Here is a 72089-nt window from a genome sequence, read left to right on the forward strand (position 1 = left end):
CAACAAAGTACTCACATGATTCAACATAATTCATAAAATCAGGGAATGGTTTGGGTTGGAAGGGACCTTAAAGTCCATCCAGTTCCAACCCCCTGCCATGGGCAGGGACACCTTCCACTAGCCCAGGTTGCTTCAACCCCTGTCCAGCCTGGCCTTGAACAGTTCCAGGGATGGGGCAGCCACAGCTTCTCTGGACAGCCTGTGCCAGAGCCTCACCACCCTCACAGGGAAGAATTTCTTCCATACATCTAACCTGAATTTACCCTAAAATTCAATATAACTCAGGCAAGGCCAATTGCTCATTAACTGTTACATTATCTTGATCAACTGCAGTGAATACATGTAAAATAGGAATCTAACACTGTGAACAGGGATTTTCACATGAAAAGTGTGCTTATTCTGACAACAGCTACACTCAAACCTTGTTAATTATACCCTCAGCAGTAGCACAAACAATTATTCTATCACCTTCATTTTCACAGAGTATTTAATAAGAGTCACTGGCATGAGGTATTTCATTAGAATGTGGTTACTCTACAGAAGACACTGGGGACCATTTATAAGTGTAACCAGGAATCATTATAAAAACAAAAGTCACCACTTCTGGTAAGTCAAAGCAATGCATTTGCCTTCAGATTCTGCTTACTTGTAGAATTTCATCATTTACCCTGGCTCTCAGTTAATTGTGTGAGCAATGACTGGGCAGCAGAGAGAGAAAATGGCCAACTGCCCTTGGGATGCACATGGATTTCATAGCAATGAACCTGCACATCTCCAACTGCTCTACAAACCATACACATGGGAATCACTTCCTCCACACCACTCCTATGGAGAGGCCTATTTTCCCATTTCTTCATACTGTGCATAAAATTATTTAGCAGACTGTAAACTAAGTTTGTTACATAAAAGCCTGAGCCTCCCCTTGAGAGATTTCCAAATCACTGAGAAGATCCATAGGCTTTATAATCAAAACCCAAGTCAATGAAACCAAAACCCTTGGCTTAGAAGAATTTCATGTTACAATATTTAAATAGAGACTGCCAATTGGAAATTAAACTACGGGGAAAACTCAAAAAGACAAAACAAGCCCTGAAATAACACCAGAAGCAAACTGCCTGATTTCCAGGGAAGGTTTGTAGTCAAGTGGATAAAGCAAAAAGCAGGAAAGGATTTCAGTTGCTGTGATTTCATTTTCCCACATAAATGTGCAAGTTGTCAGTATTAAGGGATGACATCCTTTGTTTCCAAATCAGAGACAAGAAAACTTTACCATATTTTAGGCTGCAGAGACTATGAAATTAAATATTAAAAGTTACTCCTGCTATTCTGGGGAATGAGCAGTCAGACCCTGTGTGAACACACTGCTGAGAAAGTTCAGTGACAAGGTGGGGATCAGTCACAGGTTGGACTCAATGGCCTTGCAGGTCTTTTCCAGACTCAATTCTGTGATTCTCAGCAGTGAGGCCTCTCTGTGATAGCACTGGGGCCTTTGCAGAACTCAGATATTGAACATTCCCTGCCTCCATACCCACAGGGATCAGGATGTTGCCAGAAAAGGAACTTGAGCAGGGCTCCTGTCTCCATGGATTGCTCACTCTGCAGAGAAAATTGAAGCAGTCAGTGCTTTGTTCCACCATCACATTCTTCCAAAGACACCCTCCCCCCCGTAAAAGCAATGCTTGAGCAAATTTTCTTGCCACTGACTGAAGAGCTGAGTTGATTTTGCCAGTGTATACAGAGCAACATCTGCCTGTGCACAGCTGGTCCACTGAAGCAAAGCTGGGGGCTACTGCCTGCTGCTTAGTGATGAGAATTCCTCAAAAACCTAAGAAATTGCATTTAAGTCACTGACAGAAAATTCAGAAACACTTGGCATGAGCATCCTCCAACCCAAACCAGCACTAGGCATGAGCTTAAAGCCACAAGCACTGTCTTGCAAAGCGACACTCCTAAATTGACAAGTTAATGCATAGCAAGGCCTAAACAGTCCCTGAGCAAACTGATCCTAGTCCATGAGTCAGCAGCGCTGTCAGATGGTGATTTACAGTGAGCAAACACTTTTTCAAGCCTTGGCTTGGAGAAGGTTGGCAGAGACTTCTTTTTTCTTTAAATGCACTGCCCTACTAGTGCATTGCTACCCTTCCACAGATTTCAGATCTGGGCTGTTATTAAGGCACACAGTGTGTGTCCACTGCATCTACCCCATCACTCTGCCATTTAAAAACTGTGTTCTTCAATCCCATGAAAAGCAAATCAATTCAACCTGCTACAGTTTTGGAATAAAAAAATACCACATAGGTGAGAGCAATAAAACTAAGTCCATTTTAAACATTAAGAATAACAGAAACCCAAAAATGTGTCCTCAGAGTTACCCTTTACCTGCACTGTGTTCAGAGGATTTAATCTCAGCTTTCATGACTTACCAGAAATAAATTTCTGGAAGCATAGTCAAACACAGACTTTATATATTGTTATGTTTCATATATACCAGGAGTACTGAGAACTTTTTGACCAGCAGATTTTGTGACAGAACCTTAAGAGAACACGGTCTCCCAAGCTCCATAAACAAGGTGACTGAGAAAGCTTCCCTTAGTGATAGATATATTCAAATAAATCAACATTTAGTATCAAATTGTCTCTCTGACAAGCTCTACAAAAAGTCAGGAAATTATAGTTCCTGTGTCATGAAAACAGGTGATATCTGATGGCATCAATCAGAGCATCAGGATTCAGGAAGACTTTCAGTGATGTATTCAGAGCACTGATTCACCCCCTTCAATTTCTATGACTGCATAGACAGCTGTGAGTATATTCTTATCCCACAGGCTGTTTTTCATACTGACAGACTGAATCAGCTTATTTTACACAGAGGAAGAGATGCCAGTGTTTTTCCTCATCTATCCTTTCTGAGGCTATTACTTGTCCTAGATTTCCTGTAGGCAGGCACTGTGCATTTTGGGCTGGGGCTGAGCGAATAAACAGCGGCTGGAGAATCTGGACTGGCAGAAGAAACTGTCCAGCAACAATATGACAGCTCAGAGACTGTCTGGAAGATACACCTCAGCCTTTAAATCAGCACGAGATGGGTTATATCCACCTCCAATCAATGTGGAATGTGGCAGCTCATTTAGTGCAAGGAGCACCAGGGAGAGCTGGCAGTGACTGTGCTGGGGCAGCTTCTGCTGAAAGGAAAGAGCTGGGATTCCATACCGTAGAAATTCTGGAATTTCACCCAGCAGGCCAACCTCCACCTTCTGGAGTCTGCCTGTACCATTTATTTATAGCTTCAGGACACACTGGAACCCAAAAGGGATTTGTTACGTCATCTGTCCTAGAAAGTTACTTCCCAGCAATTCAGAATCAGCAAAGGCCATCATGTGATCACTACCAACAGTGACCATTTGGAGTTTTGAATGCTCCAGAGCTTTGGCATTTCACCTTACTGAGTTGAATGTTTTAGATTCTGCCTATATAAGAAAACTTCATTTATTAAACATTCACAAAGTATTTTGCAATCTTCAGAACAAAAGAATTTCAGACTGAATATGCACATCCTCAGCTGTAAATCAGATACTGGATCCTGATAAAACACTTCTAAGTTTACAGCACTTTGAACTGAAATCAGCCAGGGAGTGCCTTGTTTGTGAAGGACATTGCTGATTCCACCACCATGGCATCCAAAGACTTAAACCCTCCATATTCCAGGACCAAATTTCAAGTCTATCATAATTGTTAAAAAACATCAGATAAGCCTCTGGTAAGCACCATTTGCACTGGAAAACAATGACAGGAATTTGCTAACACATCGGAGAGGCTGAACTGTGACTATTTCCTAACAATCCCGATGCAGAGAATGAAGGGATAACTCTTTCCAGCCAAGTCACACTGGTCACTGCTGTCTGGTGCTGCTTGGCTGGCACAAAGGGCAGCACTGATCCAGCCTCTCTTTCTCACCCAAAGCATCCCAGCTCTTCTGTTTACACACTCTCATTTTAAGGGAATGGAAGTACCTGCACCGAGCCACCAGGGAAACTTTTCATTCTCATTAAAAACTAGTTTCTAAAGGCATTAGCTCCTACTTGGGAATCGTCTGAAGTCAATGGCAAGTGATGTAATCAGCCTCTGGCAGAACTAGTCCCATCACTGCAAGATCTGCATTTCCTGGAGCACTCACACAAAAGATTGATACTCACCATCTATTTAACATTTACACCACCATTCCTTCTGTGATGGCACATGAGATTAGCGACAAAACTCTTGAATTCTTTCAGCACAGTTCCTGCTGAACATCCTTGAAGAGCAAACATATAAGGTTGTAACACTTCACGGAACTTTTCAGAATTTTAAAACTTAGATATTTTAAATTAAAGACTGAAATTAGCAAGCTCTTTAAAATGCCAGTTGTCCTCCTTCTGTTTCTATCAGATCACAACCATGAGACAATTTAAAAAGAATCCTTGTCTGTCCATGCCTTGCTGGGCTCTGCCCGGGCCCCAGTCTGGTTATCTGCTTGTCCCAGCTGCACAGTGGTTTCTGATTGATATGCTAAAGAGAAATGGGATTGTTCAGCCTGGAAAACAGAAGGGTTCAAGGTGACCTAATTGTGGCCTTCCAGTACCTGAGGGGAGCCGACAAGGAAATTGGAGACTATTCACAAGGGCCTGGAGCAACAGGACAAGAGGGAATGGCTTCACACTGACAGAGAGGAGGGTTAGATTAGGTATTGGGAAGAAATTCTTTCCTGTGAGGGTGGTGAGGCCCTGGCACAGGTTGCTCAGGGAAGCTGTGGCTGCCCCATCCCTGGGAGTGTTCAAGGCCAGGTTGGATGGGGCTTGGAGAAACCTGGGATAGTGGAAGGTGTCCCTGCCCATGGCAGGGGGTTGGAACAAGATGATCTTTAAGGTCTCCTCCAACCCAAACCATTCTGGCACAACCTGTGCCTCAGGGGTTCTCTCCTCACTGAACAGTCACCTGCCCAGTTACCTGGATTTCCCAGCTGTGTTTTGGGTTTCACCTCTCTGGATGAGCTGCAGAGAACACTGAGCACAAACAAGTGACCCAACTACAATTACCTGGCCAGGCTGACACACTTAAGGCTGTGCAAAGAACAGGAAGGGCAGTGCTGGAACTGCTGAAAGGCTTTTCCAAAGCTCCATGAGGTTTCTACTGAACACTCAACAAGCACCAAATTCACAAAATTAAACAGTTAGCATGCAACACATGGACCCAAGCAGTAGAGAGGGTTCTCAGAGCCTGATTCAACAGAGAGCAGCTCTACAGCCCCCCAGACACAGCCCTTCCCAGTGCGCAGCTCTGCCCATGGATTTGGTACTGACTGGGTGCAGCGTTCGGGGCTCTCAGCATCTCTCACCCTCCTTCCTCTCCCCAAGGAAACCTCACTGCACTTTTGTGACCAGAACAGGGCACCAGAACTTCCCCTAAAGCCCTTTTCACCTCACACAGCCACACACGCACCGTAACCTCTGTCAAAATCACGTCCCCAAGCCCCACGAGCCTCAGCCACAAAGGAACAAGTGTCTACAGGAAGATCAAAATAAAAAGGTTAAGGAGAAACATTGAGTTAAAAGTTTTATTCATTCAACATCTCACATTACAAATATTTAAAAATTATATGCATACTGGTATAAATAGTCATTTGCAAACTATTTAATAACATTAATTTTCACTAGCACTTCAACAAATGAACTCTTTAAAAAAAGTAACTTGTGTTATATAACTTAGAGTAGAACATACAAAAATATGAACTTAAACGTGAAAATGACTTTAATAAAAAATGAATTACCCTTATTTAAAATGCTATAATAAATACTACAACCTCCCCATACACAGTAAAAACTATATGGAAATTCAGCCAAGTAGTACAATTAACTGACATACTTAAATAACTTTTCCTTCTGATAATATGAGCAATACATTGGGGGAAAAACATATTAGGGATTAGTAAAAACTAGACACCCACTTGCTAAAAGTTTCACTTCCAAAAAATATAACAAAAAATCTGATGAAAATTATAAAAACTAATTATACTTTAAAATTTAAAAATATAAAAAATAAAACAGTTGAATACAATATTGTCCCAATTCTTACAATGCTATCACAGTAGCTTTAAAATAAGATAATAAAATAAAGCAAATGACCAAAACCTTTTATTCCATTTTTTTTAAAAATAATCTCAAATTTACATTAGTAGAAAGATTGATTTCTGATTCTTTTCTTTAGAAACACCAGCAAGAAAGAGGATTTACTAGAACAGTAGAAAATGACATTTTTAAATGTCTGCAATTAAAAACAAAGAATTACACTGCAAAGATCTTCCAGAAGTCTGAAATAGGTATTGCACATAACTTGAAGTTAACTTGCCACAATTCATCACATTCAAGTTTTAAATCACCTTTGAACAGAAGGTTTTAACTCTTCAAAAACACAAGGGGTGAATTATCAAGTCTTTCCAACAGCATCCTTATAAAACGCTAAATTCAGTCACTGCAAGGTTGAAATTTGCATTCTGCAGAGGTCTGTGTATGGAGAAGTAGAGACTATACCAAAAAGCACGGGGCAGTGGGGTTCCTTTACATATAAAATAATCAGAAACACTTTATTTTACATTGCAAAAATAACCATGTAATTACTCTGTAACTACACTGGAAGTGCCTGGGCGGTGCCAGGCCAGGGGGATCCGACTCCACGCTCCCCAACCCCGCTGCTCATCGAAGGGACGCCCCACGACTGGTACCTAATTACACGTTAATCACGTCTGGAGCTACATGGTAACCCCAAAACCACAAACCCCATGGAATCAGAAGGACATGTCATCACTATTGAAGCACAGAGTAATGTATATAATTGTTTATGCCCTGTAAATCGAAGTGTAACCAAAGGATCTGTAAACACGCTTGTCACACAATCACAAGTGAATATTAGTAGAATAACAATTTCTTACATTAGTCATGCATACTAACATTACATGCCTGCCACCCAGCAGGCTCTCTTTTATTCTTTAAATATAATTTAAAAGAGCAGACACATTTCTGCATCAAACACCTAACATCGATTCTTTATTAATAATAAAAATGGCTAAACATTCACCAAAAACGTCTGCATTTGTGTATAATTTTTAAAAACTCAGTAAGAAGCGGTAGACAATTTTGATGGTTCTTGACTTTTAAATTTCTACACTATATTTATGCATTTAAATTTCATGGGTCTAAAGACAAGTGTCATTTGTCACTTTCATGCTTTTCTTCTTTAATTCTCAACTTTACATATACTATTTCTTAAATTATATGTACACCAAATACCTGGTGCTGGGCTAAGATGTTTAAGCAACATGCTTTCTTTTCTCTGCAGATTCTAAAATAGCATTGCCAGTGCACAACATCCATAATTCAAAATGTATGCAGAGCACTGAAATGTATAAAAAGCAGAATATAAGAAAATAAAATTTATTAAAATTATTTATATTAAAAAATGAAGTATATGAAGATCTCTCAGTAATAAAAGTACAAAAAGCTACTCTTTGCAATATGAAAAATTGAGGTATTGCATAAAGAGATATCCCGTCAGTGAAAAGTGTGCCTAAAAATGCTCACTGTTGGAAAAACAAGATATACAAAAGTAGTGCATAACAAATATACATTATGTGCATGACAAAATAAGTTAGCTACAAAAACACTGTACCGAAATTCAGCAGGTCATGTACAAAGGGAAAAAATTATTATTCAAAGCTAGTTCTCAAACAGTGTTATTTCTTGTAATGGAAACCCACCTCACCTGTTTGCTGGGTAGGATCGGCACAATAGCACACCCCAAGCCACCTACAAGCATTAAAAAAATTAAAGGAACATTCCAACTATAATTATGTACTTCAGAGAAAAAAAAGTCCCTGACAATCTACACAAGAGCACTCTGCATTTGCATTACTGTTGTCAATATTTTCAGGGATTTCAGTAAAAGCAGCTCCCTTGCTATACTTGACTAGTAGACAGCAAATGTCTCCATTTTGACCTTTGGAACTTGGTAAGGTATAAGTTCATTAAAGCCTGTATTGAAAATAAAAACTGCTTCTCATACAGATAATCGGGGCTGGGGGAAGGGGATGAGGGGGGCCCACGAGGGCTTTTAACAGAGCAGATGTTTTCCAAGCAGTGCTGAGGCAAGTCTTTGGTTTGGGAGACTCTGGGACAGTCCCAGGCCACTCAGAAGATTGCCAATAAATCAGTTCATTTGCACACTGCTGCATCATCATTTGAGAAGTTGGCCAGGGAATTAGTTCAAAGGTAATAAAAATAATTTTCAGAACTACTCCTTCATTTGACTATTTCAAACTAACCCCCTGCACAGCTCACATGGACTGGGTTAATGCTTCTCAAGGTACAACTCAGTTACAATAAAGCCGGCATTAACTTCGCAAGGTTGGCACTTCAAACACCTGTGTGTCTTTATCTCCCCATAGTTAGTTCTGAACAGGTGGAATCTCAGCTGGGATCCTTCTACAGGAAGAGTAAGAAAGGCGTGTGCACACTTGCACCATTCCATGCACAAATTCAGAAAATAGTGCAAAACAAGATTTAAAACTCCTTCAGTTCATGCCGTCTGTTACCGATAAATTTGAGGGGATTTTAAACTGACTTTACATGGGAAACCAATAAACAGCCAATTTGAGTTTGTGTGCCACAATGGAATATCAAAACTTCAGTAAAAATCAGTGATATCCTTGAGGTATCTTTAGGTTTTCTACTTTTTCACGTCAAAATGGAGAGCAAAAGCTGGCCCCTGATGAATGTTAGTATATTAGGATATAGAGTTATATATAGCCATCAAAAATAAAATCTATATATTTATCCTTCAGGAGAGGAAATGCCAGTTCACTAGTTGTCATTACTCTAGCTTTGGTAGAATATCTAGGGTTGTAACCAGACAATTGAGTTCTCTCAAAGAAAAAAAAAAAGTGCACTCCCCCCTCAGTAGTAACTTTACTCAACTTTTACATTCAGGAATTCTTAAAATGTAATCATTTTGATGAAAATATAGTAAGCTCTGCCTATCTCGTTAGTAATTTGGATGCGGGTGGTAGCCAGAGGCACGGTCAGATACACACCGAGCTAAAATTTCAGCCTCAAAACCCTTAAGAGATTTAAAAAAAAAAATAAAATCATTATTATAGCGCTGCTTCAACTTTGCTCATGCATTTTTGTTGCTTTAAACATGCTCTTTCCTGTTGGTAGGTAAATGCTAACTTCATCTGTTGCTGGAAAAATCCAAAGTCCAAACAAAAAAGAGAGGCAAAAACAGGCTTCCCTGGGGGAAAAGTGTCAGAACAGACTGATAGTGTTATTGTTACATGGTTATTTAATAAAAGTATTATTATGTTCTTTATTAACAATAATTTAATTAAAAAACCAAAATACTCTATTGTTTCAATTCTCTTTTCTTAATATTTTTCTCTCCTCTAAGAAAACGTTGCAGGAAATTAAGTGTTCTCTCGGTAGTAAAGACAAGAGAATGCAACTCACTTGCAACATGTTATCGATACGAAAAGGAGTTCCCAATACAGTTTTCAATGACAAGGTTCTATAAAATACCCATATTATAGGTAATTCTTTCATTATACTATTGTTAAATTACAGACTACTACAAAAGGACATGCTGTGTGAGTAAGAGACAGGGCGGGGAGGGCTGGGGGCAGTCGGGAGAACAGAAGAGTGCACTTAATTGGAGGCCTGCAAATGAGCACTGCAGTGATCCTTTAGTTCCAGCGGAATGAAATATGTCTCGGGCGATCTCCTCCCTCCTTCACCAGGGGCTTGTGGAACTCCCTGCCAGCGCGTGAGTGGATAGCAGCCCAGCAATATTCACAGTAATACTGCAGACAGGTAACGTTAGCACAGAAAAACGGAGCGAACTTCCCACCGCAACGGGCCCCCTGACATTCATCACAGAGCTGATCATCCAAGACATATGGCTTAACTTCCACCTGCGTTCAGAAAACGAGAAGAAAGTTCACAGTGCTTAATTACAATGTAGACAAGGACAATTCCACAGCACCTACTCTCTGTGTTGTAGCAGGATGGCCATCAGAGTTCTGTAGCAGGGAGTTTACACTCAAGAATTTCTGCCCTGATTACACACGATCATGGCTGTTGAACACCCAAAACTCCAGTCACTTGAGAACAGTTCTGCTCCCAATCCCTATCCTTTAAAAAACCCCAGAAACCAATGCTGACCATCAGCATCACACATGCTGTCACTGATTTATAGAAAGGCCCAATCAACCTATTGCTGATACACAGACTGCCATCAAAAATGGAAAATCCCAAGGGGTTATTTTTAAACATGGTGATGCCCAATTAAGATCCTCCCCATTCAGGCAGGAATGGAAACTATACAACACTGTAACTGCAGATTAAATATGCATGTGGTCTGCAAATTGCAATGTCGGAATTCCCAACATTAAAAAAAGTCATTTATTATCTAAATAAATAGCTCATGTCTGTATTTTTTTTCCATGACTTAGTCCTCTCAGCAAAGGAAATCCACCTGATCTTGTTGGGATACAATGAGAAGCTTAACAGGGAACTGATTCCCGCCTACGCTGTTGGCATTAAGGGCCAGGTGATGGGCTGTAATTCAGTGCAACAGAAACAAATATAGGTACAACTTCCTGCTCTGGAAGTGTTTGTGACCCTTCTCTGAAGCCCATTTAATTAGATGTATTCACAAACATTTTCAAACATCCAGACTTCAACTGGTATCTCTACTGTTATCTCTGCATCTGCCCCCGGGCTGCTCCTCTCTGCACCTCACAAGCCTCTGAAATACCTCAGTCAAATAAGGACATTCACAAGTTCTTGTGTTTTAAAACTTACTCGATTTTATCACAGTCCAGACTTAAGTAGCTTGATGTCATTTGTGCTTACAGGAAATATAAGCTACTTAGAAACAGCACAGCAGCCTTTTTAATGACCTCAGTTTTTCTCCTCTTCCAGTGCTCAACTTGCATTTCCCAAAACCCCTTTGTGCCAGCTCAGAAGAATGAATTTGTAGAAGAGCAGAAGCAGACAAATATTCTCCATCCCCTAGTCTGCTATGTAGTGTGAGGTTGGGAATGGATTGAGGAGTGTTGGCTTCTCCAAGTGCTAAAAGGACAAAGATGCTGCACAGGCCTCCTTCACGTGGTGATTCTGCTCTGTTACCTCTGCTCAGCCACCTTCAGAGGCCAAACCACAGCACAGGTGTCCTCAGCACATTTATTCAGAGTGTGATAGGAGCTGTAACTGCTCCCTGAGCTGGTTACAGAGAGATTTCCCAGCTCCAGAGAAAAAGCTTCATCAGGTCCACTTAGGGTGGCAGCACTTGGCAGCAGTGCAGGCCACTGAACACTTCATTTGCATTATCTCTGTGAGGGCACACCCTTTAGCAGCACCTCCTTGCCTAATTTTACAGGAAATCCCTTATTGTTACTAATTTTGTTTTTATTTTTACAGAAGAATATTATTAGAAAATTCTTAAAAAATAGTACCTTATTAATAAAAAGCTGCATTGCCACTGTTGTACTTTTACCTTCCTCATGCACCCAATCCCTCCTACAATGAATCCTCTGAGCACTTATCTCCACACATTTGTTCTGAACTACACAAAAAAATGAGGAAATAAGGAGAGTGGGAGGAGAGAAGGAAGGGGAAATGGATTGCAAAATCTTTGCTAGAGTTCACAAGTACTTACTTAAATTTGTAGTCCCACCAGCTTCAATGGACCTATTCACCCAAGTGTCTGCTTATGCAAGCACAAGTTGCACAAGGGCGGCCCAAATTATTTGTTCAAAGCTGTTCAGAACTTATTTCGGAGCCAAGATTAGAACAAAGACATTCCAATTCACAGGCCCACAGTCAAATTGTTGTTACAATTCTTCTACCCAAGCTTTATAGCCAAAGCAGGAGTGAAATGATAATGAGCTAATCAGCCAAGTTTGGAGGGTTTCCGCTGTATTAACTATAAAATTAAGATCAGTAGTGACAGTCATGTAGGAAAAATCCAGGGACAAAGGATGAATTAGACAGAACAGGAGATGTGAGCATCTGAGTTTCTCAAAACTGTGGTTTTAAGATCACTGTAACTGGCAGGTACATTTTATAGAGATGAAGAGGGCAGAAGCAAACTGCAGATCCATTTGGCATATTTCTCTAATTTAAAAAAATAAGGAATAAAACACAGCCTTTACACAAGCTGTGGGGGATGACTGTGAGGCTGTAGTGCACACAAACAAGTTTAAAAGGCATTACCATGATGGTCTTGGACACGCAGCACACACTGTGTAACCCTGGGGTGGTTCTGCCCTTCTCCCAAAAGATGCAGAGCAGGAGTAAGAACTGCTCCATCTTTGGCAGATACCTCACTCCCTGCATTACACAAACACTACAAATACTTGCAGTGGGAGCATATGATGAGTGCAATATTCTTATAAAAGGGCAAGGCAGCTGACACGCTTCCCACTGTGCTCAGCAATTCGAGAAAGTCTGTTTCACAGTTGCCTCCCACGTTCCAGAACCAGCAGCTCTGTACCACTCCTTCATCTTTATTCCGTGTTGTATCTAAGTGGCACAATCCAGCCCTAAATATGTAGTTAATCTGATCTAACATTTACAGCCTCCGCAGCGACACGTGTTTACAAGGAAGAGCGTTTCCAGAGGAAGCGCGGAACGAGGAGCGCGGCCCTTACCCGTTTATCAATCTCTCCGTGCTGCAGCTGAACAAAGCGAGCGCTGATAGCAGCAATGTAACTCTGTTGATTAGAAAATGCAACCCGCCCAGCTCCTTTGGGGTACTTCAGCTCGGGGTCTGTGTCGATTCCAGCATAGCACACCCCTCCGTACAGCCGGTCCATGATCATCGCCAGCTCCACTAAACCACAAAGGAAAAGCAAACGGCGCTGTAGAATTGGCAGGGTTTTTTTTCCCAAGAGCATCAAATCGATCGGTCCAGTTGTGTTCACATCCCCCACTTAATATTCCCTTGCTGAAATGCTCGTTTCCCCCACTGCTCCCCAAACGAGGCTGCACATCCAACATGCCCAGTGGAACACGCAGTGTGTACCTGCTCGTAAAGGCCGAGGAACACCACCAACAAAAATGGTTTTTCTTGGGTCAAGAGGCTGTGAACCATCCATAACAAAATCACTATCACTAAGGTTCCAAGGCCGGATCTGAACCTATGGACAAAAAGCCTTTTTTTTTAACCATTCACAATTCAAAGTATCTCAGTAATATAAACTAAAACAGTGTCCTACAAAGAAGAAAACTTCTTAAACAGCCGTACTTTGTAAACTCAGTTTCTACTTGTTCAGCAATCATTTCTCAAAATGAAGTGGTAATAAGCTCTCTTAAGACAGACCATTTGACCATACTGAATTTCAACACTTCCCTGTTACCCAAATTTCTGGGAAAAAAAGCTCACCCTCTACTTACACATTTACTTAATCATGACTGAACTGCTCTGTACAACTCCCCCCTGGTGCTCACAGATCTACCCTGCTCATATTGTCCCAGCCAAATGTGAGCACTAGACCAGCCTTATCTCAATGCAACAGGCTTCAGAGTTGCCTGTTTATTTACTATGCTGCTTTATATTTGTCTACAGCTGGCCAAATTTGAAGCACAGGAATACAGCAGAATTCCCTCCAAACTCTTAACAAGCTTGCATCAGCCCCCAAGCCATTTGTACTAATAATTTATACTTCAATGCCACACTGTGCTTTTTAGGATTTGTCTCTGTCAAAACATGTTACCTACAACACTCAAAGACATTATGAATTCTACATTTTCATCAATAACAAGCATAAAATACCTGTCTGGAAACACATCTTTTTCTAACCAAAATATGCATTGTAACTAGACTAAAAAATTTCATGTCTAGTTCAAAAATAAGTAAGTTGGTCTCTTCTCTTTGAAAACTTAATTTGACATCTTAAAAATTTTAAACACTAACATTCTGAAGACAGAAAAGATGCATTTGAAGAGGCCAGTTTTTGGTTATCACCCAGGAATTGTGCGGGCCCTGACAATTCCACCTACCGGTTTGTCTTTGATAGTGGGGCTGGAAACACAGAGATAGAGTTTTCCATCTTCTTCAATACATGCATCAATCAGTGCCTGCACAGAGCTTTCATCTTGGAACAGCAAAAATGCATATCCTACCAAAGGGAAAACAGGCACATAACTGGTTTTGCCTATTTGCCTATAGGATAATAATTTAACCCAGAATTATGCTTGACACCATGTCATCACACTGTCACACAGCAAGGGACGAGCTTCAAGGTGCTCTCACACATTTACAGCCCTCTGGTTGATCATATAAGAGACAAAATCTTTCCCAGCTTCTGTGGAAGCCATTTAGTCCCTTTAAAGAACTATTTAGGGTTAGGTTAAAAATGAAGAACAACAGGGGGAGAAAAAGCAAAATGGAATAAAATAAAAACAGGAAGCTAAGGAAGAGTTCTTTTAGTGAATAATAATTGCAAAGCCACACTCTAAACTTCACCAGTTTATAACAATCCCAAGGACTAATTGTTTGGATTTTTTTCCCCTAAACATTGTGTCATTGTAAAAACAGTCTTGTCTAAAATGGAGTCTTATAAAGAAAAATTATTCTGAAATGCTCATATGCTGTTGGTTTTCAGTTATTTACCTTTAGGAGGAAAATAAGATTTGCTCTCTGCCTTGTGTGGCCAGTCTACAATCAAAGGTCCAAAGCGACGAAAGCTAGCAGTGATCTCATCTGTAACAGGAGAGAGGAAAAGGCATGAATTTAAATCAAAATAAATTGAATTTAAGACATCTGAAGAACACTGATTTCAGGTAGCTTCATCCTATAAACAAACATTCTGTGACCCTCAAGGTTCAGCTGTTCAAAGCAATGATCAGTAGCTGATGAGGAATCTTTACAACAAGAGAACACCCGTTGTGAAACAAGACAGACCAAATATCAGGTTTTTCTTTCTATTTTTAATTACAAATACAAGTTCATAACCCACTAATTTGCAGGAATGGAGTCCCTCCATCTATACAGTTATAACAATCCAGCTTCAGCTATTCTCCCACAGAGTTTAGAGGCAATTTGCTGACTTGCTAGTAAGCAATCAGCTCTGCCAATATAATTGTGGAGGACTGGAAACAAATAAAGGGCCTATCCCAAGACCCAGCCATGCCTGTTCCCATCACATGCCAGTGCCATATGTGCACACACCATCTGAGTTTGGCCTCAAACTAAAGCAGAGTGAACCTGGAGGACAGTTATGGAATTTTATAGGTGAAATGGCAAAAACATGTTACTGGAACAAGGAGCAATTCTTGTATCCATTTCAATTCTGCCCTTGACCTCAGATTCCTGGTAGAAATTTGCATATGCTAGTTCCACAGAAGCCTTCTACATGGGATTTTGTTCTTGAATTTGAGTAATTATTCCCTTTTCCTTCTCCACAGACACAGCTGAACCAGCACCACTTAAAGCTCTCTGGACATAAATTTTTCATTCAAAAACTGAAACAAAAGGAATAAACTTCACATTGCTGGAGCATCACCTAAGCTGGCAACTGCTCAGCTCTACTCTGTTTCTGTACCATCTTTCTGTACCACCACTGTGGGGGTTCCTAATACACATTTTAGCAGATTTTCACCATCACATGCAGTTAGAAAGCTGAAAAGGCATTGCCAATTATGTCTTTTTCAGTTTGGTTACACAATTTGATGACATTGCTAATGAAATAGTGACTGACAAGGTTCTCTGTGCCCTTCAGATCCTCAGGAACACCTCCAGCAATGTTGTGTGTCAGGATTACACACTAATGAAGACAGAAACCAAGAAGAACACTATTTGCACTACATACCTATTCTTAAAATTAATCTCAGCTCAGAGCAGCACTTAACCCAAATTTAATGTCAAAGCACATACATGAAATGCATTCTAGAAACAGGATCAGAAAAACCTTAAAAATTCAACTGTGGTGCAGATTTTAAACTGGATACTCCTTATTCTACTTCACACTTGTGCAGTTAACAGGATGAGCCCTGACAGAAGCAACTCGGAAATTCAAGTCACTCTTGTTGTACAGGAAGATCCTGTTCTTCAATATTTGGGGTCCAGAGACCAAAATATTGACATACTCCTCTGCTTTTAAACTCACAAAGGTGACAAAGTTAAGAAACTAGCAAAACCCAAACAACAACAACAAAGAAAGAGAGACAACAAGGTCATTTTTCCTCTTGTAAACACCATGTTATATTTGACCTTTTAATAATAAAGTAGCTCTAATGTTTGACGTGAAATTCAGATTGCCATGTCACAGCAGTGCACACTGCCACACATTATGAGCTCTCTGACATAATTAAACAATTCTGTGATTAAAAAAAAGCAACTTCTCAGATTTGTTCCTGCATTTCTTTTAACCACTATCCCAGCACACTCAGACATACAGAACACAGAGCTCTGGTGAAACAAAGCTTTACGACATGTGTGCATGACTTTTTTTATTTTTTTTTTAATAACAACTGCAATGTTCTGCCACCTGTGTCTGTCTGATGGACCCACCACAAATTCCTGGTGCCTCACGGGATGCCCCTGCACAGATTCACTCCTGGCTGGGTTCTCACCACGCACATGTTTGAAGCTACCACAGGACACAAGCACTGCTGGAAACAACCTCAACAGCTACACATGAGCAACCAAACAGAGAGTTAGGACTTACTGTCCTATATAAATTTTGAGCAATACTTTTCTTACTACTGACTTCGGGGGCCTGTAAAATGATTGCAACGAATTTCTGAGTTTCAACAGGTGATATTTGTTTGCTTATTTTTGCACTTTTATACTTTTCATACTGCTGAAGTCAGGTAAATGTGTGGCAACGTGATTTTCTTCTTCAATGGCAGAAACACCCTACAGTCTAAACTGACCTGAATGATCTCACATTTGGCACAGACTGCAAGTGGTAAATGCAAAGATCCATTTCCGTATCAAAGAGTTTGGAAAACAATCATTCCTGAGCTAACAGACAAAAGGTTTCACACCCCAGTTTTGCCATTAAGGCAGAAGCAGCTTTTCTGGGTGAGATTTTCTGGGTGTACCTTCATCAATGTCCGGTGGCAGTCCCCCGACAAAGACTTTCCGGGAATATCGCTCCACGCGCTCTCCGTTCTGGTGGGAGAAGCAGTGAGGTGATCCCAAACCACTGTGCAGAGTCTGATCCCCACGTCCATCATCCAGGAAGCCATCTTCCATTGGAAACAGTGAAGACTGACCTGAAGAGGGGGTTAAAAAAAAAAACAGGAAAAAAACCACATACTAACAGAACAAAGCACACACTGTTTAAATAATTGGAAAAAATGCACCAGTTGCTGCATCAGCAGAACTGTGAGCAACCCGCCCTCTGAACGAGCAGTTATGTTCTCAATTTCATATGACCCTTTTGGTTTTCAGTAGCATTCAGCAGCTCAAATGCATTATTTCCTACCTCCTTCATAACTGCGCTGCTGCTAAGACAGACTTGACACAAACTGGTATTTCTAACAAATGCTCAAGTTGTCCATTTTCTATATTTCATGTTTCCAATTAGACTTCTTTTAACAAGTGTAAAAAGAGAAGGGAATATAAGCAAGTCAAGCCATATATCACATTTTCCAGTGAACAGCTTCTTACAGTGAGTCAATACGATTTCATGGTGCAAATGGGAAAACAAGAATTCTACCAGCTAAATACATCACACATTTAAATTAACTGATATCAAAGCATATCATAAACCACCCATTTGTAAATAACAGGAAAACAGGAAGACCCACTGTCATTTACTGCAAAGACTGAAAACTGTCCCCCCTACAAGTTTACTTTGATGTTATGACAGAGTTCCGTTAGTGGAATTGTTCTAGGAGAAAATGTTGTAAGCTTCCCCTCACAGTCCAGCTTCCCTCTATGATAATCCTTTATCACAGATTTCCTAATATTTGTTACTTTCAAATAATATCCTTTTATTATAAATGCAATTGCATAACATCATAAATAGAGCACCTGCTGTTCTCTTCCATGAATTCCCTCTTTAGTTACAGTATTCAAGAGCTACACAACAAACTGAGTAGACTTCTACTCATTTAAGGAGCATTTTAGGAATAAATATATATAGGGAAAGTAAGCAATGAGGTGTGCTACAAGCTTTAGGATACATTTCCTTTTGCCTATGATGGGATATACTATGTCTGCTTTTTCAGGATTCATCACAATCTACCACAGAAATGTACTGGTGAGGTTAATTTATCCTGCTCTTGCTGCCTTCCTTTGAAAGAAATTGATTTTAAAAAAGAAAACATCTTGAGAACAGAAAATCTGACCAATATCCAGACGTTTGCCATGCAAAAAATCAAACAGCTAACAATGTGAAAGAAAAAAATATAATAAAATCCACTGTCCATAGAATTTACATGAATAAAAAATGGAAGGCTTGATCAGGTTGCTTTATTTGCAATTTCAATAATATTTTATACACCTTTAATTAAAATAAAAGTCACGTATAATCAGGCCTATTTCTGTAGCTGGGCAAACCTGCTTCCTGCTCTGAGAAAAATACTGTAATATTGACTTAAACACTGCTTTTCCCTAATGAACTGCTGCACATGTCATTTGTTTCATGTCTTAAGATCTCAGTCCTGCAGGTATTGGTGGGAGGGAGCAACTCCCCAGACCTAACCAGCCTTTTCAGGTTCATCAGCTGCTGTTGGGTAACTCAACACTCACGTTTGCAGGATCTGGTTATTGAACCCAGCAGGACAAACATTCACTATAGACTATGTTCCATCAGCACCCAAAATAAACTTCTCCAGCATTGGCATTCATAACATACACACAAACAGCAACACAGCCCCCCAGGGTAACAAATCATACAGGTGATGTCCACTGTGAGAACTGTGACCATTTCAGCCTCAAGTACTCCCTAATTCAGTTAAAATGTTGATTTATGGCATGCAGACTATGTAGATTTATGTGAAACTGCTCCTTTATCATCTTAAATTTTGGACTTTGCCCTCTAGTAACAACTTAAGGTTATTTCTCCCATGAGACATTGTCAACATTAGAAAATTAAATAGGAATATTGTTACCTCGCCTTCTCCCATATGTCCTTGCTGCATGTTAAATGAGAAAGAAAACAGCCTTTCAATCATTGTTATAAGGACCAAAAGACCTTGTTTTATCGCCTTTATACTGACTCAGTGATTCTCAAGCCTTTTCATATCCAGGTCATTTAAAATGGTGTTCACAAGCTGAGCCCCCCACCCCCCATGACTTCCTCACACCATCTCTGTTACTTACTGATAAAACACATTGACAGGAGACTGACAAAGTGGATATGGATAATGAAAGAGACTTTTTGAAAACAATTTTAGTCCTCAATTTGCACATTAATTTTTAGTTATTTCTTTATTTTAATCTATGTCTAGGTGTGTGCCTGTAAGCAAATGGATCTTTTCTCATGCACCAAGTTCTCTGCCTTGCCAGGCTGCAGAATACTCTAACACTGATCTTCATCTGAGCTGGAGGAAAAGCCCCAACAGAAAGAAAGGGAAAGACTATTGGGTTACTTTCTGTTTTGAAATTAGGTTGATGTAAAAGCTTTGCACAACCCACAAAATCCTTGGTTAAGTTATTACTGGCAAATAACCAGCTGAAATACTGACAAGTCAAAGGAGAAAATGTCTGGACCACTAAAATTGCCTTCCAGACCCTCTGCAGTCTGTGTACAACAGTACAGATTATCTCATATTAACTCAGTACACTTTACTGGAATAATTCAAGTTACCCACCGGTTCCTACTTTTCATGTTTCAGAACAAATCAATTCTACCACTAAAAACCACAACATTTTCTGTGCTGGCTTCCAGGACCCATTGTCAGAGCATGGCCAAACTTTCTAATCAAACTTGCACATTCTTTCTCTTTTAATCTCATTAAAATCTGTTTCTGAAAGTAGGCCAACTGTTTTCAAAACTTGGATTCTCCTGGCAAGTACTATGAGAAACTCTGAGCACATCATGTGTTTTATTTTGCTTCCCCATTCAAAACCAAGGCTGACAATTTAAGCATTAAAATATTTGTAAACCACAACAATACAGGAGTCGTTTCCTCTTTCAAAATAAAAACTGTATCAGTCCAATTTACTTCATGATTATTTAACATCTGTAAGATCATTTCACTCCTCTGATCTTTTGCAGGTAGAGGCACTTACAACACCAAGAACACAAAATGATGAAGCCTCGGTTTTTGGACTGGAGCATATTCTTGAGGCACAGGTTTTAGGGGAGAATCTTAAAGGCTGAGAGCCTTTACAAGTATAATTTTTTCCATGGTAATTTTGAGTTATACAAATCCAGGATGCTGATATAGTCCTCAAAGCAGAAATTTAAGGTTCTTTCACAGAAAGCAATCACAATCTTACTGCATCCCTGACAAAACTCAGCAGCCTTTGCACATTTTAGAGAACATCAAGCACTTTCAAAACCAGCTCTGCCCATAAAGCCATAAAAATCCTGCCTGTGGTTTCTAAATTACTAACAAAACCACACAGGCTCCTTCACTCGGTACACCCACTCCTGGCAGCAGAGCAGGGAGCGCAGACCCGATTCCCACTGCGGATCTGTGACCACATTCAAGGTCAGAGGACTCCTCACACCTTCATCACCTGTGGCACTCAAGGCAAGAGGATTTTTCTGCTCTACCAGAATCAAAAACAACAAAAAAAGGTTCAGCCACCAACTAGGACATATTTCCAGTGCCAAATACTACTGAAGAGGTTTTGAGAACCAAATACTAAGATTTTTTTTTCTTCTACCTAATTTGCTTCTTATTTTCTGCATTTGCTTCATCTAACCCGCAAAATACCAACATCTGACAGTTCAAAACATTTCTCAGGAGCCACAGTTTATAAACTACCCCAGTACAGCACAGATACAAACTTTCTCTGCTCACTGAATGCAGAGTTCATCACACGCCATTAATTTCACACAATGTGAAACTTTGTGAAATACAAACAGCATTGAAGTGAAGGAATGTTCTTTTGGCAAGCCAGGAAAGCAGCTGAGTTACCCTTTCTGTCCCTGGCTTTCATAATTTCATATTAAGAAAAATCTTTGCTACAGGAATACCCAGCTCAGCTGCTACACAAATGAAGCCTTAAAATGTTACCAACCACGGAAAAAGATTTAATTCAGGATACCACAACACTTGACCATCCCCTAAAAGAGACAACTACAAAGTTGGTTTGGATTCCTCAGATCTGTTTTTCCCTTTCCCATTTCTTCAGTGTTTCAAATAATTGCATAAAGGGCCTAGGAGAGATTTACTTATCTCACAAGATGTCTCAGCAACAATTACGTTACAAAACCTAAAAAACACAAAGTGTCTGTGTAACTAATTCATCTGCTCATTAATAACAATTACTTTGTCCCCTCAGCCCTCCCTGCAACACTCCTTTCTATGTCAGAAATAAAGCCATGCAGAAAGTCAATGACCTTTTGCAAAAATCTACTGCTTTTACTGTCTGTCATTTTAAGGAACATCATGAATAAGAAACCCACTCAAATTTTTGTGTCTTCTCTTCATTTAAGCCCATTTCCCTCTCTCCCTTGTTTTTTAAAAAAACATATATTTTGTGTCTAACATACCTCCAATTAAATATGCTGAGCTTTCTTCCCTCTACAGGAAGCACTGAAAAGACTGTCAGGATGTTGTGTATAATCCCACATCCCAATGACATTCTGCTGAAAAAGCATGAAAAATATCTGCAGGAATCTTAAATCACATCCTGAACCCCAAACTTCCTACAAGCTTGGCCTGCACAAAGTGTGTCCAGGTTGAGCACCTGGTTCTTGCTGCCTTCCCACCTGCAGAGTGATTTCAGGTGTATTTTATATCTATACCACCATCAGCTGATGGTTAAATATTATATAAATAGAGAAAAGTGTAAGAATCCAGATTTTTTTTTTTTAAAGGGGTATAATAAGGTTTTGTTTATACTGAAACCTTTCTGTATTATTAATGGTAGCTGGTCTTAGGTGACCAGTTGCTTATACTGAAAAGCAAATATGACCAACACCAAACATAGCTTCAAGCTTTCACTCAAACTGTTCATACTCTGAGAGGCATTTTCTGCCCCTAAGCAGAAGCAGGGAAGGTGACTTGTTGCTGGGCTGTTTTCTGTTTCACTTAGGACTTAACTTTTACAGAAACAGAAGCATCAAAGTTCCACAGGATTATTTCTGAAAGTGAGCTAGATATCTGTTGAATCTATTAGAGAAAACATTTACACTTGCCTTAGTTTTACTTTTAAGTTATAGAAAAATAACTGAAATACAATCTGGTTTAGCCATTACAACACCAAAGCCTTATTTTTACCTTTTTTTTCACTGAACTATGTTTTGCAATTATAGCAAGATTTACAATGCTGTGCACAAGGCCATTAAAATATGAACTGTAATATTTTACTACCTTTTTCCCCACTACTCCCTGAGGGCAGGTAGGGTTGACTGTAACTCAAGAGAGAGATTTTATCATCATTTCATGTTTCACAATGCCTTTCAGATGTCATGCATGGATCACGTTTCTACCACAGGTAAGAGCACATTTCACAAAGAGGTTCTATAAGGTCACCTCCAGCCCAATTTCACATCTCTATAAACATCTCCTTAACCAAACCAAGAGCAGAAAAATTCTAAAGAACATCTATTTTTAACATACCTTTGGTTAAATTATCTCTATATGAGGGTGCAATTTAGACACCCAAACAGATATTTTGCAGAGAGGTATATATAGTTTCTTAAATTAGAACATAAAAATCTTATCTGCCTGTATTATACACAAAAGTATTTCTTTCTATTTAATAGAGCCTTACAACTGAAGTCTTAGATGACATTTTCAACATGAAATCAGATGACTGACTGTAGTGACAGGACAAGGGAGAATGGCCTCAAACTGACAGAGAGTAGTCTTAGAGTGGATATTGGGAAGAAATTCTTCCCTGTGAGGGTGGTGAGGCCCTGGCACAGGTTGCCCAGAGAAGCTGTGGCTGCCCCATCCCTGGAAGTGTCCAAGGTCAGGTTGGGAGGGGCTTGGAGCAACCTGGTTTGTGGAAGGTATTCATGTCCATGGGATGATCTTTAAGGTCCCTTCTAACTCAAACCATTGTGGGATTCAAAGGCGGGCAAAAAAAGTACTCTTTTTTATGCATTCTTTGATTTTAGTTCTAAAATAGTATGGACCAAAGAATTAGGCTCCAGTTCTATGACTGTTAACATGAGCCATGTGCCTGTGTGCAAAAACATTGCCCCGTTCAAGCCCTTAATCTCATTCCAGTCAAATTCTCCCAAGCACATGATATTTTGACTGTGGAGCAACAGCCAATGCATGGTAGAGAGTGGCACCGACTCAGGATACCTGATCCAGCATAAATTCCATCAGTACAGAATAAACTGAACAAAATTTTTAACAAATCTACACTGACACTGAACTTATTCCATGTCAGACCTTTGCATCTTACACTCACAGCCATCTTTGACACTGTCAAATGAGATTCCTGTTTTAAAAACTGTTTTCCAAAGTAAGCCACTAAAAGGGAATATAAGAGATTCCCTTTTTTTGGTAGATTTCAAACACTACCAAACTTCAAAGAATGAAAAACATTCCAATAGTACTTTCTTAATCTTAAAACAACCTTAAGAAAATTAAGCACCTCTATATATACATCTGAAGAATGTGTATTTGTCACACTTTTAGCAATGTCAAAGCCAGTATTAAATCAGCGAAGCAGCCTCAGTCTGGCTGCAGAGTAAAATCAAGGATTTGCACCTTTGGAAGTACTGATTCTGCAAAATTAAGCAGCAGAGATGCCAAAACCTGTATTTCTCTTCCTAATATATTTTTAAAGAAATACAATGTAAAAAGAAATTTTTTAAAGCATGTTATAAGAAATATAGCTCTAGTTTATGTCCAAAATGTCCAAACAAATGCTGAAAAACAAGAGTACTATTGTAGATTGCAAATATTATGCTTTATTTCAAGTAAAGCCAGATGCCTGAAGACAAGTATTTACCATTCCTTCTGTCGAGAACAGTAACAAAATGAAGTTTGTGTTATTCCACAGCATTCAAGTACAGGTCTGACTAGAATCTTTAATTTTAAATTACAGGTCACTGTCACAAAACAACTGACAAACAAAAAGCAAACAGGTTTCTTTTCTTCAAAAACCCTGGAGAGAATCTACCTACACAATCATTTGGTAAGTAACACTGTTTTACCTGTGATTATGTTGAATTAATTGGGTTCACATGGTAAAAAGGTAGAATCTGAGTGAATGGCACAAAGCAGATTCTCAGCATAATAACTGCTAACAGTGAGTGTTGACAACTTTATACATCAAATAACTGGGGGATGGAGGAGGAGAAAAGCTCAGAAATACTCAAAGGGAAAACTACAGTTCCCAAGCCTTGTGCAATGAGCTTCAAATTCTTGGGACTTTAATCTGCCTAAAGCAAAACTGCCTCACTGAAGAGATGGTGCAGTTATAGTCAGAAAAGAATCATCTTTGGGGGAAAAAAAACCCCACACTAAAGGCTCTCATTCTTTACAGGCTGCCCAGAGAGGGTGTGGAGTCTCCCCCTCTGCATTAATTTCAAACCCACCTGGACTCATTCCTGTGTCACCTGCTCCTGGTGACCCTCCCTTGGCAGGGTGTTGGACTGGATGATCTCCAGAGGTCCCTTCCAACCCTGACAATTCCAGTGGGATTCCCTGATTCTCATGCACTGCCCATCCCAGCTGCAGTGGCAGGCAGGGACAAGAAGGCACAACCTGCTTCCAACTCGGCCACTCCAGCCCAGCCCAGCTGCAAATCCACCTTTGTCAGGAGCTCAAGTGAACTTGATTGGGCAACTGAGACAAAAAATCCTAGACGTGATTCCAGCATGTAATTACAGAACCACAGAATCACTGAGGTTGGAAAAGACTTTCAAGATCTTCGAGTCCAACCTGTGACCCATCACCACCTTCTCAACTAGACCAGAGCACTGAGTGCCAAGTCCAGTCATTCCTTCAGTACCTCCAGGGATGGGGACTCCACAATTCAAGCCTAAGACTGAAGGGGAAATATGGGAAAAAAAAGGTTAACTATGAAATTCAGTCTGTGTGAGGGCTTTAAAACCCACCACCACTATTATTGCTTTGCTGCTGATGCTCTCAGGTCTGTCAGACTAACACAGGGCCATGTGGGCTGAACCTCAAGACATGATTTTCCTACATTTCAACAACCACTTAACTACTCCTGAAAGGTGACAAACCAAATACAGTCTCCTTCATCTCAAAAATACAAAAGCTTCAAAGCCAACTTTGAAGTTTTCTTTGCTATCAAAATACAAATAAATCCTCTCCTAAACCAACCTGCTATAAATCCTAAACAATTCCTAAACATAATTACAGCTTTGTCTACAAGGTATTAGTATTTTTTCCCTAATTCCAGTTATGTTACAGTGCAATACTGCAAATCAATTTAAGTGAAACCCTTAAATATCATATGTATTTGAACATTCTCTTCTCCAGGAACCCCTACAGGGTCTGAGATAAGAAACCAAAAGCAGAAGAACAAATCATGTAGCACAACCCTCAGCTGGAGACTGCATGTTCATTGGAATTATACTGTATTTCAGGAAAGCAGGCACCCTACTGCTGGTGGCACTGAGCTTTATTTTATATTCATGTATGACTGCTGGAGAATAGACAAGAAGTTATAAAAACATCCAATCTTTTGCCTCAATACATCTTACAATTTATGATATAGAATAACTGGCAGCATTTATCTTTTGAACACTTAAAGTGTTACTACATTCACTTTAAAATTTAAAAATGAAGGCAGAATTTGCAACTGGGAGAAGGAAAAGCATTACACAAATCAGCTTCTCAGCCACAAAACTACTTCAAAGGTGGTAACTTCAGTAAATTCCAAAACACATATTAATGATGGACTTTCTGACAGAAGGAAAGGGAAGGATGGGATGACATATGCTAAAAAATGTATTTTTTAAGTGACAAAACAATTTATCACACCTATTATAGAATTTATTGAACAACTTATGAAAGCATATAGAAAAGGTGCAAAAACTTCCCACATCTCCCATTCATAGTCACAGTTCATATCACTGTGTTCCCAGACTCTTCATACGTAGCATTTCACCCCGAGAGCTGCTGGTATCTGCCTACACCATCCCACCAATTCCCACACCAGGAATTCTGCCTGTGCTTTACTGAATCACCTGCATGTGACTTGCAAGAGCTGGATTTACACCACAAGATTTAAACCTGGGGTTCCTGAAGTACAATAATAGGTTCAACGCAATTTATTTTTGTCTGTGGAAGGAATGATCACAAGACAGCCTGGAATGCAACATGAGGGCTTTGTTCCTTTTTTAACCATCCTCTTCACTCCCAAAAAATAAAGGGACAGTAACACAAGCAAGTCAACATCAACCTATGAGGAAAGGCTGAGAGAATTGAGATTGTTCAGCCTGGAGACAAGAAGGCTTTGGGATGGCCTAATTGTGGCCTTCCAGGACCTGAAGGGAATTTACAGGAAAGATGCAGAGATATCCCTGCCCACGGCAGGGGTTTGGAACTGGATGGTCTTTAAAGTCCCTTCCAACCCAAACCATTGTGGGATTCTACAATCAAGCACTCTCCAGTCTCTGCAGCACAAAATTTCCCCATTTTTAATTTTTACAGTAAATAGCATAGGTAAGACACTAATTTTTCCAGTTACATAGGTGAAAAAAAATGTACTATACACTTCCCCACACCCAATCCAAATGGGAAGATAAACAGAAAACCATACTTTAAAAGAATCACCACTTCATTTCTTCTGCTTCCATTAAAATAAATGGTGGACAGGACCAGGCACCAGCAGTATTTATATAAGTATCCCCACATTCCATACACAGAATTTATCCTTTCCTCATACTCACCCAATCTGACTGCTGAGCTGGGATTCTTGCTAATGGGATTTCTAAGTAAAGCTGAAATACCACTCCCTGCACTTCACTTGACATGTGCATATCTAGAGAGAGCCCATCACTACCCCACTCACCTGAAAGCCCAATTATCAAGATTATCATGGAAAAAACAGCTGACCAATCTGCATTCCAACACACAGTGCATTAAACCAAGTACAGATAAATCTACTGTGAGATGTATTTTCAAATTTGCCTTAGCAATAGTTCTTATCATTCTACCTAATGCTGAATTCAAAGAAGGAGATGATGAATACACAAATTCTATATGCCTCACAATTCCTGCTAAACACATCTACAATTGATGCAAAAATCAAATTTCAGGGTGCTGCATAGTCACTTCTGAGTATATGCAATAACTGCCCACTACTAAAAAAGTGTTTCTGTTGTAACTTTATTAGGAGCAAATTTTTCCCCTTTACACTCACACTTCAGCACTCACCTCCTTATTTTTCCACAAAACTCAGCACCATTCTCACTATACCCACTTCTTCAGTTTTAAGAAAAGCACATCAGGCTTTTCTTTCTGCTTCTTTCATGCCATTTACAGCCTCATAAACATGACAGTAGAGAGCATGCAAAATGGGGCTAACAAAAGACTCAAATGATTCAACATCAAGGCAAAAAGTGAACAAAGTGAGCAAAAAGAAAAAGAGACAGGTATTTTGAGCAATTTGGGAAGGGAGGCAGGCAAGTTCTGTGTCTTTTAAAACAAAGAACAGACACTACTCATGAAATACAGCTCCAAATTAAAGGCTGCTTTGAAGATGATCCAGAATGGTCAAGGATTATCAAAGCAAGAATTCAGAAAAGACAGAAAAACCCCAAAACCCAGTCGGTGGACAAGGCAGAAGATTAAACACACTTCTAAAAAAAGAGATGGAATTAATTTCACAAAGACACAAATACAAAAAAGAAAGAAAGCAAAAAAACCTTAGAAAGGTTTTAATCAGATTAGCAAGGCTGCTGTCATGGCATTCAGAACAATTTTGTTGGCTGTACCACTCTTGAAGATCAAATCACTGAGTTAGACATGAAAATATTCAGCAGTATTTCGATGTTTTCCTGTGTTTTAAAGATCCCTAAATGCCACATCATTTACAGCACATACATTTTTAGGAAATATCTTGTCTAAGGAGTCCAAAATGCATTTAATTTTCCACACGGCCTCTGGTGATGGGACAGCACGTCAGGTCTACTCCAGTGAAGTTCACAGGCATCCTAACACTGATTCCCAAACTGGATCAAGATCAGAAAGCCCTGGGATACTGTACTGCTCTGTGGTGGCAGGGGAAGGAATTTCCTGGCCTCCAAGGGTGGTTGCATTAATACCCTTTAGTTTATTGCTCAGTGGCTCAGTTTTGGACAGAGCAAAGATCAAGGTATTGCTCTTCCATTAATAGCCCACCACAAAATCCTGCAGTGGTGAAGGAAAAACATTGAGTTGTTTGATTGTTACTTGATATCTGCATTATCAAGACCCACATTCTATAATAATCAGCATTTCTCACAGGTATTATCAGAAAGTTTAAACTACCTAGGGTGCCCCAGCATAGGTAACCAACAGTATCTGTTTCCTTACCTTGTTTTCTTCCAGTACTATATTTAACATTATATATATTTAACATAAGTCAAACCCCAGTTCTGAATGCAGTTCCAAAGGCACATAAATGTCAGCATTTTGAAAAATCCCTCAAACTCTGAACAGCACCATAACCTACAAACTACTTCCCACACACTTAAAATTAAGAATATCAGTAAATCCTGATGAAGTAATTTAACATCAACAGCAATTCACCTCTTCCAGCTGTTTTCCACCACTGAAAACAAATACTGAATTGCCACATTTCAGTACATAACTTGACTTGTGCAACTATTTACTAAATTATTCCAGATGATTGAAAAAATATTTTAATATACCTTAAATGTCACTTCCCTATCCTGGGATTTTTTTAATTTGCATTGTAATATGGGGATTTGCAGGAAATAATAAAACTAACAATAAAAACTTAACTACTGCTTTATTTTTCAATATGCATCCCTGTACATGCATACAAAGCATTTAAATTATTTATTGGCAATTATTGGGAATGCACAATGTTTTCTAAAATAGTGTAAATGGGTCTTGGCTTTTTCCTGTCACTTGTAACAGAAAATTAAGGTGAAAAGTCAAGGAATAAACATGGCATTCAGTGCTCTGGTCTAGTTGACAAGGTGATGATCAATCAAAGTTTGGACTCAGTGATCTTGGAGGTCTTTTCCAATCTAAATGACTGTATTATTCTATGAAAAAATTCTCAAAAGTATTAACCTAAATTACACTCTACCTTTGCCTCAGGGCAACCTGTATCTCAGTCCACATGTTTTCCGAAGAACCAGCAAACTCTCATTTCATTTATATCCACTTAAAATTCCAGACTGCTATAAATTTTAAGACTTTTTTTTTAACTGACCCCATTTTCTTATGGCATACAGCACCACAAACCCAGCCCATCACTGGATAACTTAGAAGTCAGTCTAGTTCCAAGGCTTTCACTGCCAAAAATACCCTGTGTAGCTCCACATTCCTTCTCTGGCTACACACAAAACCCACACCCAGAGCTCGCACTGCCGGTGGGGGGTTGTAGGTAAGGAATCAGAAGCCTGAATTATGGAAGGGGGAGGTGCCTGGGGGTTTAACACAGACTTATGAATCACAGAATCATGGAATGGTTGGGGTTGGGAGGGGCCTCTGGAGATCATCCAGTCCAACACCCCCACTAAGGCAGGGTCACCCAGAGCAGATGACACAGGAACACATCCAGGTGGGTTTGGAATGTGTCCAGAGAGGGAGAATGACTTCCCTGAGCAGCTGTTCCAGTGCTCTGCCACCCTCCATAGAAAAAAGTTCTTCCTTATTTGAGGCAGAGCTTCTTGTGTTTATGGCTATTGCTCCTTGTCCTTGAGAAAGTCTGGCACCATCCTCTGGACACCCGTCCTGCAGATATTTGTATGCACTGATGAGATCCCCCCTCAGTCTCCTCTTCTCCAGACCAGCCAGGCCCAGCTCCTGCTGTCTCTCCTCATCAGAGAGTTCCTCCAGACCCCTCATCCTCTTTGTGGCCTCCGCTGGACGCTCTGCACTAATGGCAAAGTCTCTCCACAGCAGTTTAACACCAGACTGAGAGGAGCACGCCAGCTCTGGGAAGCACAACACTCCTGGTGACCTTTCCATCCCAGCTCAGGGATGGTATGCTCCAAATAAGCTCACTGTACCTGGTGGTGTTCTCCTCTCCCCACTCCCACCTACAACATAAGTCCCAAAATCAGCCAAGGTCCCTGAGAATCGCAGGTGAGCTGGGAATTGGGAGGGACCGGCTGGAAAACGTGTGCCCTGGCAGGAAGAGCTGGTGTGTGTGTGTGTGTGAATTTTCTAAATTCTGCATCTCTTCCAAAGAATTTAGTTCAAGCCACAAACCCACATATCCATTTAAATGAGAAAGCTGGGAGTTTATGAGGTAATAGCTAATGAGTGTAAAATCATACATTATGTATGGCTTGTGTCCATTACTTCTGTGTCAGGGTAGAATCCAATCTATGAATCTGATCTCAGTGTTATTAATAGAAGATTTTAGTTTCTTCCTGTTGCCCAGGTGATTTCATTTTCTTACAAGATTGTTGTCTGTTTCTAAACAAAAGCTCTGATAAACCCCAAATATTGGAAAGGCAGGGATAACTCAACAAACACTTCAATTGCCACAAGAGGACTGGGAAGGGAAAAACATAAAAGATTAAAAAAATAAAATATTGAGTATTGCCCCAAAATTTTAAGTATTAGCTACGTTTGGAAAAAAGTGTGCCCTTGCTTGTTAATATTCTAGGATATAGAATAGTAGAAATTATAATACATCTACTCTAATCCACCTGAAAACAGTGGACAGCAATAGGAATGGGAGCTGCTGATTTCAAATAAAACACACACTGACTGTGTTTCCCCCACCCCGGCTCCCTCAGCATGGGTTGCAGTTTAGTGCTATTAGACCCAGTTCAGCAATATTTTGAGATAGTAGAACAATTGGTTTTCCTCTTAATTAATATGCACTCAAGTCTGCAAATCCCATTAGCCTTTCCTGGCATAGGAGGTAAAATTCAGGAAGATCCTGAGCAGGAAACATTCACACAGTAATTCATGACAGCTTCCAAAGACAATTAGGGCAAACCTGAACTGTCTGTAGCCTGGTGCAGCAGAAAGGAAAGGTTTTGTGCATTTTATTTGAGGCTGGATTAAAACATTACACATTAAAAAGCTGCAAATGAAGAACCCTTAGATAAGACTGACCTTCTTGGTCAGAACAACCACTGATGCTGCTCCCCAAAGTCTGAGGTACAACCACCACAGCAGCCTATGAAAAACCTCAAAATATATTCAATTACATTTTAAAGTAGGTCAGATTTTGTCCTGTGCATATATAAAGGATCACTTCCCTAAAGAGAATGTTATTTGGCCCTTGGCAAAAATTGGGACTGATTCTCATCAGATTCTCATTAATTTTCTGGATAATATAGAAAACCAAATGGCCTGTTCTACTCAAATAATATGAACATGCTGCCTAATCCATATGACTAGAAAAGAAGCAACTAGTTCAGATTCTTAAACACCATTCAGAAAATGCTCTCAAAACTATTTGGATTCCTGTCATCCAAGAACACTTTATAAGGTTTACAAACTTTCTTCAATTTTGACATAGTTTTTCAGATCCATATTAAGGGGCTGATGAATGCTTTAAAAATACAGCTCAGACTATACACTTGCTTGGAGAAATCCTGAATGGTTCTCATCATTCTAGCTTTCCAGCTCTAAAATTTAGAGTTAGAACAAAAGCTAAAAAAAAGTAAAAAATGCTGTTTGACCCTCTCTCTCAGTGTCTGTGTGTATAACTCTGACCTTAGTCTGCTTGTAAAACCTTTCCTTTTGTGCACAAGTATGTTTAGTTTTTAAGACTCTGTCACACTCTCAGCACTCATGCAGACACTGAGCTGTTCACACCCACATTTTTACAGGAGTGCTTTGCAGTGCTAGAAGCAGATGGACTGGCCTGCTGCTTTAATCCATTCCACCTTGCATCATTTCCAGGCAATAACCTTATATTCTCAACTGAAATATAGGATATTTCAGTCATAAAGCAGCCTGTGGTCATAAAGTATTTAAAGACATTTCAGTGTCACTTAACAAGGAAATATTTAGTCAATCTACTACTATTACAGTAATGCTCAAATTGCCATCTGGAAGACCCAGATTCAAAAATCAGTCTCTGGATTCCAGGCTGAGCTCACGAAGGCCGAATACATTGTAAAGAAGATGCAATTAGTCTCCGGGGAAAGGCTTCTGCAGGCTGACGTTGGCTGTGCAGCACTCAGCACACTCACTCGGCTGGATAAAAATAACATATTGAAATGGCAGCTGCTCAGCAAAGGAAGAGGATTTGAGCAGGGATAAAAATATACCTTAAAAGAGGGGGAAAAAAATGGTAAAATGCCTATCCAAAGCATTAAAAGGTAATAGTGAATGTAGTGAATCACTGATACTTAAGATTCACCTTTTAGCCTCACACAGGAAATGCTATTTATTTCATAAAACAAGACAACCCAAGAACATAATTAATACTGCCCTAAACAAATCCAAGGCTAGCACAGCTTAATCACCTCAGCCATAAGGAACACACCACAAATGGATTTTGTTACATTTTGAAGAATTCCTATTTATGATTTTATTTCAGAACCCACAGCCTGCTGCTCTGAACATATCATTGGAAGATAGAAATTATTTCCAAGAGACAGCGGGTTCCAAACTGTGACTGATGTCTATGATCATGTCCATACTCTAACTTGTTTTGAAGCCACATTTAACATAGTGCCTCTTTCTCTTGAAGTCCATTACAGTATGAAGGGGGTGCTGTCAGTGCTGCACACTAAACCCATCTCGAGCCAGTATTAAAGCCTCTCACAGACTCACAAGATAGCAGTGAGACCTATTAGATCATCTAAATTATTTCCATGCCATTCTGAGATCGCTCTCTCCAGTATGTTTTATTAGTGTCTTGCCCAGGCTATTTTTAAAGTCTCAAACCCAGAAGCTTTTCCTTTCTGAGAGTATCCAACTTTAGTTCAAAGCACTGCATGCACTGATTAACCCATTTAAAATGCAAAGCGAAAAACTTCTTATGGCTCTGCTTATTTAAATGCAGGTGTTTGAAATGGCAAGCAAGATTTAGCTGACAACCATCATTTGTCCTATTTTAAGATTTCTAGATCCAAGGTTTAAATAAAGATGGGGCAAGAAAAGCAAAAACAGGAGAGACAGGATCTGTGTTAAGACAAAATCATACAGCCACTGACACAGATGGAAAATAAACACCAAAGGCTTGTGATCACGAGCCCCACTTCAGGCTTGGTGTGGAATGTTTTGTACCAGCAAGTCACGATTTTTTTCCAGCTGTATCAGTTGGTTTAACTAAAGGTATTTCCTCTCCTTACAAACCCCACCCTACTTAGGGATGATCTCTGCAGCATTACCACGGCACAGCGGATGCTGGTTTGAATAAAGATCCATTCCTAAATATATTACAGGAACTAAGTCACTGTGTGCTGTGCCAGAGCAGCAGCAGTCAAATTCAGTGTACTGCACATTTCACTATAAGCAAACTTCATGTTCTTGCCGAGGAGACTCTTGAAAATGAGGCTTCACAACAAAGTATTTCACGTAGGATCACTTAAATTTCTCATCTCAGTTTTGAGGCTTTTTTCTATATAGTTATATAACTATTAACCCTGATACAGAGTAATTTGCAAGAAACCTAAGAAATAATTCCCAGAACAGGACCTAGTTGATATCACTGTCTTTCAGTCAGTCTGAGACAACACATACAAAACTTTGGCCAAGCCACAGATGACTCTGCAGAGGGGATTAACAACCAAGCTAAAGCAGGAATTAACGAGTATCAGAACTATTTGTATTCTTTGCTGACATACTTATTCCATCATTCTCAAAACATGTTAAGCACTCAAAAAAAAAATTTCCAATGCAAAGAATCCTTTCAAAGCACTTAAACGAAAAATCATACTGCTTACAGAACTCCCCTTACTTAGTTGCTGAATATAAATACATGTGGAGCTGACTTTGTTAAATTCAAATTTAAAGGGAAATTTTATTTGTTCTATGGCCATGTCACCTTGGGCCAGATTTCAGCAGCTGTAACCTGGTTTGGGATGGCCTGGCAGTTGAACAAAAGGTCTTGGGGCAAATACCAGGTGGTGCAGTCAAAGAAGGGCACCTGATTCTTGGTTCTCTATACAATGCTGGAAGCACAGGATGCTGCCAAGACAGCATGTAAACCAAATGAAAGCGATTAATACGTGTCACTTATAAAATCCTGGTCCCCACTACGTAAGGAGGGAATGTATTTTGGGGTTTTAATCCATTTGGCATTACTTTTATCTACAGCAGGCTCCCCTTGTCATTTCAATAGGAAAGAGTATTTTGTGGTGCTTCTCATCACCCTGAATGGCTGCACAGCACTGGGGATGGGAAACTCAAGCTGCCTTTCCAGACCACAGGAAAGGCAACAAACACAAGTTATTGCCAGTTTATCAGAGGTTGGTCTTCTGAGCAAGAATCACTATTAAAACAAGTCAGATTTCATTATCACCACAAGCCTTGATAGCAAAAGAAATTTACTTGCAGAAACCACAAGTGCAGGTTTGTTTTTTTAGTGGTCTCATGACTGGTAACAAAACTGAATCCTAGATAAGAAGTGTGTGTGAGAGTTTGACTTCTCTACTCATACAAGGAACCACTGAACTGAAATGGATTACTCATTCTACAGAACAAGAAACTAAAGTTCTGAATTGTAGACCACAAGCAGTTTCTATTCAGACAAAATTATACACAGACAATACTTTGAATACTTCATAAGTTGAGGTATTTCCAAAGCAAGATTACCTTTGCCAAAAAAACTAAAAAAAAAATAAAAAGAGAGAAATTCCAAATGCATGTCAGTTCAACCTCCTTTTTTCTTTCCCAATGGTACCAAAAAAATCTGCAATTTAGGGCAGCATAGAACTGAAAAAAAAATGTACCTGTGTTGCAACAGCTTCATCTACAGACAACTGAAAGAGGGTGCCCACCCCAGCTGACCATGCAACAGGTGCACAACGTGACTTTTCCTCATCAAAACCAAAGTTTCTTATTCTGAGTAAGCACCTCTTCCCCATTATTTACTGCAGGAAATAGTCTCTTTCTAAATTTACCTTTCAGTGAATCATTTTCAGCCCTCATTATGTCAATTAGTGAGTTCTCCAGTGAATGCATGTCGAAAGTCCTCGTGCGATCCTGCAAGCAAATACAAACAGAGCCAGTTTAGGCAACACTCAGCGTTAAACGAGACCATCTGAAACACAAAAACTTCAGTTTTCTTCTACCTTACTACAGCAGAATGAAGCAAAAACCATACACCAAAGGCAGGCTGATACAGGAATATTAAAAATTAGAATATTCTTAAATAAAAATCTGATCTATAGTTATTGGAACCAATCATTTAAGAACCCAATTCAATATTTAGTTTGCATTGCTTTCTACACAGCAAAACTTTGTTAAAAGTAATTTCACAGTTAGGAAGTAAAGATCATATCCTGGGAGACAGAATTGCAAGGACAAATCATAAAACAGGTATTTCAGTCCAAATTTAAGAAATTTTAAATTCCAGAAACATGTAGAATTTCCTCCACCTAAACAACTATCTCGACACCTGAAATAATTGAATTCTGTGCAGTCAGTTCAAATTCTACATCATTCTAAGGTATTCCACACAAGTAGGAGTGTTCCAAACAGTCTCATTTACTGGGTGACAACTTTGCTTTGATTTTTAATTCTGTGAATTCACAAGTTTGGCATTCCAAGCATTTCTAAAATTAAAGGAGGACTCAACAGATGGGAGGCACAATGTCTCCTGTACTTTACTGCTTCATTACCTCCAGCCACCTGAAGTATATTACTACATATTTCTGCTTCCTATTAATCAAAGGCATCATTTAACACATGGGTCACACTTTCTCAATCAAACAACAAATTCCACATCCTATAAATCTGATGTTACAGCAACATAAAATATCCTGGCACTGCCTTATTTTAATCGGCAAATTCAGAATAACTGAAATTTCTTGTAAACTCTGAAATCTTTACAGTACCTTATAAGGTCACAAAGGGAGGCAAAAAGTCACCATAGGTCCCAAAATTATTCACTTATCCATGTTATCTGTGTATTTATACATTTGGATTTGGAAAAAAAATTATACAATTATATTAATCCACCTTTAATTTAGTTTTTCTCTGTCCAAGAAGCGCTCTAGCATCAATTCTAAAGATTTTATTTCATTCCTGTTCTAAGGACTCCCCTCTGAACCAAGATCAAGCATTAGAAAGTATCTGTTCTAACAAGAAAGCAAAAGGTGAGTAGTTCAAAACAGACATTTTTTTGCTTTAAGCTGCTTCTCCACAACTATTGTTATTATAGCTCCAAATAATGTTTTTTGTCCCTATCACTGGCTGTGAAGCTGAAGTTTCTCCAAAGCACACAGATCCCGCTTGGAACATTTTTAAAAAGCAGTGGTGAAGTAAAAAAGGGTATTGCAGAGGCTAGTGTGGATCAGGTTATAATGGCCTTTACTCCAGTGCTGAAGCAGCAGCGACTGCGTGTTGTAAGGGGGGTTCTTGATATCACACAGATCAGATCCAAAATGATCAGTCATTCTGGACTTTAAATATCTCATACTATTTGAAAAGCAGTGACACACCAGCTCCTAGAGTCCTGATCCATTTCCAAGTTGTAAGTTACATTCTGACCACTAAAAAACCCACTGTTTTTCAATTAAATTTCCTGGTATTTGTCCTCTCTTCAGAACAGTTTATTACTGAGACAGAACAGGCGATGTATTTCAACCCGGATGTGCTGCATTTCAAATAGCATTAGAAAGCCCAGGGTTTGGAACCAGTTGCTTTATTAGTCTAGCAAATATCAAATTTACTATAAAAAGCAAAGCACTGCCCTGTCTCTCCTCAGTATTTATTTCCGTGGTCATTTCTATTACAAGATAATTGAGGCACCTCAGAGAAACCATCGCGAGCATTTAAATTCTAAAACTCAGTGTTTTACACATTTCTTCCTTTATAAGCAGTATTTAGTTTATTGTTTTGACTTCTTCTAGTTCATACCTTAGTTCACTCTCTAGTTACATTAAAATCCTTTAGCAGGACTGAGTACAAGTCCTGGGGTCTTGGATCCATTAGGATTCAACAGCTGGGAAACTCAGCAATGGGCACTAGAAGACAATATCTGCATTTCCAGCAGTCCTCACAACAGGACAACAGAAAATAGCCTAAAACACAGGTTGGAGAAAACCTGACATCCCTCAGTAGCTTCTCCTTCCTGCATACTGGCTTTCAGCACGTTGTATTAACATCAAGTGCACCCCGTAAACAGCTACAAAATTCTTATTTCACAAAGTGCAGAACCTAAGTGTTTCCATGTCTTTGTGGAATTGTGGCACTTAACATTTCAGTTGTCTGAGAGACACGAAGGGAGTAATCCAGGCCAAGTAATTTCCAGTTTATTGTGCTGTGTATGTGCTGGAACACGTGAGCCACAGCGAGTCTCTTCTCCCTAAAACGTCTTTGTTGGGTTGAGCTGTAAACAAAGGCTTTGCTGCAATGGTAAGTTCTCAACACTGAGAACAGAGAATTTAAATATTTGAGGGGAGAAAGTGGAATTGAACTGGTTAGCTAACAGGGACATCACATTCTCCAATAGAAGTTTTTTGTGGTGAGGAGTTTACAGTTTTCCCTTTCTGAGGGAAGCAGCAAGGTGTCACTTTTTCAGTGTAAGGTCCATAAGCTGCAAATCACACTGCAAACACTTTAAAACATGACCCTGTGCACCGATACAAAAGATTAACTGGTCAGCAGCTATTGGCAATCCCATAAAAGGAGGAACAGCTAAAATGTGGCCCACACTTAAACACTCCAGTGGTTCCAGTCACTTGTCACAGCACTGGAGATTTCCAGAGGCTGGAGCACCCTCAAAATGCTGCCATGTTACTGTTTCTTGCCTATTTTTCCAGCTTTCCATTTCTAATCATCACTGTCCATGCATGGTGCTGAATGGCCCCTGGGAAGATCGGCCTTAGGCTTGGCTTGTTGGAGTTTGCTCCTCCGTGTCTTTGCTTATCAATTAGGAGAGAGCAAACCATGTTAAACACAACTATTGAATGTTGACATATTCCTGAAAGTAATGCAGCAGTTCCCCACTCTGGAAATGCAGAGAAATTCAAGAATTTGCTATGTCAGTAACCCTGTGTACATCTAGGCAATGACAAGATGTCAGTCCTAAATTAAGACCAGCCAAAACACTAAGCTCAATTGGGTCAGAGGTTTGTACAGTGCTTATAAGAAAAAAAAAAATCCATTAATTTAGTTGATTACTTGCCCAGATATTGAAAGTCACCATTGGTAGTTTTTAGAATTTTTATACAAATTCAAGTCCTTTTATAGCAAAAATGTTTTGAAAACAGTAGCCCAGATTTCATCAGTCTTAACTTCCAAGATGGCCAGTGCATTTTATGAGAAACACATCTGAAATCTATCCATGTATTATATACCTGAAGTAAAATTAAAGGCTGGTAAAGGCTAATGGTAGTGGCCATATCACTGAAGAAATGCCTAACTCTACATTTCACTCCATAACATCAAAAATAGCTGTAACAGTCAAGATACTGATCATGAACTGGTAACTAGATGTGATACATTTTATTTATGAGTTATAAAGCACATAAACCATACTGTGCCTAGGAAAAAACTGATGTTTTCTTTAAAAGACTTCATGCAGAGAGAATTAATAACAACATGGTGGTGGTTTTAATGAATCAATTCACAAAGTTACAGTGCTTTCCATGGAGCTGAACTGCTCACTGGATACTTATTTATTTATTTAGAAAATAAATAGGGGTAATGATTACCCTGGACTAAAGCAGAGTGTGCAAACTTCAGTAACAAAATGTGGCTACCACAGCCTGGTATTATTTCCCTGGCTTGATCACAATAAGTTGGGCTTTACACGAGTTTGTTTAGGGCATCTAAAATTTTGCTTTATCAGAGGGCTCAAAGGACACACACATTTAGACCTGGGAAACAGAACTGAGGCAGACAGACATCATGTTAAACACAAGGCCACCAAAAAATAAAAAAAAAAGAAAAAGAGAAAACCAAACCAAACATACAAGAAACCAATCAAACAAACACCACTGAGCAACAAAAAGAAAGAAACCTGCAGTCTTAATACATGACTATGTTTAAAATTTCAGTCAACATTTCAAAAGACATTCATTACACATGATTTTGAACTAACAGTGCTGTTTTCACAATATACAAGAAGTGACAGCCAGCAGATCTGGTTAAGAATGAGCTATGGAGACTCTGAATGTTCTACAACAACAAACAAAACAGTTTTGGACTATAAACTGGCCATCTCTTTCTACAGAAAAATAAAATTATTCTGATTCTTCTACTGTCTAGAAATAATTTGTAAGTGCATAGACTGTTCCTAATAATGCAACCTCACTGCAAAGAGAGAAGAATTCAGGACTTTCATGTCATGACTTTGTCCTTGGACTCCTGCAGCCTGGGCAAACCACTTCACCTCTGTGACTACAGTGATCTCCCCCCTGGCACCTACATTATTTTATGTTTAGAGATCTTGTAAGAAATGGAGCCACTGGTACAGAGGAAATCACTAAATTCTAATCCCTATTCCAATTTTATTTCCCCAAGTCCAAAAACATTTCATTCCAAAAAGAAAGTCACTTGGTGCAAAGCACGTACGAGATATACTGGGACATCCTCCCATGCAAAAGAAATTAAATGAATTTTTCATGCACAGGAAGACATTGCACTTTAAAAGCTCATGCCTAAATTCTTTTGCACGTCAGAAAGATGTACATTCAACTTAACTATGAAAGTGCAGATTTATTATATTTAATCTGCACCCACAGCACTACCATCACCTGAACAATTAAGATTCCAGAACCTGAGAGTTTCTATTCAGTACTTCCCATGAAGGGCCTCCCAGGGCTAAATCCCCAAATGTACAAAAAGTCAAGTCTGGCAAGGTATGAGCTCTTGTTGGTAGCTAAGTCCGGGCCTGATCTCTTAAAATAAGGTTTATCTGAAGGCCAGGGCATCAATAATAATGCCAAAGATGCCACTGCACCAAGTGATTTACTGAAGGTGACTAAGGAGTATTTATGGAGTAGCTGCAAGTGGGGCTTGTTTCATACATTTAAATATTTGTCAAACCAGATTATTTATGCAAATCAAAAAACTCACAACTACATTTGTACCCTCATTATAGCACAAGAAGCCTGAAACTTTCTGAAACCTTGTTCCTGTTTCCCATAAGGCAAAAGCTGTGTGTCTCAGGCACAGTAAGGTGTACAGGGCGAGGCAATATCATCATATTTATCATCATAAATACAAGTTCCACATTTTTCTTTTAACTGCAAAACAAATTTGGACTTGATTATGCTTCTGGGTAAGCTTCTCCTCCTTCCCACCACCCTGCAAATGCTGTATTCCAGCTTCCAGTTCAGTATCCAGTGAATTAAAAGCTTTGAATAAACAGGTTTTTCCTGAAAGGATGTTGCTGTATTCTGCCCGAATCATCTTTTATAGTTTCACCAGGGAACAATAAGAAGGAGCTGGAAAAGTTAAGTGGCACATCAGACAGGAGTTTTTTTGGGGAGGGCACAATTCTGGTTTAGTCAAACTTGAACTTTTTAAGTGTTAGAAATGACAGACCTTTATATACATTTCCAGTAACGTGTCTGATTCTATTTTAGCCACAAATTAAGTTTTCTATGTATCTTCTAGAAAATACTTCCCATAATATCTTGTGTTCTCACTCTTTATACTGGGCTGCTAAGTCTGCAACTTTCAAAGCAAAATGCTTAATAAGAGTACTCCTTTTAATCTTAGGAAAAGACAAACATAATTCAAATAGCTTCTAACAAAAGCTCTCTTTAAACAGAAACCCTGAGGTCAAAAACACACAGGAGGGCCAAAGCCCAAGTATTAACGTCAGTAGTAAGTTTATAAAACAAGAACAGTGTTAACTTCCACAGCACTTAACTTGTGCATGTCATACCACATTAGAGTGCTGCTAATCCCACAGATCAGTAGCTGTGGGGAACAGCACACAAAACACTAATTACTACACAACTGATGTAGTTATAGAAAAATGGGTGAACAGGTTTAAAAATCCAACTTTAAGTATTTATTCTATTTTCAAATGATAGCTTGAGATTTCTTGGAATAATTGCTGTTGCTAGAATAAAAATGGCATTCTGCAAAACAAATAACCTCTTTTTATGCAACCAGCTCTCGTGAGTTATGAAAAGGTTCCTCAAAACCAACTATTAAAATAAAGGGGCATGGTAAAGAAATTTACTTGCAAAATCTTTTCAAGAGGAAAGTTTAGCAAGTGCATTCAAGAGGTTATTTTTTAATTCCAGTTCCCTGTGAATTTGTTCAATGCACTTATTAAACCAACCCATTTCTGTGGGCAAACAAATGCTGACGTACAGCTCAGAATTCAAACACATTTTGTAATCACGTATGTGTTTTCTCAAACATTCCATATCTGCCTGGGGGAAGAGCAAGTCTCTCTGGCACAGCCCCTGGATGGATTTGGAAGGGGTTATATACCTGGAAACCAGCCACTGTAGAAGAAAGGAAAAAACATTTTGAACAAGTGGATATAATGAACTGCTCTCATGCACAAAAATTCTTTGAAATGGGCAGTTATTTTCAAGCCTGATTCCGGGAAGAAACACAAATTATTTTTAAGCATTTTTACAGAACGCTATTGCTTCACTTGCTTGTGTTTTCAGAGACCAATTTAAAAAACATCGTCACACATTGAAGATGAGATCTGGAAACCTGGAAATGCCTATCAAAGCAAGATTTATGCATTGCATAACAGGCAGGATGTTCCACTCATGAGGAAGTGCAAGTACACAGCAAAAGGAAAGCCAAAACAATCTCGAAGGCAGTGCTGCCCTAAAACACAATTACTGAGCACCCAGTTTGTCAGTGCTGCTGGGAGACAAGTAGAAGGAATTATTTTAAAAATCAGTAACTTGGAAAGATGCAATAGTCACAGCCAAAGCATTTTCATGTATTAAATCTCAAGGAAGCCTGTCAAAGCCAAAAGACTCCATTTCTTTTCTTTTTAATTTTAATTCAGGAACCATTTTTTCATTTGGAGACCATTTCCTTTTCAAACGAACACACAAAGAACAATGGCTTTTCTCTTTTCAAAAGACCTTTGAAGGGGGAAGCCTGCCCAGTGGCTAAAGCACAACATCAAAACTTAATTTCATTAACAGATCTGGTAAGTCTTCTCTGACCTTGCTTTCAGTTCCAAGACATTCCTACAGACATGCTACTTCTGAAACATTAGGAGACAGAATTCCAAATGGAAAACACTTAGAACAGAAAGCACAGGGTTTGCATGCAGCCCTCCATACCAAGCACGGCATCATCAAATTGCAAGGTTATCTAAGAGATCACCACAGTATTTTCCTTTCATCTGAGCCATTTGGAGCACCTACTTCATCCCAAGAATCGAAGGGCCACGGGCAGATATGTTTGAAGTGAGCAGGAATTCACATCAGTGGCTTATAGGGATATTATGCAACATCATCCTCTTCAAAGAGGAAACAAGCATTTACTCCTGGTTACCCTAAGATTCCCATCAAAACAGACAGAATTCTGTGTGTCAGCAAGCTTTGGAGTAGAGACAACCTCTGTGAAAAAAAGAAAGTGATCCCCAAATATTTGCAGTTGCTGGTTTGCATTTTGCCTTCCAAAGAAACTAATTTTCACTAGATTGCAGCAACACTCGTTAATGATTTAAGCAGCAAAACATAAATATTAAATGAAAGGGATAGTTGTATCAAATTACTCCATTATGTTGCTGCAGCAAAGACAGCTTTCAACTATTTCCTAAACAGGAATCTAAGAAGATTCCAGTAACAAAATAGCCTTGTCCAGTACATGATTGCTACCACGTCTAGTACATGAAGGATACTTCATATAAAGATAGATAGATGCATGAACACAAATATATAATATCCTAAAGTCCTTATTCTGCTTTGAGGCAGGCATAGAATCAGCATAATCAAGGAAAAAATAAAAAAATAAAAAGACATCAAAGGTCAAATTTTACATCATTTGTTTCCAGCAATTCAAGAATTCTGTGTGCTTTCAACACTCAGCTAAGTGACCAAAGGAGCTAAAGATTTTATAAAAAAAAAAAAAAAAGAAAGTTATAAAAAGCAGTTGTCCATGATGGCTTCAAAATTAATCAGCATCTTTCTAGGGCTGCAGTGCTGAAGTCCTGTTTTGCTGCCCTGCCCTTTTCCTCACAGAAGTGACAGTACCGGACTGGAAAGCACTTCACTCCACACTTTCCTTTTCTTGGCACGAAGGAGTGTCAGACTTGGTCTTGACATGTACAGCTTCATCTGAGTGTTTATGTAAACAGACACCACCATGCTACACAAAAATCATTTCTTTACCACGATCAAACTACATGTGTCTGCTATTTTATGTCTGGAACGGCATCCACAAGTCAAGGTTGACTTTGCCAGTTTTCTCTAATTTCCTTGATGCCGATCCAAGCACGTTTCTATCCCTGTGTATATATTTGGGGCTTATACACAGCAGCAAGGACACACTTGATCTCATTCTGTCACTCTGAACATCAGCTACGTGTCAGGGTACAGAGTGAATCAAACCCTGAGCCAAGTCTCGCTGCAGTGAGGCTGAAAAAAGACCAGCTCCAGCTGTGCCCTTTTTCTAATGGTTTCAGTGTAGAAATTCCATATGCTGGATACAGGTTGATTATATTTATTACAAATCCTGACATTAAAATCAATTATTACTATATGCATTCTAAATTTAGAAGGGCTCTACCTGATATTGAACCAGCCAACAGCTCTGCAGCAGAAAAAAGGGCCCTAAAGGAAAGTTACTGCCAGAGCTGCTGTGCTGTCAGCAGGCCCTGCACAGCACCAAAAAACAGAACAGTTTGCAAAGAACCCAACTATCCACAAACCCACAAAGTCATTATTAAATGTATTTCTGTTTCTTTACACCATGAGACATATTATACAGTTTTTATCTTTGAAATTATATTAAAGTAGGTCACCCTGGGTGTCTTGCAGCATGGCCAGAAATACTGCAATCACGTTGAGATTTTTACTTTTGCCCTCATTTGAAGAGCTTGAAAAACAACCCTGGAAATGTAATAGAGCTCTTGGGTTGTTTAATTCACCCTAAAGGAGTTTACAAAAGGCACACACACACATAAAAGCTTGGTTTAACTAGTGGTCAGATGAAAAGAAGAGTACTTCTGGTTTAATTTCTACTGTAAATTAGGTTCAACATTATACAATTCTTTTCAAATGCATAACAAGTCAGCCCCGAAGGAGAGGCTGAACTGCCACTGCCTCCTGCCAGGAGAAGGCCATAGCAAAAATATAGGAGACCACCAACTGACACTGGTCCAGATCTAATTTTAGTGATGATTTAATGGCTTGTAACCAGAATTTGCTGCCATTACTGAGGAGAGCAAACTGCACCAATTACCATCCTGTATAAAAAAATCAAAGTTTCAAAAAAAAAAAAATGCTACACAAACTACATTGCACTGCAAGTCCATGTGACACTCGAAAACAAAATACACTTTTCTCAGATGTGGTACATTCTTGAGTATTTTAAAAGGCCTCAGATGTTTCATACTCCAACAGGCAACACTTTTTTTTCCTTATTCCTTTTTGTAGATACTTGCTGCTGGTAACTAAATTTCTTCATTGACTATTTCTGTCTGTGTGTTAGTATTAAGCTGAAGGAAAGTGGCTAATACAGGTGGCTGGTAGGCAATAGATATTTATCACCATCACTATTAAAAACCAACATGAATCACAGCTTGGAGGATCATTCCCATTATGACATTTCAAGTTCAATATGTTTTTTTTTTAAGTTGCAAGCACAGAAATCCTACAACCAGGCTGTGCTGTTCCAACACACTGCACTTCCCAGAACATTTTAATGCACTTTGGGGTCATTTTTCCTATGGACAGAACAGAGTGTGCTCACCTGAAAGGGAAAAATGTTGTCAGCTCTGTTCAAACTGTCTTCCATCCACGATTTTGGAGCGAAGGCCAAGCTGGGCCGGGCGTACTTCTGCAGCTGGATATGATTACTTGCAAAATTCTTCTTTAAGGGCGAGATGGAGTTCAAGGGTGTTATCCCTCCGTTCAGTCCCCGGCGGTGGTCTCGACCTTGGGACCCTCCCCACCCACCGTATCCGCCGCCGCCGGGGCTCCATGAGGATGGTGTGGGAGAAGGGCTTTGGTAGCTGCTCCATGGAGAAGGTGGCTTGTTAAGATTATTAGCCAAATGAGGCAACTGATTAAAAGCAGCATTTCTGTGTGTGAATGGAGGTGGGTGAGGACTTGCAGGAGACCTCCTCTGTTGCTGATGCTGATTGTGATGATGCTGAAAATGGGGGTGATGAGGGTGGTGCTGAGAGAGGGGTCCGATCTGGGGGGAAAAGCTACCACCAAAGCCAGGGCTGACGTGATGTGGAAAATTCTGAAACAGCAGAGCACCATTATTAGCTGAGGCAGTAGGGACCCCTCCCTGATGGAAAAAACTTGCATCTTCATTGATTATTGTAGAAGAAGAAGGAGGAATAGCTGCAGACCAGTTACTAAAACCAGTCAGAGAAGATGCAGTGGATGTCAAGGGCTGTGTTGAAGTACCGAGCCCCGAAGCCTCTTGATAATCAAATCCTGTTAACACCGGCGATTCTATTCTGATTTTCTCCTTTCCATTGCCATTCTCTGAAGAATTATCACCCTGATTTTCTTCAGTTTTAGCTTTCTCGGGTTCAGAGAGCATGCCTGCTTCCTGACTTTGACCAGGGGAAAGCTGCTGTTTTTCTAGGGACTCTTGCTTTTCCTGTTGCTGAGTTTTAGATTTTTCTGACCCCAGAATCTCATCCTGAATATTATGGGCAGCTGGAGCAGGAAAGAGCCAAGCTGACCCAGCACTACTGCCATTGGCAGCTGTGTTATTATTTATAAAAGCAGCAGGGCTGGGGGTTGCATTTTGATGATGGTGTGGAGGCTGCAGATGTGGATGAAATCTGACTGGAAAAGCTGACTTATTTCCAGTGTTGTTTTGCACTAACACTCCAAACCCGTAATCCCCCATTTATTATATTTAGGGTTTGAATCCTCCCTGTAAGAACAAGTTGATGTTTAGTGTTTAGCTTGTCCTCTTCTGAGGCAAGATTAGCAAGTATCCTGTTTTTCACTAGATATTCCAGTTTCTCCCTCCACGCTATTTGTTTCAGATTTGGATAAAGATGTTTTATCTTTTGCAAAAGATAGATTTCTTCAACTATTTCAATGTGTCAATTTGTGTCCGTTTCCTTCCTTTGGGCAGAAGGAAGGGAAAAATAAATCTTTGGTTCACAAAATAAGAGGTTTCCTTTTTCGAAAGGAAATGCACAGCAATGAGAGAAAAAGCTTCTGGCGAATAAGGATAAAGAGATTCTAACTATGCTGTTTTTTTCCTCCTCAGCAGCCTTGACTCGCCCATAAATGAGTTAAGAGGGAAGAAAAAAAATACAATGACGTCTGGTCCCTCAACCCCTTGGCAGCAAAAAATAGATTTAAATCTGGAATAATTTAATACATCTCTATAATCTAATATATATTTGTGTCCTGTTTAAAAAGAGTCTTTGCTGTGGACAAGGGAAAAATTTACCTCAGGATCTCAGCATTCAGAGGGTGAAAAGGGTAAGTGAGTTGCAGAAGAGGCTTTTCCCCCGTGCTGCTGGGTTTAACCTATTATATTTAGCAATAATATACACCGTGTGTGTGTATGTGTGTGTGTGTGTGGTTGTTTAAAGGGGTAAGATCTTATCTCAGGAAATCAGTATTCTATGTGTGCTGGGTGGGGAGTGAGTTGTGCAGAAGGGTGGATTCTTGATGCTGCTCCTTCTGGGCTGGGTTTCAGAGCTCGCCAGACTCGCTTCTTATTTATGATCCAATATTCGCGTGTCCTTCATAAGAGTCCTGGCTGTCCGAGGAGGGAGGTTTTCATCTCAGAAATCAGCATTCACCGCTCGGGGAAGGGAAGGGAGGGGACAGCGCAGGAGGAAGGGGAAGGAGGTTTCTCTTGCTCTCTGATGCCGGGAGGGTGTTTTGTGGTGCGGGGCTCGCCTCCTTCCCCGGGAATCGCGGCTTTCCCGCAGCCCAGCGAGCCCCTGGAGACGCGCTCCCTCCTCAGGCTCTCGGCGTCCAGCGGGGCCGGGCCGTGGGTGCCCCGCGTGTCCCCCCGCCCTCGCTCGAGCCGGGGGAGGCAGGAGGGGTTTTACCTCAGCAGCGCAGCAGCCTCCGGCAGGGAGGGGAAGGCGCGGCCGGCCGGGCTCCTCTCTCCCCCATGGAAGGTGTTTAAGCGGCTCTCATCCGGATTCGCAGGCGGGGTCGGGGCGGCTCTGTGTCCGGGGCGCAGCGCTGGGGCTTCCGGCGGCGGCTTGCTCGGGGCGCTCGCTGCCCTGGCGGCTGCTAGGTCTTCGGCTGCGGCGGCCGTGCCCCTCATGGACCGGCCGCACCGGGGGGGGGGGTTTCTCCGGCGGGGACGCTTGCTGCGAAGATCTGCAAGGACCAGGAGACCGACAGCCTTCGTAGCCCGGCGACGTGCCCCGGCGCGGAGCCTCCGCTGCCACAGCCTCGTTCGCGGTCTTTTTTTTTCCGTTGTTTGCTGCCGCCTCCCCCGCCGCCCGCACCCGGCGTCCGCCGCAGCCGTGCCTCGCTGGTCCCGCGCGGACCGCTGCCCAGCCCGTGCCGCCTGGACCCGAGCGGCCGCCCAAATTGACAACCAGCTGGCGGGGGCCGCGCGGCCGCTTCGGGGCGGGTGGCGGGCCGCGCCCCCGCCGCCCCGGCCCCGGCCCGCCCGCCCGGGTCGCTGCGCGCCGCCATGTTTGGTAAGGGCAGGAACACCCCGGCTGGGGGGCCGCCCCCGGCGCTCCGGTGCGCCCGCCCGCAGCGCGGCCGCCATGTTGAGTGTGGGCAAGAGGTCAGGCGGATGCCGGTGGGGCCGCCATCTTGGAGTGAGGAGCGCGGCGCCCGCCATGTTTGTGCAGGGCAGGGCGTCACCTGTCACCGCGCTGACAGTGTGTCTGTGGTGTGATACAGAGGGGTCTGGGTTGGAAAGGGGCATTAAAGATCATCAGATTCCACCCCCTGCCATGGGCAGGGACACCTGCAACCAGACGAGGTTGCTCAGAGCCCCATCCAACCTGGTCTTTTAACACTTCCAGGGGAAGGGCACCCACGGCTTCTCTGGGCGACCTGTGCTAGGGCCTGAACACTCTCACTGGGAAGAATTTGTCCCTATATCCAACCTAAATTTTCCCTTTTCAGAGGGAATGGCCATTCTCCTTTGTCCTGTCACTCCAGTCCCTGATGGAGAGTCCCTCCCCAGTTTCTTTGTAGCCCTGTCAGATACTGGAGGGGGCTGTGAGGTCTCCTCACAATCTTTTCTTCTCCAGGCTGAACAATCCCAATTCTCTCAGCCTTTCCTCATAGCAGAGGTGCTCCATCCCTCTGATCATCTCAGTGCCTCCTCTGGACTCACTCCAAGCCCGTGTCCCAGCTGGGTCCCCTGAGCTGGAGGCAGCTCTGCAGGGGGGTCTCACCTGAGCGGGGCAGAGGGGCAGGATCCCCTCCCCTGCTGCCCACGCTGTGGGATCAGCCCAGGACACACCCCAGTCCTTCTCTGCAGGGCTGCTCTCAGTCTCATGGCTAATATCTACAACTGAATACTCCATGAAAGGCTGCCTTTTTGTAACATCCTTCAGCACCCCTGGACTGCATCCCCTGCAATGGCTTGGGTTGGAAGGGACCCTAAAGCCCATCTTGTTCCATCTATTGCAGGTCCAGTTTATACAAGAGTTCATTTTGGGGATGGGCGCTCTTTTTGCACATTTGCAAATTAAAATATGCTAATAAAAATATAGTTCAAAATAAGTAACAAGATCTAGTGAAATTAAAATAACTATATGTAGATACATCAGTAGAAAAATCAACTGTAAAAGGAAACATGCAGAAACTTTCTCTCAGTAGTTTTCATTTAGTAGTGGGGTGTCCACTACTACTTGCTCCAAGACTTTTCTGCCCACTCAGTCATCTCATTGTAGGTTTGGATGATGCGTCTTTTTTTTTTTTGCATCTTTTACCAAACCAAGTATTTCCCAACAATTTTATTAAATAAGCTTTTTGTTTGCAATTGTAGATACCTTGTTTCATTGTGTGAAAATGGACTTGTTTACATATGGTGAAAACATCATTGTGAAAATATAATTACTGGGTTATAATTTCCCCTTTTGTTTACTGCTTGCAACCTATGTGAGCCCATCTGATACTAAGTATTATTTTCTCTGTATTTTTCTAGTCATACTGTTATTATCATCATTATCATCAGATTCAGGGTTAACAGGCACTTCTGTCAGGATGCCATGAACTTGGCTCTAGCAGCAGATTGCTATTCCATGAATAGTTTGGGAAAGACTGAGTAGATGGCCTTAATTTAATTTCAGGCACACCCTTGCAATGCATTAGGGTAGATGCAGATCCACTAGAGTGATATGAGCAGAACAACTTCCAAAATCTGCCTGTAATCACTTCGCTTGACAAACATGGTTTGCTCAAACCATGGGAGGTTTCTTAACAGCCAACGCTGGGATGGTATCACTGCCCAGCAGCATTTGTGTCAATTTATTCAACCTCGGAGAAAAAGTGCCTGAACAGTGCGCAGGGATTGCAGCCACCATAATAGTTACACAGAAGAAAGTGAGAACTGTCTATAAATAAGACAACCTGTGAGGGAGTTGCCACTTTGGTGGGGGATGATGTAACGAGCGTCTCAAAGAATGCAAAGCATGACAGTGTCATAGAATCACAGAATGGTTTAGGTTGGAAAGGACCTTAAAGATCATCTCATTCCAGTCACCTGCCATGGGCAGGGACACCTTCCACTAGACCAGGTTGCTCCAATTTTTTTAATCACTCAAACCATGAGCTTGAGCCCTTGTAGAGTCAAATTAACCCTTTATCACATAGTGAGTTACACACTGATTTTCCTGTAGCTTATGCCTTGACCTAACTTTTGGATGAAACTTGAAGCATGAGATACAAATAATTAGAAAACCCCAAATCCTTGGGCATCGAAGTAATGTGAATTTAGCTAATTTAGAAATTTAATCTTAAATTTCTCTTTACCACAACAATAAATATCCAAGACTATTTTTCAGTGAGAAGGAAAGGGCAGAGTTTTCTCAGTAGCATTTACTTACACACAGTGGTGAGATTCATGCCCAGATTTGCTGCCACATCTACTGAGTAGGTCCCTGCAGCTCAGTCCTGATGTATCCAACGCTTTTCACCTGAGAGAGGTTTCAGACTGAATGACACTTGAAGTGCTTTAAATCATCATGGTACCTTCCACTAATCACTACCAGCATTTAATGGATTCATTCCTGGAAGCACTTCAACTCTTCTGGGTACCGTAGAGGAGAGGATTCCTCTGGCCACTCCAGCTGACATCATTAGGCAGCTTTAGCTGATGACTGCCAATGGCTCTGTGCACTAAGCAGGCTCCCCCAGAATCAATCTCCAGGGTCACAAAACCCTTAACAACCTCTTCACTGTGAGACTAATCACAAGTGGGAACATATTGCTCTCCTCTGAGGATTAGATTTCTTAGCCTGCTTTTATTCTGACAATATCACCATAACACATCATGCAATAAGTTCTTGACTGTGGCTCAGGTCACAGGAAAGATTGAGGATGGCTGAACTGGTGTAGAAAAATCTGTGTGTTCACTTTTGCTCAGTCAGAAATAATCTTGAGATCTGTGATTTGCTCGGGTCTGGTGCAGGGCCTGCTCTGTCTTTCAGTGTTACATACAGTGAAACACAGCAAAGGGGAAAGTCTTCAATCTTGTCAGGTGTGCTGCATAGTCTTGGTAAGGTCATATGCCCCATGAGATGTGGAATTGCTAATGATAATTTAACAGATTGGCTCACAGATAAACTAAACCTGAAAGCAAATGGAATCCCCAAGAAGCCTCTCCAGCTCAGTCACACGACTCATCCTGGGAGAATCTAGGAGAGCAGATGTGCCCTTTGTGATAACACTCTGAATGTTATCAAATCAAGGTCCTATTGAGCTAAGAAGTGAAAGGACTTGCAGAGCTGAGAAGGAACTCCTTATGGAAATGCCTTGCCAGCAACCCTCTTTTTTTTTTTTTTTTAAATCAAAGTACTGTCAGCTCTCATGCATCTGCTGATTGCAGCTGTCACAGTGTCATCCAGAGAGAAAGGTGAGCCCTCGGTGACTCAACACATGAACGTCAAACATTAGCACTGCACACACTGGAGGAACATCACATTGATGCACCTGTTTTGCACTGTTGGTGGGGAAACTGAGAATTCAAGTCTCAGTTAACTGCTGTGCAGTTAAAGTCACGCCTTAAAAAAAAGGGAGCAGAAAGAGGATAAGAATCTCTTTTATAGGGGCAGCATTATCAGCTGTATCTTATTTATCAAAAACCGTAACTGCTGTTTTCTTGAATGTCAAAAGGCCTATTAGGATGTTCTGATCTCTGGCTTTATACTAAAAATCGTTGCTGTATCTTGCCCACACAATGGTCTATGGCATATTAACACAGTTTAGTAAATCAAATTTAAATTCAAAATTAACACTATACTTACAGCACAGGGACTTGAGGAAGAGTGCAGTGAGATATGCTAAAATTCAAAGGGATCATTTATGGGATTATTAGTCACTTAGATGTTCCTCTACATTACTTTAGGTCTAGTGTATCACAGAAGACACAGGACTTGCTCACAGTCAGTGGTAATAAAAGCAGCCAACAGATCTGAAAAGCTGCATCAACATTTTATCCTAAACAATTGCTCCAGGAAGGCTGAGCTAAAAACTTCAGGCAAGCTGTCAGTAGCTAATATTAGCCTACACATACAGAAAAATTTTTAATTTCAGAGCAATTTTCAAAGACTGCAGAAAATGTTCTCTAGGCTGCAGAGAAAATCCGACAGTTCGGTTTTGTGCTGATGCAGCTGCAACTGCTGTTTGCTAGATCATATCTCAGCTTGGTCATTGCAATATCAAAGTATGATTTTATAAACCTTTTAACTCTTGTGTAAAACACACTATACATGCTAATGGCTTCATTTGACTAAGCTGGCTTCGTCATTTTGCTGCAGCTGGGTGAAGGTACTATATATTGATATACCCTCATATGTTAAGCAACCCCTTAATGGAATACATTGCCTTGGAGTCTTTAGTCTTTATGAAAAAACCCTTATCACTGCCCAGAGAACTATTTTGTGTGCAGTAATTATGTAATATTAATGAACAGTATTACATACAATTTTTTTCTAGCCCTATTCTTTGTATGGAATGTACTTCAGAATGACCTGACACTGCAAAAATGCCTCTAGCTTCCATGGCTCATGTAAAATACAATAAATACGTAAATAATTTAGAAGAGGAAATAGGTGGTGTTGCAAAGGCAGTGGCATTCTTACCACTGTGCTTCAAAATCTGCTGATGTGACCTTTGCAAACCCATTTTTCTTTTTCCATTTAAGGATACTGCTTCCTCAAGATGGACAAAAGAAATTCCACACAGACATGGAGTTTTAAAAGGCCAGTTTGAAGGCTCACTTTATAATTTTCTTTCTGAAACTGCAGAAGGAAAAAAGCACACGGGGAGGTATTTGCCTGCCCACCGTAGCCTTTCACAGAGAGCCTGGCATATCTCTGTGCTGGGATGGGATTCCTGGAGCTAGAAGTTCCTAAATTTTGAGCCAGGGTGCTCAAAATCTGAGAGGCTGAACCTGAACCCAGTGGATGAGCCATCCTCAGACGTGCCAGGACAGCCTGTCCAGGGGCACCACCCATTGTCCCAAAGGCATCTGGAAAGCAATGGCCACTCAGTGGTCTTCAGTGAAAGAGGCCTTTTATGCTATGGAGACTTAGCTTCTCAATCTCTTGGGGTTCAGGAAGTTTTTCCCACTTTGAAGATAAATAACTGCTTATTTAATTCCTGTTAATAAAGGAGGAATACTGGGCTGTTGCAGGGGGCAATTAGTCAGGGCTTGCAAAGTACACTTGGTGCCGAGCATAATTTTTACTGCAACTCAGTGACACCTTCATTTCTCAAAGTAAGATTTCATAGCCCGTTCATTTGCAAAGTGGGCTAGTGCCTTTGGGTATTTGGGAAGGGCAAAAAGACAAATTGAAAAGCATCAAATCATTTAATTTGAAAGTGCATTAAGCACACGCCTTCCAATTTTCTGACTAAAATGTTCGTTGGCTTTTTCCAAAGAGGTTTGTATTCAGGGCACAGAAATAGTTTATGGATTTTAGATTCCTGAAATACTTAACAATGCTATTAAGGGGAGAAAAACACTGGCTTCTTGTCCTAAAAAAAAAACAGATTCACGTGCAAAGTGTTAATGAGCCCAAGTGACAGCTTAAGGATAAATATAGCATAACCCTCAGCCCCCAAAGTTAGCTAATCAAACATTTTCTAGAACGGAATTTCTGAGAAGTGTGGAATATATAACAGAAAAAGCAAAGCTAACAATATTAAGAGTCCAATTCAGAGTGACCAAAATGAGGTAGGTCTTTTTTTTCCACTTGGGAGCCACAGTACCCCCAGCACCTGGAGCAGTTGGATCCTTTTGGAGCATTGCTTGATGGAATCTGTAGTCTCCAGGCTGCATCTCCATTATTAAAAAGGAGAGCAGTGGCAATCTGCTCCATTTTAGGTAAATTAAGTGCAGCTCTTTGGCTCCTGGCACATTCCCAGCGCGGCTTTGAGATGAGTATAATTCCACAAAATCCATAGAATTCAGAGCCCAAGTCTGCTACTGTTCCCCCTTCCCGTGCCTTGCAGAAAATGGGGAGTCCTCTGTTGGGGTCTTTGCAGGGAAGAGAGCTATTGTGCATCTGCTTAATGAATATTGGGTTTCAGTGTGCTGAGGGAACAAATTCAGAAGAGACTTCCAGTTTTTCCTTTGAGTTCCACACCTGATGGCTTCCATGTCATATTTCCACTGGCAAGGGAGGGGGGAATATTGCATATTCCATGTTCCCCTCCTTCTGCCTTGGAGGGTGAAAGAGGGTGTGTTTCCACTGGCAGAGTAGAATGAACTCATGCTTTCCAGTTTTTCCCCATGTTAGGAAATAGGTCCTGTCTCATTACTGGTGACAGCACATATTGGTAGGTCATAGAGCAAAGGGAGAGCCTTGCGTAGAACAGCTGGGGCCCAGAGCCAGAAATCTCATTAAAGTAAGCTGCTGCTATTTCCAGCCTGTAATAGAGCTTTGGAGCTTGATTATATTCAGTGAAAGCAGGTCATTACAAACACAGTGCTTTTTGCATATTATCTAAATTGAAATAATAATATGTTCTCTCCTTTCATGTGCTGTATTGATAAATCCCAACTTATGAATGAAACATGTTGATTAGTTAGTTAAAAATAATTAGTTCCATATTATGCCTCCAAGTTTAAGGCTTGATTAGTGCAAACAAATAACTTTTCTAGATAATAAGTCATTTACAGAGTATTCTCTTAAGTGGAGCACACAGGCATAAAAATAATCTGCAGCAATAAATTGTGTTATTTGTTCTCTCTTTTCTCTTTGACTTGAAATATAACAGTACTTTTAGAACTTGAGAGACAGAATATTTATATCTATATGCAGATTCTGATCTCAACAGCAACTGCTGCAGTGCATCTCTGGCGTTATTTGATTGAGGTGGCAGTGAACCAGGTAAGAATGTGACCCACAAGTGTTCTTTGATTCAGTCTTTCTGGCCACATAGCCCAAAAAGAGGAACAATCGTTTCTTACAGTGACTGAGAATATTGCTCTGTTTAGCTTTTTGTTATTTATCTTGCGTTTAAATATCCTGATATTTGCATCAGAACTGAGCCTAATGAGTGGTTTTCCTTAGCAGTGGAAGTTCTTTTGAAGGAAAACAAAACCCTGCATGAACATTTTTTCTAGTCATTGGTTCACGGAATCCAGAACTATTCAACAATCTCCATAAGCCCAGTCCTGAATATGAACATTTTCCTGAACCAGGGCTTAAGGCAGTCATACGGACAAAGTTGGTTTTTTTTTAACTCCCATAGGGTTCTTCTCACACAGGCAAAAGGTGGCTCCAAAACTGTGTACAGGAGACATCCCTTAAAGAAAGGTTATACATTGATAGGATTATGGGGTGTACACTGTAATAAAATTAAATAACATCCTGGTAAAAAGCCTCGACTCTGTAGATACTGTCTCTGCTGGTGCTCCCACCTACAGAGCCTCTCTCTCTGATGGAAAGTTATGGCTCTCAATTATCACTGTGAAAATCCAGCCCTATTTTGGGAGTGCTTATAACTTGTAGCAGTCATCGAAGTGTGGGAGTTTGACGGCGTTGTTGGAGAATAACAGCCTTGGTGTTTGGGCGCTGAAGCATGACAACCCTGGATGAGGCAAAAAGACGCTTTTGAAAGCATTTTTATAAAACTCTTTTCCTTCCCGGTTGACAGGAAAACTTGCAAAGACTAGGAAGAGAAGCAGACTGCCAGGAAGGGAACTAATTTGATAGCAGGAGTTGTGGATGGACACTTGTCCACCACTGACTGAAACCACCAACTTTCCACCTATATATAACCACCAAACAGCCAGGAACTATAAATGCCTAAATCTCTACTCTTTTGTGAAAGAACTGAGGTGACTTACTGGTTAAAAACTCTTCAGTCCTTCCCAGTCCTCTCAAAGGGCACTTACTGAGAAATGGTAATGGTTTACAGTCTCAGAGTGCTTTTAAAGCATTCAATGTCAGAAAAAATGGCATTAACCCACTCTCCTCCCCATATTCTGGACCTGTTTCTCGATGCTAATCAGGAGTAATTTCACTGAAGTGAAGGGAGTTATACAAGACCCGTGTAAAAGTGGAATCAGATCCATGTATCATACATTTAAGATTCCTGGCAAAATATGCTGTATTTACTTGAGGAAATTAAAACATTTCAGAGTTTGGATGATTTAAGGGCTATGTTCTTACTTCCTAGAAATTAGAACAGTACCTCATGTAATCAATAAGTGTATAAAACTGTCTAAAATGCAAGCATTGCAGAGGTCAGGAGTGGAAAAAACACAGCTGAAATCACTTTACATGATATACTGGAAAAGCAACATTATTTTTACCAATAGCTCTGAGAAGCCATTGCAAAAGGCAAGAAACTGATTTAATGGTATGGCAAACAGCATTTGTTTAATAAAGTCAATTTTTGCCACTTCCATGGCAAATAAAACACAAAATTAGACTGCTCAGTTGGCTCCAACCTCCCTTGAACTTTAAGAAATTCAGGGAAACAAGCTCTTGGGTTGGACCCGTCTGTGTTGGAAACTCCACACTGCAGTCATACCACACTATCAGTATTATTTTTACATCAAATCACAAGTACCAGGCAGTGGGGGGTGTATTATGTCCTCAACAGTCTGGAATAGAAATTCCTCAGTTCCATATGAAACCTCTCCAGTGTCTTCCACAAGAAGTGTCTCCATTAAGACTAATGAAGTGCTGATTCTGCACGAGAGATGCTGCAGATCCTCCAGCAGAGCTGTAGGAGAGAAATGGGCTCTTAAACACGTAGGGAGTCACTCAGCTTCCACCCTTGAATCTGAAAGAGCTGCTTGAGGAGTTTTCATAGAATCATAGAATATCCTAGTTGGATGGGACCCACAAGAATCATCCAATCCAACTTGTGGCTCTGCACAGGACACCCCAACAATCCCACCATGTACCTGAGAGTGTTGTCCAAATGTTCCTTGAGCTCTGGCAGGTTTGGGGCTGTGACCACTACCCTGGGGAGCCTGTTCAGTGGCCAACCACCCTCTAGGGAAAAAACCTTTTCCTAATATCCAACCTAACCCTCCCCTGAATCAGCTCGGCCCCTCGAGTCCTGTCACTGGTCACAGAGAGCAGAGATCGGTGCTGCCCCTCTGCTGCCCCTCGTGAGGAAATTGTGGGTTTGATGAAACTTGGAGGTGAGCAAGAAATTGAAGGAGGAAATATCCTGGACTTTGAAAGCATAAATAAGCTGCACAGTTTTCTGACTTGTAATAACTCACTGTATCAGCTCCTGGGTTACTGCAGGGGTACAAGGAGGCTGCTAGAAAGAGGAACAAACAGTCCTCTGTGCTGCCCCTTCCCCCTGCCCTACAATGCTCCAAGGCTTGCGATGTTTGGCCAAAGAGTGGCGAAACCCCAGAGCAACTTTGGACAACACATGCTGGTGATCCTGAGTCATTGGCTAATGTTAAAGACAGACCTGCAGTCAGATGTGCTGTGTGAAACAGGGACTTTGCCATCAGTGAAACTGCCCTCTGGTTTATGCCTGATCTGAATTTTGCATCACATGTGCTCCTAAAGACATTAAAAGAAATTTCTGTGAACATCCTGTGAGGGGAATTGACCCCTGCAGAGTCAGCCTCGGTTTTGAATGGGTTGGCTTTTTTGGCTTGTCACATCTTCCTAGTCTCTAAACCTCTGCCTTTGTATTATAATATGTTGGACCGTAAATATCTGTAATGGAATGGATTACATCAGCTACCTTAGTGCTGCCAATCTCAATATTAAACTCTGCAGCAGCAAGGAGCCCTGCCCAAAGGACTATGACAAGTATTCAACTCCATTTATATTAGAATACAAAGTACAGAATAAACCTATATAGTTTCTGGCAGCTGATGCTACATGTCAGATAAGAATGGCACAGGGGAGAACAGTGCCAAAGCATTGAAGTTCCTTCTTAGATTAAGAGCTGAGGATACTTGATACATGCCCTTCCTGAATGTGCTGTAGGTTAGTAATTTTTTTTTATCTTTTAAATAGTAAATCCCCAAAACCCAAGCAAAACCAAAAGGTAGTTTTGTTTATTTCTGCACCCACTGACTGTTAAGGATGTGCTGGCTGCAACAAGGGATAGAGAGAGATCTGGTTAGATTTTAATGTATTTTCACCTCATTTCAGATACTCAAACGACACTGGTTAAAATGCTCAAAAATACATTCAACATTTCCTTGCAGTTTCTGTTTACTCAATCAGCTGCACATTGACTGTACTGTCCTCACTACAGTTTCAAGTTTGCTTGAGGTTGTTTGGGCCAAATAAAATCCCATTGCTATGAGTTAAGCCAACATTAGGTTCCAGGGAGCTTGACCAGAACTCTTGTCCCCATGTTAGACTGTTCATCAGAACTTTTTTCTTTTCCAACCTTCATTGTGAATATTCTTGGAAGAGACTGCTCAAAGATTGAGGTAGAAAGTGTAAAATAGTTAGACTCAGTGGAACACAGGTTCTAAAATGTGGGAGACATGATTCAGCATTTCAACTTTTCAGCATTAATGATTTATTGTTTATTTTTTTGAAGATTTTCAAGGGAAAAACTGTACTGACTTCTCTGCATGGGACTTAGAGATTCTGTAACTGGAAAGATAAAGAAGTTGGCAAGAACTTGTTTTATCTACCATGCTGTTCTCTGACTGCTTCTAGCCCCACAGAGATGGCTTCATTCCATTAGTATTTACTGCATATAAATTGCAAACAGCATGTTAAGATGCTCTGAGGAAAAAAGCAATAAACCCACAGAATATATGAATGCTCAAAAATTGTATTGCTGTTGTAGGAATATGGAACCAGATCCTTGGGTCCTGTGCCTTTATTTCAGCAAAGGAGCTGGCCTATTGTTTCTATTTAAAATTGGTTGCCATGGTGGTATCATCCGGGCTTTCACCCTGATGAAAATTGTTTGCATCTGTGACGCAGAAGCACTGGCAACCCAGTGTTTGCATCTACCTCCAACACGGGGGTAACTGTGGAAATGGAACCTGACACTTCACCTGTGCAGAGTAAATAGGTTCCTCAAACATCCATGTACTGTTAAAACTGTGTGGAAGTGGAAAAACTGGTGGTTTGATCTTCTGCAGCTCCTGAGGCTACAGAGACCTCAAAGTGGAAGTGTTGAAGTGAAATTCCATGGCCAGGCTGACCTTTCCCCTGGGCGTGACGCTGGTGCACAGTTTTGATTTTGCAGCACCACCTGAAATTTCTGGGAAGTTACAGGTCTCACGTTTTTAAAGTGATGGGAAGCCCTGCTTGACATTCAGATCTGCTGATACAAGAGTCTCTCTCTTCCATTTTCTAAAGAGCCTCGATCATTAGCCTCCTTATGTCACAGGCAGCTACTGATCCCATTAATTAGGTGAATGGCAGCCACCAGGACACTCAGAAATGTCTAGGAACAAAATAATAAATTAAAAAAGAAACTCTTCATATGTGTTTATCTTAGGTGGCAGTTCAACTTCTTACCCAAACTTGCTATGGGCTTAGGTTTAGGGTAGCAGAATCTCACGAGGGCTCTCCAAAACTTCCCCCTGCTCCCCACTTGGTGCTGATCCTGTAGGGCACATTCACAGAAACAAACCCCAGACAGTCCTGGGTCTCAAAGGGACTTTTAGGCTTAAAGCTTTCTCTTTAATTAAAAAAGTTCTTTTGGAATACTAAACCTCCTACAAGGAACAGATGGGGTTAATGCTCCTCCCTGCATTAGCTGTCAGCACTATACTGTGAACAAAACAGCAGCAGATTTACTAGCTAGAGTAGTGCTTGTTAAATTGAATTACATCTGGAACATTAGTATCAATCCCTTCCCTTTACCTTTATTGGGAAATCCTCCTTTCCAGCATGAGTGATAAGTGGGGGAGGAGGAACTCAGGAGCAGCTGTGAACAATGAACAAGGACCAAATGTTATCAGCAGGAAAGAAAACCTGGTAGTGCCAACTGCACAATGGCAGCTCTCCCTGTGCAGAGCAGGGTCGGCCTGGGGTGCCAGCTCTGTATTCCCTTCTAGTTTGCAGATGAAACAGCCAGGCAGTCTCCTGTCTGTCTTTCCAGCATGGATATTGTATTTCAGCTGATGTGCCTGCAATGCTGATTTTGCTGAGCTGGAAGAGAAAGATCTGCAGTGTAAGAAATTACTGAAGGCAAGCAAGAACCTCGTTGTCTTTTGGCGATGTCAGTGCGACCCTTATCAATAATTGAACAGCTTTTCCAGGAACACAATCGAGAGAGACCAGAGTCTGTGCTACCACCCTGCTGCTTCAGTCAACTGTTCCAGGAAAGGCTGTTCTCCAGAGGCAATATTGTGCTGTTCCTTTATTCCACAGGCTCACAATATCAGAGCTGAGGCAGTGGTCCATCTGATACATCACTTCCCACCCACACTCTCATACTTAAAAGCATCACAAGCTCGAAATAGGGACCATTTTAAAAGGGACTGCCCTGTCTGCTGCAGCCTGGAGCCCAGTGGGGTGTTTGGAGAGAGCTGAGGGTCTTTCACAGTCCCCTGAACCTTCAGTGTTGACTTTTCCATTGGAAAGAGGAAAGCTGCAGGTCAGAGCTTCACTCCATTGCTATCACAAGGACTTGGCAATAGTCATGTCTGGATCCTAAGGCCAGGAGCTTTGTATAAAAATTGAGAAATGGATTCCTGAAAGCTCTCTGTTAAAAAGCTGGCACCTGAAGGATGGGAGAAGCCAGGTGACTTCATGTTTGTACCACTCCTGCAGAAGACATCTTTATCTTAAGCCCTTTGAATTAATATGCCACTCTAAGAAGGGGCCAACTTGTAATAAATGCTGAAAAAAAATCAGCCTATGAGGGGGGAATATCAGAGGATGCACTTGTTAGGCCTTTCCTGCATGTGTAATCTGAATGATACAAGGTGATAGCTGTGCTCTCCTGGCAGCAGTTTTTGTGGGACAGAATTTCATCCCTTACCTCAGATCTTGTGGGTTACTCTGAAGGCATAAAGGGGGTAGACACTGTACCCTGCAAGGCTCTGCTACCCTGGCATACTATGGGTAAGGCCCTGGTCCCTTCTCAAGTTCAGCCTTATCATTACATTGCAATCAGGAGAGGCGAGAGAGATTTCTGCAGTAAATATTGTAACAGGCAGTCTGGGCTGCTTCAAATGAGAGCAGCTCATAAAGAGCTACTAAATATAAAATCATCCTCAGGGCAGCTCCAGTTTAAGCCAGGGCATGTCAGCTCTCAGAGAAGCACAGAATCTTCTGGGATGTAAATAAGATAAAGGCAGGATGAGGAGGAGAATTAGAATTTTACAATTGAAATTCTGAAAAACAAATGGAAGATGTGCCATGTAAAAGGAGAGGAACAAAAAAAAACCCATCAGAAACATGAAATGTCCAGTATGTGCAGTCCTAGAGTTTGGAATTTCAAGTGTCCTCCACCACAGTATCATGTATTTCTTAAACTAATCACCCATCCTGCAAACCATGGTGTCCTCTCTATCTTGGAGGAGCTTTAAACTCATTCTAACCCTTCTCTCCCCTCTGCTTTCTCCAGACCATTTCTTCCCCTATTTTTCTACATAACCCAAAACATACATGTCCCAAAAGCCACTAGCAATAAACAGAAATGCAATGATTAAATCTTTCAGTGACAGAACTGAGTCTTCCATCACTACAGTCTAAACTCCACTTACTAAAAAGGCAGCAGATGTTCTCTGTGGTTTTCTGTTTTGTGTCCACTGGTTCTGTGGACGGCAGATCTAGACCCAGTTTTACACTTTACATGGGTGTAGCTTGGCCTAAGGAGGGTACAAGGGAAGCAGATCTACAAAACTCCCAAAACAGAGAGGGTATGTGGTGGGGTCAGGTTCCTGCTGGATATTATTGAACTAGTTCAGTGATCCATAACTAGATCTGAACTTTGCTGCTCTGGCCTATATCTGACAGAGATGAAAGATTCTATCTATATCCTTCGGGCCACACGAGTCCATTTCTGAGCCGTATTGTGTTTCCAGGTTATGTTACCAACAGCTGACTCTGCTGACTTCTTGCATCTGAATCATTCCTCTACTTTTATGCATGTTTTCAGCTGCAGAATATAGTTAATTCAACAATATATGGAAATCAACAATTATCAGTAAATGCCGAAGTTTAACGAGGTGACAGCAGGACACGTTGTCAAGTAGTTAATCATATGAGCCTGACCATGCTGACAGGTTTACAAATACCTTTGCTAAGCTTCAGTGTCAACAAGATTTTATATATTACAGGCAGGTCCTCTCTTGCAGGGTACTTGCACCATCCTTGAGATGGGTGTCCTGGTACTTTTTGCATGTACGCTCTATTCCATAGGCATGTCTCTGAGATGTTTTTCCAGTTCTCACAATACCCAGGCCAACTGCACTGCATATAATTAATCTGCCTTCTGAAAATAATTTTTTAATCATGACATTAAAGGCATAATTTAAAAAAAAAAAGAAAAGAAAAATAAAGCAAGAGATTATACAGTATAAAACAACACTAGTTAGGAAAAGTATCTATGTCCCAATCTACTTTAAGCCAGCCCAATTTAACCTGTGGTTTTATCATCTCCTGCTGTATCAATTTAGACTTATCAGACCTACTTTCCTACACACATCTTCTAAATAACTGTTTACCCCTGAAGCAGGTGCCTCACAGTCTTTTATCCCTGGCACCCTATGAAAAACGAGCAAGGAAATGAAGTAGGATGTATTTGACAAGCAAGAATGGAGGCAGATTAGGTGAGCACCTAAAAAGGAACTGGGAATCTAATTTGTCTTGGTATCAACAGTATTCAAGCATCTAAACATCTTTTAGTACCTTGACCCAATTGACTTGGGCACAGTTCACCCAATAAATCTGTAGCAGAGCAATTCGAGTGTCCCCGGGTCATCTGCCAGCACCCAAAATAACAAACTGTGATGGTTGGGGAGAGTTATAAATGGTTCTTCAGAACAGTAAAGGTGTTACATGTGACCTGTCAGGTCAGTAAAAATCCACTGGCTTATTTCTTCTTGTGCAACGTTGACTTAATTCTGGCAGCTTTCCTGAGGTGTGTGTGGCTTGTCCCAGAGTCAACTACTACTGTGGGCTGTGGGCTGAAATTCATCCAAGGTTCTATAGATCTTCAAGCCAAACTCTTGCTCTTTGTGCAAAATGTTTTGCAACAGTCAAATCCTGCCGAGCCCCAGAAGCTGGCCTGGGAATTGCAGCCCTGGATGCTGGGGCTGGGGACAGATTCCTTTATCAACACTTAAAACGAGAACACCAACCTGCAGAGATAATTGAGCAGTTGTTGCTAGGAGGCTTCAGAGCTGCTTTCTGAACTTCTTCTAAAATTGCATGTGCTTTGTTTGGATTTTTAAGAAACTTTGGGAGCTAAATACGGCTGGATCAAAATCACCATAAAAGGAAATTGGATTTGATGACCCTCCATTTCCTGAGACTGATATTTTCTGGGCACAAAACAGCTGTTTGAATCTGTCTCTGAAAGATTCAGGAATGAAGAACAGGTTTTTTGACACTGTTTATTTGCACTAAGATTGGAGCAGAATATCTCAGTCCAGAATGTATAGAGAACACACACACAATATACACTCGTACTCATCATTGCAGCGATGTGTGTATATACATGTATATACAGTGTATACAAGCAAACCTCCTTCCACATTCATGCCTGTGGTTTAGTTGTCATAACACTTCCAGTAGAGCTGGGCACAACCTAATTTTTCACATTCCTTGATCACCGAGCCAAAAACATACGATCAATTTACACTTTTAAATGTCTATATCACAACTCAGATTGTTTCTCAACATGTTACATTTATTTTAAGTTGTTTGAGTTCTTCATAAAAGTCTTTTCTATTTTTCTGATTGGACAGTAGAACTTGAGGACATCTCTGTTTCACAGACAGATTAAAAATAGGTAAAAATAGATACAGCAAACTTGTTTACTCAGGACCTTTGCTGAAAGGAGGAATCAAACTAAATCCACTTCTTTGCTGCAGTCAAAATCTGGTGGCTTTTACCGAAATAGTTACCATGCAGCCCTACTGGAGGCAAGGTACTGTAACTTTTTTCCTTAAAACTCAACTGTTTTCTTGGTGCCAGTTTTTACAGATAAGTTATGAATGTTCTAAACATGATGGGTAAAGGAGGGAAGAGCCCTGGATTAACTTTAGAGAAAGACATAAAGTTTAATAAGGTCAAATCACCCACTGACAAGAGAGACATAAGGGAAGAAGAATGAGAAAGGTCATAAAGTATGTACCTGCACAAGTAATTAAATAATATTACCAAAAAGCAGAGTTATCACATAAAGTCCATTAGTTTTTTGCACAAAATCCCTTATGACTGGGGAGGGAAGATGACATATTTCCTAGAGTCCAACTGTAGTCTGAGAGCCATTAACTAATTCAAAGTAGATTTTTTGGCCCCATCACCACAGTAAATCATCAGGATGAATGGAAAGTGTATTTAAACAAGGTAATGCAGCGATGAATCATCAAATCTGCTGCCTGCTGAGATAGATTACCCCTTCACATGGGACCTGCTTGTCCTACCTCTGGCTTAGGTGCCACTGATTCTCAGTGAGAGAAGTCACTGCAGTTCAATAAAACCACAGCTTTTTCCAAGTGCCTTCAAGAGTAATTTGTATATTTGATTCATGTTTCAGAAGTGGAAAAATCATTAAGCCCATTAAAGGAATAATATTGAAAGCCACAGTGCAGGGGAGGTGAGGCCTGATGGTTTCAGCTGGATTGGGAAGAGAGGGAAAAACCAGTGTGTGAGCCCTGACTCTTCCACTGCAGAAAGCAGCAGAGTGGGTGAAGCATCTGCCTGTGACAGAGATGCTCTCACTGAGGACAGAGAGGAGCGTTCATCAACAGCAACAAAAGACCTTGGAGCATCCCTCCTTGGCCCTTTATTTCCTGAGTGTGTAAGCCATGAATGATGAGTGTGCTGAGGGTTAAAGTAAAAATAAAAAATCACTCTCTGGGAAAACATACAAGAAAAGGGCAGCTAAATCTCTGACAGATGAGAACGCTCTCAGGGTGTCAGCAACAGGAGTTCTGATTTACACTATCTGGAGGGAGAGATAAGGACTCCACAGTACAGCAGCATCTAATAAATGATGCCTGCAGCACAATAACGAGAGCAAGCTCTTCATTTTATTTATTTATTTCACCGTTAATTTAGTGTTCCTGAAAGCAAGGGCTTTTTTTTATTTTATTTTTGGTTTACCTCTGGTCACTGGCAGTACAGCCAAGTTCTCCCTCACTCACAGCTCTGTCAAAAGACACTTTATAAATAACTGGAGATGAGGATCTTCACCCCTGACCTGTGGGATCTACCACTTGAAAAGAAAGATGAGGAGCACTGACGCCTGGCAGACATAGCACGTCCCTGCCCTGCAGATTTGCTCACACAAACCTGCCTGGTTCAGACCTGGTCTTCAAAGCAATAAGCAGCAGGGCCATGTATATGTGCTGAGCACATGATGCACATAACCAGCAGCTCTACTTATAAAACTAATCTCATTTCAACTTCTAGAGTCTGCTACAAGTACTTGAAGTCTTGAAACAAGAAAATCATATCAAAGTTGAAATATAAATTAACTCCTCCACTCTCACTCCCCCACAACTGGAAAAAATCAACTGATAATTTGGAAGACAAGTTAAAAAATCACCTAAACGTCTAATCTGGAGCTATTTATTCTGCTTTGCAGGAAGGATTTCTGCATGGCTGCATGATTTCAGTGCACTTGTTCAGAACAAGAGATGTTGCAAACACCTACTTTGTTTTTGCTGCTGCTTCCATGTTCCTCATTCCCTCCAGTCTGTCCCTGGCTCATTAGTCATGTTGGGGCAATGATAAGGTGGAGAATGATTACATAGTTGGCTCAGACTTTTCCCTTCCCAGTACAGACTGTGCTTGGATCCCTCCTGGGTGGAGACTGACCTGAATGCCTTCTTTAAACCATACACATGCAAGTCTGTACTGTAATGATTTCCACTTTGGTTACGTACCTGTTCCTGTTCCCAGGGCTCATCTTTCAAAACAGGACAGTCCTGATTCAGGTCCTGTTGTTGGCTTCGTTGATTTGAGTGAGAAAACTGCAGATCCACACTGAAACAACTCACATTTCTCATCTGTCTTTAGAAAAAGCATTGCTCTGTGCATTCCTCACCTGTTATTACGTGCAAGTGAATTCAGCGAGTGAGTGAGCGTGTGTTGTGACAGTCCCCTGAGGAATATTGCCTCTGGAAATAACTTTCCAAGGGACTCAGAAAGTGTTTTGTGAGCGACTGCATTTGGAGATACTCAATGGTGAGATTCTGGTTTTGCCTCTCTCTCTTTCAAGCCCTGTTAGGACAGGGGTGTTTTTTACCTACCTCAACAACGTGTAACTCCCACCCTGAGACAGGCCAGGGCCCGCCTCCCTGGGTAACACAATCATAGCACAGGACAACTGTCCTCATATGCCAAGAATCCAAGGATGTGCTCAATCTTTTCTCCCAAACCTTCCCTTCTCATGTTTTGGTTTTGTTGTGTTTTTTTTTTTAGAAACTATTAATGTCCCTTCTCTACCAGCCTGAGCCTTGGCTTCCTCCTTGACTCAGTCTTTGACTCAACATTACGTCCGAGCGCGTCATTTCTTCTGCTTTATGTTCCATTTTAGCCTTTCCTCTATTCCCACACTGAGAAAAATAACCTGAACACAAATTGTCCTGTGACTTGCCTGTAGCAAACTTCTCCTTTCTGCCACAACACCACCGGTATTACCTGTTCAAAGCCACTCAGACTGTTCCTCCTGTTGCTCCACAGCCTCCCACCCATCACACCCTCACGTCCATGCCCTTTGCATGCAATGCTTATGGAAAAGAAGGTGAAAGATGCAGGGTGAGGAGAGGGGGTTGGATAGGAAGTTTTGGGCAGTGAAACACAGAACTGCTGGCAGCAGGTGCTGGATCAGCCCTGCCAAGGTACCACTGCTCCAGCCCTGAGCTCCTGCACAGCTCTACCTGCTCTTCCAGTTCCCAGCTCCCACAGCTGTCAAAACACTTCTACCAGGGAAAGTAATGCTCTCCTCACCTGCCTCTGGCCGTACCTGTGTAATAAGCTTTCCTGCCTTAGTCCTTGCTTAGAACCTCTCCTGCTGCTTTGCACTTCTGCATCCAATTCAGCCGCCCACAGGAGCGCCCTGCTCTGCCCCAGCCTGGCAGAGGTCTGACCCACTCGGGTCTGTCTCTAGCAGAAGAAGGGCTTCTGGCACCTCTCCTGTCATGTGCAGACATGGTAATGCAAAAAAAGAACCAGCTGATACACTTGGTCTGCTTTCCCCCAGCTTTGCTTTTTTTTCATGTCAACTTCAGTGCCTCCAAATTCTCACACTATTGCCCAAACATCAGCATAGGTCTGAACCCAGCTGTCAGCTGACTTGGCAGACTAAGTGCTTAACCCACTTGTTACTGAGGCATCCCTGCATTCCACCAAAATACATAAAAGCTAAGGAACTAACATGTTCTAGACATTAAATCAAGCATCTGAAGTCATCACCAACTTATTATAATAAGTTCCTTAGTGATAAAAGGGACCTTGACAGAGTTGTTTCAAAGCTGCTTAGGGATTTAGATTAATCTAATTTGGGGGTTTGGGCACCTACACATCTTAGGCTGCACTGAAAATCACAAGATAAACTGATTTTCTCTGTGACAGAAGATACTGCTTCCTCAAGTGAAGGGATCCACTTGCCTTGCAGCCAAAGTCCCCAAAGTCAGAAAGGCTAAAGGGGATCGGGAAGAAGGAGGGGAGGCACATTCCCAGTGGAAAATGCTATTGATCCTTTGCCATTACAGCAATAGCCAGTAATACTGTAACATGAACTAACCTGCCCAACAAAGCAAAATGCTCAGCGATTTGTAAAAATCCCCTCTAGAATGTAAAGAACAAGACCAGAAATGCTATTTAAGGTCTGCAGGTTTCCTCAGGCAATGAAAGAAGTAGAAGCCTGGTTAATCTGTGATTTGTTTCTCTGCAGGCAAACAAACACATCCCTGTGCTCCCACGCAGAACTCTCTCGGGAAGGGCTGGTGGTGGGTTTGTCAGTGCAGAGGGAGAACGTGCTGAGAGAGGGAGAGGGAGAAAAGTCTTTCCCTGCCCTGAGGAACATGCCCTCAGCTGAAGGCAGGGCACAGTTCTCCCATCTTGGGCTCGTACAGCGTGGCCAGTCACAGCAGTACTGAGCTTGGAGGAACACCCCGACTCGGGTACATTTTGTGAGAGAAAGGGATCATCTCTGCTGCCCTGACTCTAACAAAACTTCTTATTTTCTTTTTTACTGAGTTTCAGAGCTAGAGCTTGCTGGATGCCCTCTGAAATGCTAAAGAACCAACTCCTGTTGGCGCAGAGGAGCCAATAGCAAGATTTGGTTTGGTAATGTACCATTCCAGATACAAACTGAAATGAATGTACCACCGTGCAAACAACTGTGTGCTCTCAGAAAACACCCTCTGGAGAATTATTGGAAACCATTTCTATCTGACAGGCTGGCACTCAGCCCTCTCCCCAGCCAGCATTCACCCCTCTGGTAGCAGCTAATGAGCACTGGACAGCACAGGTGGAGAAATGCCACAGTAAAGCAAGAATTCCTATGATCTTTAATCATGTGGCCTGAAAGGGGAAGAGACACTATGCTGGACATCTCCTGACTTCACAGGGAAGTGGATCTAACTGTTGAATATTATTATTGTAACACAACAATGCCCAATGGGCCTTAGGAATAAAAGAGGCTCCATTGCACTGTGGTGCATCAGCATTTTGCAACAAAAATGTGGCAAGGATGGATGAGAGGAGCAAGTGGGTACAGACACACCAGGCAGGGGAGCATGAGAGCAAATGAGTTTTCAGTTTGCTGACAATTCTGTAAACATGAATGAGTAATTTTGTTTGTCTGAGATTTTAGAGTTATAACGAGACAGCTTGGCACTGGACAAAAAATGTTTCCCCCTGGACTTCATAATAACCAAACTCCAGAACATTTTTAAATGAAGAGTCAGCCTGAATCAAAACAAGGATTAAAAAAAAAATGAAAGTCCTATTTGAATGTCAAGTGGAACGGACTGGAGATTTTTGTGCCTTTTTCAACATTAAACCAAATGTGTTTTGGAAAGTTTTTTTCTTCCAAATCTTTTCTTGCAAGAAGGAACAACTGGGCTGGAGGCAAAGCATCTCATCCCTGCAAAGACCACGTGGAAACAAGCCTGGTTATCTGGATTCATGTCAGCTGCCAAACCACTGCTGTGGTTTTCAGTGCAGTGCTGGGCTGAGGAGGATTTTGAAGAAGAATGTGGAAAGGGAGAGGGAAACCTTGAAGGTACCTACCAGTATAAGGGGAAAAAAGATGGGAGTGAAGGGTAGAAATGCTTAAAAATGGAAGAGGAAGGCAAAACAGAGAAGGGATCTGAGCACTCTACATCCTAGTAGACATGACAGATAGGACTGGGATAGTGTGTGAAGGTAGTTATTTCTCTGGGATACCCTGGGGAAGGGGGAACCCAGGGTGAGAAATGCTCCAGCCCAATTGATGAGCCAGGAAACTGATCCCTGCATCTTGCAGGATTTGAGACTAAAATGCACACTCAGAAAATGCATGTCTCATAAAGCTCAAGGGACTAAATATAATTTCCAACTCGAAGTGATGGCGCCAGCCAGTGCTGTGTGACTCATGCTCAGCCCAGACCCCTCGGAGGCTGTGGAGGTTCTGTGGAAAGTTTGATACTGAGGCAGAAGTGGAGGGAGAGCTGACCTGGCCATCAGTGGTGAGTGGAGCAAGAAGACATGGACCACCTTCCCTGGCAGCTTAGAAGGCTTAGAAAGGACATCTGCTGTCACCAGACGTTTTCTGGGAGAAATGGGAAGAGGAACCTTCTCAGAGATGTGTGCAGGGATGAGGAGCTACCAGAGGAATGAGGCTGCTTTGGAAAGCATTTGCAATATTATTAATCAGGCAGGTTTGGGACAGATGGCAGGAGCTAGAACAGACCACACCTCCAAACAAGGTGGAACCAGAGAGACCCCTTGGCAGAGATGGGCATCACCACACATCATGGAGCTCTACATCCTCCTGCTCCATTCCTGTTTTCTGCTTCTCTGTACCCAGCAGGGAACAGCAGCCCAGCACAGAAGGGTGAACAACCCAGCTGTGGCATGAAGGGTTCAGAGGAGAGGAACTTGCAGTACCAGTAGGCCAAGAAGGAGTTAATTTGAGTGTCACATGGGAGTTGGGACCAACAGTTTGGGCCCCATGAGAGGGTCTGACCAGGCCGTTTTCATTTCTCCCTGAGCTGACAAACCCATCTACAAGGACCCTGCAGAAGTGCTGACCTGTCACACATGGGCTGAGAGACCTTGGCAAGAGAATTCCTTTCTCCCTCAGTTTGAAATAGCCCATGAATGAACAGTGTTTTTGTCTGTTATTCAAAATCATTTCACAAGATATATATTTTTTACCCTCTAATTATTATTTGATATTCTAGGTGTCAGCTGAAATCCATTCCTGCTCTGTAATGTGAGAAATAAAACTGCTGGGGAGTTTTCCCGCTGTGAAAACTCACGGTGAGCCCATATAAAGTTTGTTCCTCCTCAAGCACTTGCGTACGTGAGCTCAGTATTTCCACCCGTGCTGGTGCAAGGACTACTTACTTAGCTGTGTGGGAATGCCTGGAGAAGGCCTTTGAAGAGGGCTGGATCAAACTGGAATTTCAGTTTTAATTAATTGCTGTAGAAAATGTCACCGGTATTATTCACCCAGCTGTACTCTTATGTCATGTTTGCCTGAGACAAAGTTCTCCCATGTACTGTAATGAATCATAATATTTAAGATGAATACACAGCAGCACTGACATTCACCAGGGCTTTCGACAGCTGGAGCTCCACCAGGCTCCTCTCCCAGCTGCAACTGGATGTGCTTCAACTTGACTTGTCTCAAGCTTCCCAAAGTCCTTGCCTGCTCAGAGACAGCCCCCACACCACATTCCCAGGGCACGAGCTGTGGGGAGAACCTCTCTGCACCCTCTGCACCAGTGATTTCACCACCCTGGTAGGATCCATGAGTCTGCCAGGCACAGCTGTGGTGGGAGGGCAGAAGGTGGTGTTGATAGGACTGTAAATCACCTTTGCTTCCTGCTGATCTCCAGAGCTGACAGAGATCAGTCTGCTTCAAGCAGAAGAAACTGAGTGAAGGTGGGAAGAGGTGTCATTATGTATGATCAGCTCATGCTGCAATTAATGCTTTTATTTATTTATTTATTTTAAGATCTCTTTGCAGAGCAGGTTCCTCTCTTTGAGTTAAACCTTCCACCACTCCCATTTCTGCCAACACCCACTGGTAAGGAGCACTGCAGTGAAATCTAATCAGAGCGGAGATCAGCTCATTACCCTGAGAAGAAAACGTGTCTCTCAGACAAAGCAGCAATTTTGTCTGAGTCATTGCAGCATCTCTGAATGTATCCAAAACAATCAAAAGCTGGCTAAACCAGTCCATTAGTAGCAGAGCCATCACCTTTTTTTCCTCCTGCATAGTCCCAAGGAGAAGTCGTGTTCTGCTTGCCCTACTCCTGGCAAGAAAACCTCTTGCTCCTTTGTTCCCGTGATTAATAATTCAGAGAAATCCCATGGCCTGAGTGTTCATGTTTCCTCTTTGTTACAGGACAGTAAAATGTGACAAGGGAAGGAACGCTTTTAATTCCTTGGGCCAACTGGTGAAGGGCTGAGAATGGTGTAATCATCGGTGTGGATGGGGATAAACAAGCCAGACTTGTGCGTGCACATGCGGATGAACA

The 72089-nt window shown here is 41.2% G+C and overlaps 1 protein-coding gene across 1 annotated transcript; it reads right to left on the reverse strand.

Annotated features, from left to right (window-relative positions):
* Positions 1 to 5576: 5576 nt before the first annotated feature.
* CPEB4 (cytoplasmic polyadenylation element binding protein 4) lies at positions 5577 to 47700 on the reverse strand. Its single transcript, XM_018073590.2, has 8 exons — positions 45345 to 47700; positions 35384 to 35465; positions 17136 to 17309; positions 14701 to 14790; positions 14088 to 14206; positions 13111 to 13225; positions 12737 to 12918; positions 5577 to 9994 (listed from the first exon to the last, which is right to left on the reverse strand). The coding sequence occupies exons 1-8, from the start codon at positions 46464 to 46466 to the stop codon at positions 9767 to 9769; spliced, it is 2112 nt and encodes a 703-aa protein (XP_017929079.2). The 5' UTR covers positions 46467 to 47700; the 3' UTR covers positions 5577 to 9766.
* Between the last annotated feature and the right edge of the window lie 24389 nt (positions 47701 to 72089).

The sequence above is a fragment of the Manacus vitellinus genome, unplaced genomic scaffold (genome assembly GCF_001715985.3).
Source record: "Manacus vitellinus isolate BGI_N305 unplaced genomic scaffold, ASM171598v3 scaffold_25_pilon, whole genome shotgun sequence".
Taxonomy (NCBI): domain Eukaryota; kingdom Metazoa; phylum Chordata; class Aves; order Passeriformes; family Pipridae; genus Manacus; species Manacus vitellinus.

Excerpts from the sequence above, each read along its gene's own strand:
- CPEB4 (XM_018073590.2), bottom strand. The coding sequence starts at position 46,466 with ATGGGGGATTACGGGTTTGGAGTGTTAGTGCAAAACAACACTGGAAAT. Across the intron at positions 35,466-45,344 it reads ACAACATTTTTCCCTTTCAG|GATCGCACGAGGACTTTCGA; the intron begins GTGAGCACACTC and ends ATTTGCTTGCAG. Across the intron at positions 14,207-14,700 it reads ATCTTATTTTCCTCCTAAAG|GATATGCATTTTTGCTGTTC; the intron begins GTAAATAACTGA and ends TCCCTTTGGTAG.